Consider the following 72,089-nt stretch of genomic DNA (forward strand, 5'->3'; position numbering starts at 1 on the left):
CATAGTCTCGGCGACATCAGCCGGCATGGTCTCTGAAGCGCGAGGTGACGGAATGTGCCGAGGGGTCGAAACAGAGCGATGGCTCGCTCGGCGTGATCGAATCAGATTATCAATCTGAATTGCAAGGTTGATGAATTCATCAAGGTCTCTGCCCTCATCCCGACAAGCCAGTTCAGATTGGAGCTCATGTGTTAAGCCTCTACGAAAGATTGCTTTTAGTGTGTCGTTAATAGGGGTGGGCGATATAGCCTCAAAATTATATCACGATATTTCAAGAATATTTGCGATAATGATATTTATGACGATATAGAAAATCTTTTTTTTTTTTTTTTATTACGTTTATTTCGCCTAAATATTTGCTCACTCATTGTGTTTTTACAATGGGGTAATTTTGTTGTGTTTACACAACACAAGGAAGCTTGATTTCAATCTTTGAATTAAATTGAAAAAAGTAGCAAAAATCTATACAAAAAAAAAAGATACAAATAAAGAAAAAAGTTTTTGGGTAGGTCTAACTCTAGTATTCAGAAATACTATAGAAAGTGAATAAAGTATTCACATGTAAAATAAGACAGTCTTTTAGTTCTGATTCCTGAGTCCTGACTAAACGAAATACATAGCCTATTAATTCTCATTCCTTACAATTAAAGCTATCTTTTGTTGTTTTGACGACAACATTAATGACAGACACATGTGGCTGCTGTCACTTTTACTGCTGGTGCACTGATCCATTACTGTTTTCATTATACTGTCTGTCACACTGTCACGTGCGTTTTATACATAACCGACTGTGTTCACGAGTATACTTACCAAGTCCAGAATTTTGACACAATTTTGCGTCCCCCCCCCATTAAAGCGATATAATCCGGGAAAAATTCCTTTTGTTACTCGCGAGTTGTTTGTGAGGCGGCTTTACTGTATGTATGCACGCAGAGAAACACTCTCCAGAGAGTCTCCCAGAGAGCACGTCAGTAGCCTACTGGATAGTTTAAAATCGCTTGAATGTTTAAACTGATAAGACTTAAGAAGACGTGAAAATTATAAACTTTAGTTGTGATGCACTGATGGCCCGATTGTGCAAGTGACAATTCAGTTATGTCCCGACTCCTAAACGCGAGAGTGTGGTATCGCCACCTGCAGCGCTTGACTCTTGCCTTGTGCAACACATTTTGAGAGACGAGAAAGAAAAGACGCGGCAGCACCGCTGAAGTGAACACTCAAGCTGTTTTTGAAATTGCGTCTCGGAGAAAGTTTGGTGTTTTTTTTTTTCATTTCTATGAAATGTTTTGTTTTCCACAAATTCTGTGTTGGGAATTTTCTAGTAATCAAATGAAGACATTAAAACATAATTTATCTTTTATATAAAATTTTTTTTGTCAAACAACATGCGGCACAACTGAGCTTTACACTGTTAAAATTACAGCATAGAAGAAAACTTTTGATTATTCCTTAAAAAATAAATAATTAGTTAGATAATAATTTATTATTATTAGTGTTAGAATTATTATTAAATTGAGATACCTAAATTCTACTGTACAACAGTAACATATTATCATATTGTCCAGATCACAGAGACCATCATGTTCTAGTGAGAATGGACAACACGTCAGTGGTCTCTGACATCAACCATCAGGGGGTCTGAGGTCGCGCACCCTATGCAAACTGCCGCACCAGAACCTCTTGTGGTCACAGGGAAAATAGCCATCTCTCAGGGCACTGTACATCCCTCAGCACCTGAATTTGGAAGCAGACATACTGTCGAGGCAGGGGCAGAGACCCGGGGAATGGAGAGTCCACCCTGAGACGGTGGAGTTAATTTGGAGGAAGTTCGGACGAGCGGACATGGATCTGTTTGTGTCTCGAGAGATGACTCACTCTCTGTTATGTTTCTCTCTCACACATCCAGCTCATCTGGGACTGGATGCCATGGTACAGACGTGGCCGAGGCTGCGTCTGTATGCTTTTCCCCCGATAGCTCTGCTCCCGGGAGCTCTGAAAGAGTACGCCAGGACAGGTTTAATTTTCTTTTGGTAGCCCCTTTCTGTTCGGCCCGAGTATGGTTTTCAGACCTGTTAGCTCTTTTAAATGGTCTTCCTTGGGAGAGTATTTCGCAATACTTTCTGTAAAGCTGCTTTGAAATGATGTGTATTGTAAAAAAAGCGCTGTACAAATAAACGTGAATTAAATTGAATTTCATATTTCACCCCCTGCCGGAGATGTGGAAACTTTGGGTCTGGCCTCTGAGGGGATCAGTTCCTGAATGCAGATCTCTCCGCCAAGGTGGTAGAGACCATACGCAGTTCTAGAGCTCCCTCCACGAGGAAACTTTATATTTTAAAGTGGAGTATTCACTTTATGGTGCAGAGGGCATAGTTTGGATCCAATTAACTTCCCAGTGGCTTCAGTGCTGGATTTTCTGCAAGACCGCTTTTCTGACAGTCTTTCCCCGTCCACACTATGTGGCGGACATTGCGGCCTTCCATGCACCTGTGGGTGGTGGATCTTTGGGGAAGCACAGTTTGGTGTCTCGTTTCCTTCGTGGTACATCGAGGATGAGGCCTCCGGCTAAGTCCCGTCCACATTGGAAGGGTTGTCCTTGGCACCCTTCGAGCCCTTGGACTTGGCAATGATTAAGTTCATTGCTCTAAAGATGGCGTTTCCTTTAGCAATTACATCACTTAAGAGAGTCGGAGATCTGCAGGCCCTTTCGGTTGCCTCCTCCTGCACTGAGTTTGCCCCGGGTAGGGTGAAAGTCATTCTCCACCTGGGAGGCTGGGATATGTACCTAAAGTACCCACCAATGTAGCCCCTGTCAACAGTCCTTCAGGCCTTCTATTCTCCTCCCCATGTGTAGACGGAACAGATGAAGCTACTTTAACTTTGCCCTGTCAGAGCTCTTGAGGTCCAAATAAGCAAGACTTCTCAGTGGAGGAAAACTGACCAGCTGCTGGTTTGCATTATTTTCAGGGGCATCCTTGCAGGAAGTTTGTGATGCAGCGGGGTTGTCAGGACAGCTTCACACCAGGACAGGCATGTGTTCGCATAGCGAAGTGGGTATTTAGTTCCCTGAGGCGTCAGCTGGGACGCAGCACGAGTTATCAAGTTACGTTAAGTTAAGTTATAAGTTATCAGAGTAATGTCTCAGGTTACGGATGTAACCATGGTTCCCTGAGAGGGGAACGAGACTCTGCGTCCTCTTGCCATACTTCCTGCATGCCTGGGAGCAGTGATTCAGCCTATCAAAAGCTGATGCTGATGCTGATGTCTTTCCTTTATAGCTTCCGCCTTACACCGGCACACGTCACGAGGTGACACAGCATCAATCAAGACTGGACTAGTTGCAGGCTTCAGGTTTCAGACGCAGTCACGCTGAAGGTGCTCCCCAAAGCGTTCCCTTTCGTAGTCACTACGAGTTACGTCGTGACGACGAATGGGGCTTCGCTTAGAAAGGCTATCAACTTTGAGTATTACAAAACAAACCAATGGCAAGGAAATGCTATGGGTCTGCGGAATTTGCATAGCGTAACTCCGCCCCACCTCGTGGGTATATAAGGAAGTACGCTGGCAACACGCAGTTATGTTTCTGCTCCGGAGCCAAGAGGTCCTCTTCACTCCTGCAGCCTTTCTCTGATTATCTTCAGATCTTCGAGGTGAGCAGCTTCCAGTCTGTGTTGGTGTGACGGCGTTTTCCAGCGAGTTTCACATTCCTGCCTGCTGATCTGTGCAGTGGCCTGCTACAGCACGTGTGTTTCTCCCTGGGCGCTTTAGCACAGCTGCGAGCTTTCCTCTCACAAAAAAAGCTTGCACGTGGCACGTCTTTTTAAAGATGTCTCGCCCGTGTATTTCTGGGTGCGGTAGACAGATTAAATCAGCTGATGGGCACAAACGCTGCCTGCTGTGTTTGGGCTTAAATCACGCTCAGGTAGCATTCGTGGATGCGTCATGTTCTCTTTGCTGGAACATTACCATAGCAATGTTGCGATTGAGACTCAATGACCTCCTTAGAGGTAGAGTCCCCTCTGCCACACCCCGATCCATTCTCTCCACGAGAGGGGATACTTTGGCTTATCTGAGGCCGATGGTGTGGAACAACCCGACGATTATTCCTCGGTCCACACCCCCCTCTTCCACATTGCAACCCTTGAGGTTTCCGGATGAGATCACTGACCAGTCCCGGTCCGAGGTCAGGCCCAGAATTTCATTCGGTGCCCCGGCAGATGAAATCATGTCTATCGCCGCATCACAAGGTGGGCTTGAGTCATCCGGAGATGAAGACTCAGCTGTGCTGCCTCCTTCGGGGGTGCCAGCATTGCCCGAGTCTGATTCAGAACTGACTGCCATGCTTTCCCAGGCAGCCGCGACCATCGGGCTTGTGTGGAACCTTCCGCTATGTCCAGAGCACTCGAGGCTTGATGATTGTTTTTTGGGGGCGACGCGTGCTCAATTCCTTTCTTCCCGGATGTGCATGAAAAGGTCATGAGATCGTGGAAGTCTCCTTTGGCTTTTCGCGACTGATCAGCGGCCTCTTCCGCCTTCTCTGCCCTCGCTGAGGCCACGGCCAAAGGGTACACTGGGGTTCCCCCCGTGAAGTGTTCTGTGGCAACACAACTGTGTCCCCACAGTGCCTTCACCTGGCGTGGCGACCCTAAGCACCCCTCCAAAGCCTGTAGGTTTTTGTCTACTCTGGTGGCAGAGACCTATAGAGCTGCGGGGCAGGCTGCTGCCTCACTGCATGCCATGGCCATCCTTCAGGTCTACCAGGCCAGGGTGCTCACTGACATGCACTAGGGTGGGGCTGAGCCAGGGCTCGTGGAAGAGCTGCGTGCCACCACTGACCTCGCTCTACGAGCGACGAAGGTGACTATACGCGCCCTGGGTCAGGTGATGTTGGGTCAGGTGATGTCCACATGCATGGTCCAGAAAAGACAGCTCTGGCTTAACCTGGTTGATATGCGAGAGGCTGAGCGAACCCGCTTCCTCAACTCTCTTCCGTGGCGTGGTTGAAGTCTCTGCCCAACAGTTCTCGGCCATCCAGAAGCAGACTGAGGCAATCAAACATGCTCTGACCAGCCCCGGCTCAGACGCCTCAGTCCGCTCGCCACCGAGGCGCTCCCATTACGGGCAGCTCAGAGATGGGTTGCAGTTCTTTCCAGGAAGTGATTGCAGGGCCACTCCTTCCCCCGGTGGAGGGCCGGGGGAGAACCTCTTCTTCCAAAGAACTGACTGTGGAACATTGGTCCTTCCCTGGTCTCCTCTGTCAGGACGTGGCATATGACCGTGCCCCCACATCTGGACGCTCCGCTCTGGTCATCCCACCACGCTGCCCCATCGTGGGTACGTCTGTGGTTTACATGATCCCGCTGGTTCAGTTTTTGGAGCTTCCCAATCTGTCCCGCTGGCTCGCGAGAACCATCAGGCTCTGCTATGCGATTCAGTTCACACGGTCTCCTCCGCACTTTCGGGGAATCCGCTATACCGTGGTGGGTGGCTACGCTTTTATCCAAAGCGACTTACAACTGAGGACTAAAGCAAGCGAGTCATCGTGAAGAGGCAAAAACAACGCAAGAAGTGCTCAAAATACAAAGTTCAGGCACTGCTCAGAGTAGCATAAGTTAGACAAGGGAGGATTTAAAGGAAAAAGAAAGTTTTTTTTTATGAGGTTAAGTGCTCACGGAAGAGATGAGTTTTCAGCTGTCTTTTGAATGTTGTCGGGTATTCTGCATTCCGGATGAGGGTGGGGAGATCATTCCACCAGCATGGAATCGTGAATGTGAATGATCTGGAGAGTGATTTCGTGGCTCTTTGTGATGGTACCACAAGCCGTCGCTCAATGACCGATCGTAGGCTTCTGGTAGGGATTTAGACTCGTAGGAGCGAGTGAAAGTAGGACGGAGCTGAGTCTGTGGTACATCTGTAAGCAAGCGTCAATGCCTTGAACTTGATACGAGCAGCGAGTGGTAGCCAGTGCAGAGAGATGAACAGAGGAGTGACGTGAGCCGTTTTGGGCTTGTTGAAGACAAGACAAGCTGCAGCATTCTGGATCATTTGTAGAGGTTTAGTTGCACATGATGGAAGTCCAGCCAGAAGAGCATTGCAGTAATCAAGCCTAGAGATAACCAGGGCCTGGACGAGAAGTTGTGTTGCATGCTCTGTTAGGAAAGGCCTGATCTTCCTGATGTTGTGCAGTGCAAACCTGCATGATCAAACTATCTTTGTAATGTGGTCTGTGAAGGTCAGCTGGTCATCAAATGTTAAGATTTCTGACCGACCTTGATGGGGTGATTGAGGTTGAATCTAGCTGGATAGTGAAGTCGTGTTGTAGAGATGGATTGGCAGGGAGGATGAGAAGCTCAGTCTTTGCCAGGTTGAGATGCAGGTGATTCCTTCATCCATTCCGAGATGTGCGCCAGAGAGCTTGAGATACGTCCAGCTACTGAGGGATCATCTGGTTGAAATGAGAGGTAGAGCTGGGTGTCATCAGCATAGCAATGGTAAGAGAAACCATGTGCCTGTATGATGGGTCCCAGTGATGTGGTGTAAATGGAGAAGAGGAGTGGTCCAAGAACTGAACCCTGAGTAACCCCTGTGGTCAGTTGATGTGCTTTGGATACCTCGCCTCTACATGTGATCCTGAAGGATCTACCTGTAAGATAGGACTCAAACCAGTGGAGAGGAATACCTGTGATGCCCAGTGATGAGAGGGTGGACAGAAGGATCTAATGGTTCACAGTGTCAAACAGAAGACAGATCCAGGAAAATGAGAACTGATGATTTGGAAGCAGCTTCTTCGATCCGCAGGGCTTCTGTGACTAACAGTAATGCAGTCTCAGTTGAATGCCCTTTCTTGAAGCCAGATTGGTTTACATCTAGCTGGTTGGTCTGAGACAGGAAAGATTATTCTTGGTTGAAAGCAACTCGCTCAAGTGTTTCCGCAATGAATGGTAGGTCTGCAATTCTCTAAAAGTGATGTGATGGGGATTACAGAATACATGTAAAAAGAAGAATAAACTTTATAGAGATTTTATTAAATTTGGGTCAAAAGAAGCAGAAATGAAGTATAAGTTGTATAAAAATAAATTAACAACAATAATGAGACAAGCGAAAAAAGATTATTTTGGTAGTTTATTAGAAAAAAACAAAGCTGATATTAAAGGAACATGGAATGTTTTGAATAAATTGATTGGGAAAAGTACATCAGGTCAGGACAGTACATCACACCATTTTATAAACGAGGATAAGAAAATTGAAAACTTAAACGAAGTAGTAAACAAATTTAATTGTTTTTTTTTGTAAATGTGGGACCCAAGCTAGCAGAGAATATCGAAAAACATATGTCACGGTGTGGGTTTTGTGTTTTGTTCCTTGTTCTTGTCTGTCATGTGATTCCCTGCTTGTCATGTTATCCTGCTATGTGTCTTGTTTCATGTTCAGCTGTTCCCCGTTTTGTTGATTAGTCTCCCCATGTGTTTCTGATTAACCACGCCCCCTTGTTATCTTGTTTAGATTGTTTGTCTGTATTTAAACCCCTGTGTTTCAGTTGTTGGCTGTCGGTTGTTGTTTAATGTTGCGTGTAGTCTGAGTACCTTGTTCCTTGTTCCTAGTTCCGAGTTTACCCTGGATTACCTGTTTGTTGGATTATTAAAGTGCTTGCATTTGGATTCACTCTCCGCTTCATTCCTGCCAGTTCGGAACACATAACTTAGGGTCACAGAATGGAGGGACAAGGGGGAGTAGAGTACTCCAATCAATGTTTCTTGGAGATGTTAGTGAGCATAAAATTATATCTATAGTAAATGCATTAAAATACAAGACATGGTATTATAAATTACATATATGTAATTTAGTAAGTCAATGGAAAATATCCATGAATGAAAATAAATAAATATATATTTATGTTTAATATTGTTTTTTTTAAGCAGTGGAGTTACCCGAGCCTACTTGAATGCTGTAGGGAAAATGCCAGTGTGGAGGGATGAGTTGATGATGTGTGTGAGTGCTGGTAGAAGTGTGGGAGAGATGGCTTGTAGAAGGTGTGAGGGGATGGGGTCTAGAGGGCTGGTGGTAGGATGACTGGAGAGAAGAAGTTTAGATACTTCTTCCTCGGTTAGTAGAGAGAAGGAAGAGAGAAGGTTTTTGGCTGTGGGAGAGGTTGGTTTGGGTTCCTGTGTTTGTGGAGCTGAGAACTGACTGCTGATAGTAGTTGTTTTGTTGGTGAAGAAGTTAGCAAAATCATTAGCAGTTAAAGAGGAGGTGGGTGGTGGTGAAGGTGGACAGAGGAGAGAGTTGAATGTCTTGAAAAGTGTTAGTGTGTTAGAGGTGCTGTTGATCTTGTTGGTGAAATACGAAGATTTTGCAGCATGAACATCAACAGAAAAGGAAGAGAGCAGAGATTGATACATACTCAGGTCAGATGTGTCTTTTGATTTGCGCCATTTCCTCTCCTTTGCCGGTTTGGTCCGGTGTTCGCAAAGAACCTCAGATAACCAGGGGTTAGAGGGAGTAGCGCGTGCTGGCCTGGAGGAGAAAGGGCAGATATTGTCTAAAGAAGAAGTTAAAGTTCCAGAGATGAGAATTGTGAGGGTGAGGGAAGAGAAGATGACACAGCAGAGGAAAGGTGGGAGGGAAAAAGTGAGCACAGGTTTTGTCTGAAAGTAACTGGTAGGGGGGTTGGTGGTGCATGGGTAGTGAGTTTGTAGATTGAAAGTAATGAGCAAATGATCTGAAACGTGTAGAGGTTTCACCAAAATGTTGTCTGTGATGCAGTTGCGTGTGTAAATCAGGTCCAGTTGGTTGCCTAATTTATGAGTACCTGTGATGTAGTACCTGAGTTGTGAGTACCTGATTTGTGAGTACCTCCATACACCAATTTCAAAGTGTATGTTGCCGCTTTCGCCGCACATCACGATGCAGTTGAAGGTAAGTCCGTGGGGAAGCACAACCAGGTCATCAGGTTCCTGAGAGGAGCGAGGAAACTGAATCCTCCTCCCCCTTCTCTCGTACCCTCTTGGGACCTCGCAGTGCCCTGCAGAGGGCTCCCTTTGAGCCTTTACAATCAGTGCAGCTGAAGTTCCTGTCAATTAAGACAGCGCTCCTGGTTGCATTGGCCTCCATCAAGAGGCATTTTCGGTTGACGAATCGTGCCTGGAATTCGGGCCGGCCTGTTCTCACGTGATCCTGAGACCCCGGCCGGGATATGTGCCCAAGGTTCCCACCACTCCTTTTCGAGACCAGGTGGTGAACCTGCAATCGCTGCCTTTCGGAGGAGGCAGCGGGAAAATCAATAAATTATGAAAAAATACTACCATTATGTGAGTAACATGTAATCAATAAAAAGTAACTGTAATCGGATTATGAGGATTTTAAAACATAATGTAATATAATTACAAGTAATTTTTGTAATTGGATTACAATCCAGATATTACATATTATCAGTTACCCACTATAGAGTTAAGATCATTTAAACTTAAAGGGGTCATATAATGCCATTTTTGTACAAGCTAATATGATTCTTTAGGGTCTAAATTAAAAGTTTGTAATATACTTTAATTAAAAATTCTCATTAGTATTGTAAGAAAACAGTTATTTTACCTGGTCAAAAACAGCTCTGTTTTCAGCACGCCGTTTCAGTGCATATGACTTTAAATGATCATGAGCTGTGCTCACTCCGCCCCTCTGTTCTGTGCGTACACGTTTGTAACACAATAACACAATAACCATAACGCGTTGTTCATTATAAACGTGGGATTATGAATTATATTGAGAATGTCGTACATAGAAAAAATGCCGTAATGTACCCTGAGTGCAGGGCCGGACTGGGACCAAAATTCGGCCCTGGCATTTGTGGTTTTCACCGGCCCAACTAATTGATGACGTTAAAAAACGTCCCCTGAATCTGAACATTTTTCCCACTGAGACACACCATACAAGGCAGCAATTTAGGCGCGTTTCCATTACAGATTTGCGCAAAACTTTTGCGATTTTTTCTAAATGTTGATAAAAAACTATTGCGAAATGACGGCGTTTCCATTAACTGATGTTATGCGATACAACGTCCTTTTTTTCTCTCGCGATAAGTCATTTAAACATCATGGCAACGGGTCTATCAGCCACCACCACACTAGACATTATTATTATTATTAATGGAATGAGACGTGGTGTGTTATCCAAGCATTAATGGCAGGGAAAGACGCATACTGCTAAGGAGTTTCTGGGTGTTTCTCTCTCATTTCTGCCCCGAGGTCTTGATTGTGGCATTTCTTTGAGGTTTAGAATCCAGTATTCCTGAAGCCTAATTATTGTTTATTTTATGAATTTAATAAAGAACTCTGTCCAAACGGTCAGTGTACATTTGTGTCCATTCGTTTTTCCTTTTTTAACCCGTATTGCAAAACGAAAAATGAACGGTGATTTTTTTATTTAAAATGCAAAGTTAACCAGCAATTTTTTTTATTTATTTGAACTGTACACAAATGCTGTGCAAAAATAATAATATATCGACTAAATTTCAGATGTTTCTTTGACTTTTTGCCCCTTTATTAAACATTTAAAATATTCACAACTTAATACGAACAAAATGTAGATTTTAATGGTTTTCTAAGGGCAAATTAGAACCTGGAAATTATATTTTTCCCGCAGTGCTGAATGAGAAGAGCCATATTTATGTCTCTGGAACCACAAGGTGATTTAGGTGAGTTATAGGCTAATGATAATAAATCTGTCTGAAAAAATAACGAGTCATTTTAATTGTTTATTAATAAACTATTGTTTTCTAAATCAGTGTAGGCTAAAAACATATCTCCATCTCTGCTGAGGCGCGCCGCGCGAATGCACCTTTAGAGAGAAATACACCTTTCATAAGGATTACATCATCAGAATGTATTAGCTTTCGATTCGAATTTGTTCGTTTTAAAGTGGACACTTCAAGCTTTAGCCTAGGCTATAGCCTACTTTGTTTCAGTTCTCGCGCTCCAGTTCACGGAGATCATGAAAGCGCGCATGATTGTTTTATTTTATTTTACAAAAGCACAACGTTTTCTTGTTATTGTGAGTTTACACAAATAAAATCATAGTGGCGAATAATGTATTATTATTTTCTGTATGACCAGAAATTATAGAGTAGGCCTATTTTAAGTTGTTTCTACTGTTGATAGGAAAAAGCAAGTGTTCGCGGCCGCGCCTCCGTGCTATGCGCGCTCAGCAAACACTTGGATATGCGTCAAAATCTTGTGTTTATTTGTGATAATCTTAGCCCTGTATATTGTCTAACCATTATGAATGACATTTGACGAATTGCTTTGTTCCTTTTTTTGGATAAAAGCGTCTTCTAAATATGTAGCCTAATAACTGTTATAATAATGATGATATTTATTAGCCTATTATTTGCGTATATCACGGACCCCAAACACACCGCGTCTTCAGGTGACTGTAAATGCGCAAAAACTGTTTCCATTGCAGTTTTGCGAAATATTCCTTTTTCGAATTGCCTGAAAAACCTCCTCATGCGAGCGTAAAAACTTTTTTGCGATAAAGGTGCAGCAACGTGGTCAGCTCGGCCCAAAACAATAGAAAATCACACCGGCCCTTCTGGCATGTGCCAGAATTGCCAGATGGCCAATCCGGGCCTGCCTGAGTGTAAACCTTAGACTCATTCATCGTGAAGCGTGCAAGCGATTTGGTAAAGATATAAATATTAATATAAAGGTTAATAAAACGTTACACTCACTTCAGTTGTTCTAGAGGTTCAGCAGGAACACGAATAGCTGGTACCGATCCTTTATTCAGGAGTAGCTTCTTAGCAAAACCAGCTTTATACTGACCCTCGTTTATAAAGCAGTCTGCTGAGAAATGATTCGCGCAAACATGAGAGCATTGACGTTGCTCGTGGGGAATATTCCCTTCGAAAACAAACTCAGCCACTGCGTCTTCAGCGGTTCGAAAATAGGAACATTAAAATGACTGCTGTGTTCGTTATTGCACCCAAGAACAGAACACCACAATCGCTCAGACGCCATTCTGCTCATAGACAGTGCTCCAGCATATCAACAATGACCGCGCCGGTCCGCGCAGACTATGATTGACAGCTGGCTCACGAGCGAGGGCGGTTCTGTGTTGAAACCCGGCTGTCAATCAACAATCGCGGGAGGGGCGTCCGACCGTGTGACGTCACACGGTCGAACGGCTCGATTTGAAGCAGGGGAAAACATATTAAAACAAAAACACTGGATGGATTTTTATCATTATATGATGGTTGTGTACAGGCACTGCCAACACACATTTCAGTACAATCAACTTGAAAAAGTGCATGTACCATTATATGACCCCTTTAAATCAGTATTTGAGATTTGATGTATTTGGTGAGTAACTTTGTGTCAAAGTCCTGATCACCTTGCCTGGGTTTATTGACCAGCTACTGACCAGGGGACAATAACAAGCTGACTGTATCCTTTAATAAATGTGCAACAAACAATGAAAACAGGCAAACATGCATCTGTCAACATCTGTCTCAAACCTCTCTGTGATGTTTGACAGAATTGGAAGAATATGTGTCTAAGGATGTTATGGTGGGTTTGGAACAACTTGTGAGCTCAACAGCTGCATCAAATACCCAATAATTCAGCTCCATATTATGATTTGGCAACAAGAAATGAATAGGCATCAAGCCTCCAGAAATTGGGTCTACCAACTGCTCTGTGAGTGAGAAACTTTTCCATGCCAATCAATCAGGAAGCCACAGGCTGATTAGGCATTTATTTAAGCTAACATGCAGACATGTATGCTATGTCTTTAAACTAAATTCATCCTTAACGGAGAAGATATTTTTTTGTCTATCCCAGCCCCTGAAATCTAAAATCAGGAAAACTAAAAAAGAAAACTGGCATGATACATGTTTGTTTGCAGTATGTGTGGTACGGAAGTTAATTGCAGTGTCCAGTTATAGTGCACTATTGGACTGACTATCCTGACCACATGCCTTTCTGTACTGCTGAAGATCTGCCATTGGAAACACAATAAACATGATGGCAAGCATCTGTTTTATCACCAGGCTTACTAATCCTATTAACGTGTCATAATCTCATGTTGATCTAACAGTGATGCTCTTAATGTAATGCAATTTATGAATTAATATGTGCCTTTTTAACACAATATGTGCAAATCTTTACTTGTTTATACATTCTGCTTATTTATTTGATACATTTAAATAATTTTAGACACATTTAATATCCTGTTTAGTGCTATTGGCTGGAACCAGGATCTGCTGGTTTTTATGGTTAGTGGCAGGGCTTGACATTAACTTTTTTGCTCACTAGCCAATGTGGCTAGTGGTTTTCCAAAGTTACTAGCCACACAGCATTTTTACTAGCCACATTTTTGTTGTTGTGAAATTACCTGATTAAAGTTGACTATGGCGTGCTAAAATTTACTTGAACTAGATTTACAACCCTTTTAAATGTAAAACCACTGTACACACGCAAATCAAGACTAGGTATAACAATACAGGTCATTATCATTAGCTCTGATAAGGTTGTGTGTAAAGCTCCTTTAAAGCTCCTATAAAACCATGTATTAAGATGAAGACATAGCTTCTTGCATAATAAAAGTGGTGCATGGATGTAGAAGATTAATAAAAAAATATAAAAAAATAAACTGAAAAAACCTTTAGCATTAGAAACACTGTCTGTTTAAATATCAGAATCAGAATTACTTTATTGAGCCCCGATGGGAAATTCTTTGTTACAAGTTGCGTTTTCTGTGTCTTTGCACAGCAGAAACGTGTCTGACTGGTGTCTGCTGGTAACGTACATGGAGGGCTATCTCGGGATTCTGGCGTTGCAGCATAGACGGCAAAATAGGCTATAAGAATATTTCGTTCTGTATTGACAGGTGCAATATTTGATTTTTTTTTAAATTATATCTGCATTTGCCAAAACCTATGGACTTTCAAACATAAAAATGCCATTTATTAATATGTGTTCGTGTCAACATGACATATTTTCCTATTCTATTTAGCCTGGAAACGCTTCCAACAGGCTTGCGTGTCGCGTGGGAAATAGGCGTCGGTTTTTTTTCTAGCATGCACGCGTTTTCGGCGCGGCTCGAGACGCGCGTCACGCAGGCAGTGTGCAAGTTCTAACCTGTTAACATGGGAGCCGAAATAAAAACGGACACACCACGCAGCGGAGACGCGCACGCCACGCAGCCAGTGCGCTTCAGATGCCTTTTGAAAAGACTACAATTATTCAACCCGCCAAAGTGGCTAGTTGAAGTGACTGTGTTACCCGCCACGAGCAAAATCCACCCGCATTTGGCGGGTTGGCGGGTGTTAATGTCAAGCCCTGGTTAGTGGAGAATTCATCCTCCAGCAATCCCATCATTCCTGTTCTTCAGGCTATGTGTGGAAAAGTGCAGTCCTCCAAGCTAAACACATGGTTAGTGAAAAACCCAGGATCTTCACACAGGACTGCCTGAGAGAGGGCTTCCTGAATGAGGGGAAATTTACAGAACACAGTCCAAACTCACTCTCTGCGTGGCAACGGACATGTAGTGAGAGAGGAAAGAGAAAGAAATGACACATTAAAATGATTTCCCCATTGCCTCTGTGTGTTGTGTGTACACTATACTCAGTGATCTGACAGAACTGTCGATACTTACTGACTGCAATAATCTATCTATCTATCTATTTATCTATCTATCTATCTATCTATCTATCTATCTATCTATCTATCTATCTATCTATCTATCTATCTATCTATCTATCTATCTATCTATCTATCTATCTATCTATCTATCTATCTATCTATCTATCTATCTATCTATCTGTCTATCTATCTATCTATCTATCTATCTAGATAGATAGATAGATAGATAGATAGATAGATAGATATCTCTATAGCTTTATTTCTACAGAAACTATTCTAATAGTTTTATTTTTAGTTAATAATAACAATGTACAATTTGAGCTAAAGGATGAAATATAATATTTGAGTGTATACTCAGCAGATAAAAAAGCTCATATGACACAATCAATAAATATTTCTAAAATGCAGTGCATGTGTGTTTATAAGTGGAGTGCATTCACAGTAAACATGCAGTGAATCATTCTGCATCAGACCCAGTCCTGTCAGTGAACATAAAAAACTGCATCTCCTAGGAACATATTTTCCACAATATTTAAACTAATTGTTTCTTTCCTTCCTTCTTTTCTCTTTGTTTTGGAGACGTTGGATGTTATATTAACAGTAGAAATCTCTACACAGAGGACAAAGCTCCACTCTAGGTGTGATCCCATGGGAATTGCCACAATCCTTGTGCATATATGCAGTGGATTTGTTGCTCTGTGGATCTTGTGCCTGCAGGATATTACTGTAAAAAGTAACAGCCTCACAACAGGATTGTTGAAAGCCTGCAGCTGGGTCTATGTTGTTACCAATTCCAGTTTTATTAGGCAGATTAAGAGAGAAGACAATGTTCCTAACATAAAAACCCATTCCCACCATGTATAGTGTACACTTTTTTTTTTTTTTTAAACAAAATTACTTTGTTGCTTTTAACTCTACCAGACCACTACATGAACCACGCACGCACTCCTGTGCTGGTACTTCCTGACCTTGTCAGTGGTTTGGTTCAGCTTACTTCAATAAAGATGAATGTCTATTTTCGTTCCATTATCTCATGCTAATTTACTTCAAGGAAAATTAGGAGGAAAATGACATTCAGAAATGAGATTAGAAATTGTCCTGAAACTGTTCATATAGTCGTGGTCAAAAGTTTACATACCCCTAAAATGTTAATTATTTTAACAAACTAAGAGGGATCATACAAAATGCAAGTTATTTTTATTTAGTACTATCCTGAATAAGATATTTTACATAAAAGATGTTTACATATAAGACAACAAATTGCTGAATTGCATAAAAAAAGACCCCATTCAAAAGTTGAAATACCCTTGATTCTAAATCTCATGCATGATTAGAATTAGGCCTATGTCATTTCTGCAGACGTTTACACAGTGGCAGACTCTTAAGGGAGATCCATTGCCTGTTCTGAAATAGAAACCTCAACAACCACTCCCTCGTCCCACTGTCTGTTCAGCACTGAGTCAAGAGTCAAAGCATGGAGAGTGAATGCAGCGTTCGCAGTGCGCTGTGTGCTCACGCTGCCGTACGAAATCTGCGTTAGTGGATATTCACTCTTCCACTCCAGCATCCCTGCAACTTTCGCCATGAGTTTGCTTCACTTCTCAACCCTTCTGGGTAGGTCATCACTTTTCCTAATGGAAAATCTGTAATTGTTTGTTTGCATGCTTCTGCAAGTTTTATTTGTTGCTTCAACGTGGACTTGTTCGTTGCTGAATTGACTTGTTGTAGGCTACATCTATCTCAGACATAGCTATTATATCTGGGATATTATAACATAGCCTATTATAACAGAGCGAGTTAACTCTCATTAAGACGTTAGTCTAGTGTTTATCTGATGTTAGGCTATGTCATCCTCAGCAGTCGCTCTTCTGACGCGGGCTCAGACGCAGCTTTTGCGCGGCTCGTGCAGTTTTGACGCGGACAGCTGCGGCTACACGTCTGATCCCGCTTATGCTGCCTGGACCATCAACGAGGAAGGTATGAGAAGGGTCCAAGCACTTTTATATGTAGGCTACTGGTTTGCCAATTATTCTTTTTCTGCCCCAAGTGTATCAGAGACCGCAACTTGTAGAAATCTCAAACTTAAAGGGACAGTTCATCCAGAAATGAAAATTGTCATTAATCACTCACCCTCATGTCGTTCCAAACCCGTAAGACTTTCGTTCTTCTTCAGAACACAAATGAAGATCTTTTTGATGAAATCTGAAAGCTTTCTGTCTCTCCATTGATAGCTATGAAATACTACTTTGACACTTCAAAAAGTTCATAAAGAGATCGTAAAACTAATCCATATGAAGTCCAACATTTTCTGAAGAATCACAATTGCTTTATATGATGAACAGATTGAATTTATCCTTTTATTCACATAAACATTCATCAACTTATGCAGCACGTTTGAGCTTTTGCAAGAACCAATGAGGTTCATTCTCGTGTGTAACGCAGCATGTTTGAGCTTCTGCAAAAACCAATGAGCTTCAAGAGGTTTGTTTTCACATTTGATTCCTGCTTCCTGCTTAGCTACTGTTTGGACGCTCTTGCTTACTGCTCCGCACTCTGCTCTTGAGCTTCTGTTTATGTTCACAGATCAATGTTTATATGTGAATAAAAGCCTAAATTAAACCTGTTCATCATATAAGCGATTGAGTCTCTTCTGAAAATTTGACCTAAATCACTCAATTAATATGGATTAGTTTTACAATCTCTTCATGAACTTTTTGAAGCGTCAAAGTGGTAGTTGCGTAGCTGTCAATGGAGGGACAGAAAGCTCTCAGATTTCGTCAAAACGATCTTTGTGTTCCGAAGGTGAACGAAAGTCTTATGGTTTGGAACGACATTAGGGTGAGTAATTAATGACAGAATGTTAATTTTTGGGTGAACTATCCCTTTAAGATTTTTCCAAAATCATTAGGCTAAAAAAAAAACAGCCTTAAAGTCACTGTGAATTAAAAATGTACAGTTGTTGTTGTTTTTTGACAATTGTTGTTGATAAATGAAATTAATTATCTGTGCACATAATTAAAATGCATGTGCCCTTGTAATCTTTAATCAAAATAACTTCCCCTTCCTCTTGCAAGGACATCTCTTCTCTTTGATGATGTGTTTACATGCGTGAGGTCGGGACTAGTGCTTAATTTGTAAACTATGAGGTCCCGGAACAATGGTGGGATGGATCCGGCAAGTTAGTGGGGTAGGGAAAGGTAACGGAACATATGCACAATCAGTTGGGTTTCCATACAACTATTTTAATGCCAATTTTGAAAATGCGCATATCCTGAAAAGAAACACTTGACATGCGAATAAACTCTCAGAATTAAAGGGATAGTTCACTCAAAAATGAAAATTCTGTCAGAATTTATTCACCCACAACTTGAGGGTGTGTAAATGATGACAGAATTTTCATTTTTAGGTGAACTATCCCTTTAACATACATTTAATGTACTAGACGCCATTTTATCTTGACGCCAAGTTTTGTTTTAGTTTAAATGCACAATAGAAACTGTTTATTCGGATACAGATGAAGTGTTGTGACCATTTGTGCATGTAGAACACCATGGCATGTATTAGGCCCAGCAAAAAGTTGGCACACAATAAGAGGTACCGAGATAATGTAGAGGAAATGCGCAGATTCACATTTTCTAGTCGAATATTCAGAAAAGAGCATACCACATGCAAGCATATAAAACTTGTCACACATCGTTCCAAGACCCTCATGACAAAAATATTTTTGATATAACAAGGCGTTTTGAAGATGTAAATCAATTAAACAGTCTGGCGTTGCCCATTTTGACTAACTGACCTTTATCTGACCACCATAGACAACAAGACATTCTGAATCTGAGGATGCATGCCAATTTGTTTTAAAATCTTTAGCTACAACTAAAACCTTAAAAACAGTTTGATCAAGGAAAATTCTAATTGACATGTCTTCTTCGTGGCAAGTGCTTAACCAAGCCATGAAAAATAAATTGTGCAAATAAACAAAAATGACTATCAGCAGCCAATCAAATTTCAGATATCAAGTTTAAAAAATCACATTTTTGGCTATAAATACGGAGCATCTCTTCATGACCACTGGTAACATGGATTCCTGGTTTCATGTGCACCCTGTATACTTTAATTTATGTTATAACTGGTTAAGGAATGTGATTGAATTGAAATGCATCATTATACTGTATATACAGGACTTGTAAAAAATTGCTGCCCTACTTTCTTCAGAGTTTAAAGGGATAGTTCACCCAAAAATTCTGTCATTAATTACTGTAACGCAGTTCAGATGTTATGGGAAGAAGGAGGCGGGAACCGGCAAACATTCAACAATATTTAATAACATAAAATAAAACAAATACAAAACGAAAGTAAAAGACAGCAGCCCCTCACCGACGACTGCTGTTACATATAATATAACATAACACAACATAAGTTCAGGCCTGTTCCTCTCTCGATCTCCACTGTCGTCACTCCTCCTTTTATGCTTCCGCTCCTCCGTGAGAGATATGAGACCGGTGCGTCGCGCAGGTGTCGCTCATTAGTAATCACGGCACCGGCCTCGCGCCGTTCTCCCACGGCCCTCGACCTCGTCCTGCTCGCCACAATTACTCACCCTCATGTCATTCCAATCCCATAAGACCTTCGTTCATCTTCGGAACACAAATGAAGATATTTTTGATGAAATCCGAGACCTTTCTGACCTCTCCATAGACAGCAACGCAACGGCCACTTTCAAGGCCCAGAAAGGTAGTAAAGACATATTTAAAATAGTTAATGTAACTCAAATTCTTCATTAAAGTCCAAAAAAGTATTCTCGTCGCTTCATAACATTAAGGTTAAACCCCTGGAGTCACATGGACTATTTTAACGATGTCTACAACTTTTCTGGGTCTTGAAAGTAGCCGTTGCGTTGCTGTCTATGGAGAGGTCAGAAAGGTCTCGGATTTCATCAAAAATATCTTCATTTGTGTTCCGAACATGAACGAAGGTGTTATGGGTTTGGAACGACATGAGGGTGAGTAATTAATGACAGAATTTTCATTTTGGGGTGATCTAACCCTTTACGGCTTGATGGTTGTAATCTGCACTTCATTGAGTGAGCCTGCTCTACATGACAGGGCATTATCTGATCTCTGTTCATTGGAACTAAGGATTTTAAGGATTATTAATAGGCTTTTATGATGCACACTGGCCAGAGATGTTTCACAGATTATGCGTGCTATAACTCTTCTCAGTCCACCATCTCGCAAGAGACACGTTGCAGGACAGCTGTCATGCTATACATTTTTTCTTGCATGATACTTGTCTTTGTACCTTAATATTATTGTACTTTAAGCACAATTAGCACTTTCTATAACTGTTTGTGCTCTGTTCTAAAAAATAAGCTTTGTTATCATTGCTTAAATTTTGTTTCTGTCCTCTGCCAAAAACTATGATGGCTGGTGAACAACTGGATGGGCTCAGCTGTTGTGGGGAAAACAGAGGAGATGCTTTAGAATGACTGTTGACCGAAGTATGATGAAAGAAGTGTAGTCTAGTGAACATACCGTGGGCAGTTGTCTGGTGTCTCCTGCTTTTGGAGTGAGTTTTTCCCCACAGGTCAATAAAACAAGACTGGGCAACAAATGTGTGTCTCTGTTTGGTTTCCTAGACAACACTTTGTACTGGAAACACAGCAGAGACAGACGTCTTAGTTTTAGGAAAATGAAGGAACTTTACTAAATTTTTAATGAATGAATTCAGACGATGATCTATTTGCCATATAACTTTTGTGTTATTTAAAAAAAAAAGATGTAGACCTGTGTTACTGTGTATCAGTGTGCCCACTCTTTGCTATGATTATAGAAAACAATATCATTAAATAATACCATTTAGAGCATTAATCATATTCATTTATAAAATGTACAGGCAGCCAAAAACTATAAATGTAAGAAAACATTTCTAGAAGGAGTTGAGATGGAAATTATGAGAAAAAACTGAATCTGGGGATCTGCTAACCTTGTTTCTCCAGCCATTTTCAGCAGCTGTAGAAATCATTTAGGTATTTGAAGATGTCCAGGAGACATTCACAGAGTTCATCTAAACATGTAATCCTTTTTCTTAAGAATCAGAAGGAGGTGGGCTACTTCCAGCCATTGAATAACAGCTGCTGCAGTGAGTTTTGAGTGTGTAGCGAGAATTGCACTTTATCCTTTATTTGTTTCTTCACTAAATGCCTCTCTCATGTTGACCCCCCCATGCAGAATCATTTCCCCACTACTTATAATTACCACTAGAAATGCTATCGCTGCATATTTTGTTACTTTGATGGATAGTATTTTCTCACCATAGAATGGATAAATAATATGCCTAAAGTATACTTTGGTTTTTAAGCGAACACTAGGTTAATCCCAAAGTATTTTTCTTTTTTTTATGTAAAGGGTATGCATAGTGTGTGATTTCATCATCAGGATGCTTGAATTAAGATGGCGACCTGTTTTACAGTAGAAAAAGAAACAGGAGATGGAACAACACCAATATATTTCCACAAAATGGGAACTAATTTCAATTGACCTTACAAAAGACATGACTTCACTATTTTAAACACCTACCTCAGAAGCTGATGTCATGGCTAAAGAAGTGGGACATTAACAATTGGTATTTGCTCAAGGATTAAATATATGAAATCCCAAAAGAGGGACAAACCAAAGTGTAGACATTTTGTGTGTTTTTGCAAGAGGTCATAAAGAGAGAGCAAAAAAGGCATTGTTTTCATCTGGCACCTGGAATGAATCACCATGAGAACATCTGGAGCTATCAGAGATCACTGAAGCTAACGGCAGCAAACACTTTTACATCATGTCGAGGTTTGATGCAGATTAAACAAGAGGAAATTGGATACATAATACAACGTACAGTATATGATTACTTTATTTCTGACAGCTAATAATTCTTCTTTTAAAAGTGAACGTAACCTATTTCTGTGCTCTAAACAGTCGCTTTGTTAAATTCAGAAGACTAAATGGACTGTTAAATTACCACTTGAGTCTCCCATAAGTCTTCGTTTGCTGTGATTGCATGCACTTTATTTTGGAGAACCTGATACGGATCACACCTGTTTTTTGACACACAGTTTAAAATGGTGAAACAGTCGCCCATTCATTTTAATTACGTTTTTAAGAGGTTTCTGTTCATTACTGATGACCCTGTGAGACCCTGGATCATTAGATTGATTTGACTTCCAGGATCTGAAAATCCAGATTCATTGTTTTATCCTGCAATGAAAATAACATAACTCAATGTAAACTGAATGTTACATTTTGGAAGTGTTTCTATTCTGTTCTTAGACTTATGCATACATCTCTGTTCTCAACAATATTGAAATTATGACTCTTCTGTTTTTTTTTCAGGTCGCTTCATCACAGCAGATTCGTCATCTTTTGGTGAGAAAGAAAAGTATGTCCTGGTCAGCCCAGAGCTGGAGCTCAGAGACTGGAGCTGTATGCGGTTGGTCTATCAGATCTCAGGCTCAGGCTCTCTTCAACTGCATTTGCGACCCGAGGGCGAGAACTTTGACTACGTGTTATGGACGGCGGAGAAACCCTCAGACAGTTGGCTCATTGCCAGCGTGGACCTCCGTAATATGTCTGAGGCTTACCAGGTATCTGCCTGACGTGGCACAGTCACTACTGTGTTTGAATGCAAAGGAAGGAAACGAGGGGGTAGTGTATGTGACATAATGTAGTCGAGACTATTCATAGTTTGCTAGAGGACCTTAGCTTAAAAGAGAGTTTGAGAGGAGCTGAGTGAACAAAAGAGCCCTTTGTAAATACTACAGTGGATACGTCTCTCCCTTGATCAGACAAGCACTTGTACTATTTTACTACACTAATAGTAATTCTGTGTTTTTGGGAATTACATTTGGAAAGATAGACTGAGCGTAATACTTGCCGTTTATAAACAAAGGAATATAAATTGACTTTGTTTAATAACAAGTGTAATGAATTATGACTGGAAAGAAAGTGGATCTATTATGCTAGTTTTGACTTGAGATGTGTGATGTAAACCTTCTGATGTTATATTTACTCTAAAATTAGACTGTGTGTAAAACTGAAGCTGTGTTTGATTTATGATCACTGAAAGACTGTGAAGAGGTTATGTCCTGTCATAATGAGTTAGATAAAGATTGTTTTATAAGTTTTGGATAATAAAATAAAAAATTTTTGTCTGTTGAATTGATAGCAATCGGTGCATTTTAACTGTTGCTGCCCAAACTGTTTAATTTCTCTTTGTTTATTACTTTTTGACTTTTACTTTTAGCTATTATTTGAGGCTAAACCCAGCAGAGGAATGGGAAATAGCGTTGCTGTTTTTGAAATACACATCATCCCTGGATACTGTATAGGTAAGTCTTCAGATTTTATACTCTTAACCAGTACAAAGGACCACAGCATTCATGATGCTTTAAAAATCCAAACTTTTTGCAGGAACACCATGTTATGCTAATTAAGTAGTTTTATTTTTTTTGTCACGCCCTACTTTGAAAGTAGAAAAACTTCTGCACCCCCCTTAGTGTAATTTGATCTGATTTAATAATAAATGATGCTTACAACTGAAACAAAAGCATGAAGCATAAAATTATCACAATTATGTTAAATTTTTTTAATTGAAAAACTTCTGTAACATTAATTTTCTGCAATTAGTTCCAGCTTTATATTTTGAGTAATATATCAATGTCCAAACCCATTTGATTTTATTCCTGAAAGGTATGAGGGACGAGAGGATGATGATTGTAGCTGTTAACTCAAAAAACAAGTACCATAACGTCTCAGTTATGTATGGTAACCCTCGTTCCCTGAAGGAGGGAACGGAGGTGTACGTCGTGACCGACGAATAGGAATCTCACTAGAGAGGCCAATCTACTTCGAGTGAAACTAAATGAGCCAATTCACATTGCCAATTCACATTGCCGTTATTTGTATCAGATGTTCAGCCACGCAGCGCGGGTATATAATGAGCAGCAGGTGCGATTGCACTTCAGTTTTTTGCTGAGGAGCTGATGAGCTGGCTGCCCAGCACATATGGGATCCCCGCAGGGACACATATATGGGACGCAGCCCAGACCGGGTTCTCAAGGATTCAACGGATAAAGGCCTGGCGCCGGACGCTCCACCACGTCCGGGCCGAGGGTGTTGGAGGACTCAACAGGTTTTTCACTCTGGAGCAATAAGGGTGCACAATAGGGTGCAGGAAGCCGACAGAGCCGGGCCTCTCATTGCTTCTACCCGTTTAGGGGGAGAACACGGGCGGAGAGCCACGTGCCAGCGCCCTTGTACTTGGTAAGCCAAGGCGATGGCGTCCACTATCCAGTGGGCCATCCTCTGCTTGGAGACAGCCTTTTCCTTCTGCCGGCCCCCGTAACAGAGAAAGAGCTGGTCTGAGGTCCTTAGACTTTGAGTTCTGTCCACGTACAGACGCAGAGTGCGAACGGGACAGAGCAAAGCCAGGGCTGGGTCTGCCTCCTCCAGGGGCAGCGCTTGCAGGTTCACCACCTGGTCCCTGAAGGGAGTGGTAGGAACCTTGGGCACATAGCCAGGCCGGGGTTTCAGTACAACATGGTTGTCACCTGGCGCATACTCTAGGCACGATTCGTCGACCGAAAATGCCTGCAGGTCCCCTACCCTCTTGATAGAGGCCAGTGCAACCAGCAGCAAAGTCTTCATGGATAGAAGCTTTAAGTCTGCTGATTGCAAAGGCTCAAAGGGAGCCTCCTGGAGTGCTCGAAACACCAGGGAAAGGTCCCAAGAGGGTATGGAGGGGGGTTGAGGAGGATTTAACCATCTCGCCCCCCTAAGGAACCTTACGACCAGGTCGTGCTTTCCTACTGTTTTGCCATCTATGTGGTCGTGATATGCTGAAATAGCGGCAGCATGTACTTTGAGGGTGAAGGGGGACGGCCTTCGCTCCAACCCTTGCTGCAAGAAGGAAAGCACGGACCCTATCGAGCATCTTCGGGGGTCCTCTCGGCGAACAGGTTCCACTTCAAGGCATACGCATGTCTCGTAGATGGCGCCCGCGCAGAAGTGATGGTTTTAATTACCTCTGGGGGTAAGTCACTTAGAACCTCCACCTCCCGTTCAGGGACCACACATGGAGTTTCCAGAGGTCCGGACGCGGGTGCCATAGGGTGCCCCGTCTCTGAGTCAGAAGGTCCTTCCTCAGAGGAATGGGCCAGAGAGGGACTGTTACAAGGAGCATGAGTTCTGGGAACCAGGTCTGGGTGGGCAAAATAGGGAGCAACCAGAAGGACCTGCTCCTCGTCCTCCCTGACTTTGCACAGTGTCTGTGCAAGTAGGCTCACTGGGGGAAATGCATATTTGCGAGGGCCACGTACCAGCTGTGTGCCAGTACGTCCTTGCAGAGTGTTCCATCAGTCAGGGAGTAAAACAGCTGGCAGTGGGAGGTCTCTCTCCAGATCAGCTGAACCACCTGGGGGTGGAATCGCCATTCTCCCGGGAGCACAGCTCGTGATAGCTCGTCGGCCACACGCTTGAGCACTCCGGGGACATAGATGGCCCGAAGCGACCTGTGATGCTTCTGACTCCAGAGGAGGAGATGGCGGGCGAGTTGCGACATGCGACGGGAGCATAGACCACCTTGTCGGTCGATGTACTCAACGGTCGCAGTGTAGTCCGAACGGACCAGCACGTCCCTGCCCTGTAGCAGCCTCTTTAAGCGGCTCAGAGCGAGACATACTGCTAGCAACTCGAGGCAGTTGATGTGCCAAAGCAGTTGGGGGCCCGTCCACACCCCTGACACTGCATGCCCGTTGTACGTGGCACCCCAGCCAGGTGGCAGAGGCATCTGTGAACAACACTGCATGCCTGGACACCTGTTCCAAGGGCACTCCTGCCCTCAGGAACGAAGGGTCTGACCATGGGCTGAAGGTCTGGCGGCATGCCGGTGTGATTGTCACCCGGTGAGTGCCGTGATGCCACGCCCACCTCGGGACTCGGCCGTGAAGCCAGTGCTGAAGCTGTCTCATATGGAGCAGCCCGAGCGGTGTTACCGCTGCTGCCGCTGCCATATGCCCCAGGAGTCTCTGAAAAAATTTCAGTGGGACCGCTGTCCTGCCTTTGAACGTATTCAAGCAGTTCCGCACCGACTGAGTGCGTTCCTCTGTGAGGCGCGCTGTCTGTGCGTCCGAATCCAACTCCATACCGAGAAAAGAGATCCTCTGCACGGGGGAGAGTTTGCTCTTTTCCCAGTTGACCTGAAGTCCCAACTGGCTGAGGTGCCTGAGCACGAGGTCCCTGTGTTCGCATAACTGATCTCGAGAGTGTGCTAGTATGAGCCAGTCGTCGAGATAGTTGAGGATGCGAACGCCCGGTTCTCTCTTGGGAACAAGGCCCCCTCCGTGACTTTCGTGAAGACACAGGGAGACAGGGACAGCCCGAAGGGCAGGACCTTGTACTGATATGCTCCACCCTCGAACGTAAAGCGCAGAAAAGGCCTGTGTCGAGGAAGAATCAAGACATGAAAGTACGCATCCTTCAGGTCGATCGCTGCAAACCAATCTCAGGGACGGATGCATTCGAAAATGCGTTTCTGCGCGAGCATTTTGAACGGTAGCTTGTGGAGACTCTGATTCACAACTCGCAGGTCCAAGATTGGTCGTAACCCACCGCTTTTCTTGGGTACAATGAAATAGGGACTGTAGTACCCTGACCTCATATCCCCTGGAGGGACCGGCTCTATCGCGTCCTTCACCAGTAGGACTGCGATCTCCGCTCGCAAGACATGGGCATCGGCTGCTCTCACTGTAGTGGAGTGGATGGCCCGAAACTTGGGGTGACGCCAGGTGAACTGAATCGCATAGCCGAGCCTGATGGTCCGAATGAGCCAGCGAGATGGACTGGGGAGCGCTAACCAGGCTTCTAGAGACCGTACAAGCGGGACCAAAGGGACCGTAGGCGTACCCGCAGTGGGGCAGCGAGGTGGAACGCAGGGACACGGCTCGGGAGGCTCTCTCTGGGAGGCGGCCCGTAGCGGGGTCTGAGTGTGCGGTGCAACACTTACCTGGTTCCACAGGGCAGGAGGCTGCTTGGATGCGTTCTCGAACTGCACGCTGCTGCCCGCTGATGGGGTGAAGGCAGCAGCTGACCATCGTGGCAGGATATGTTTAATCGCCTCAGTCTGCTTTTGTACAGCCGAGAACTGCGGGACAAAGTTCTTGACTGTGTCACCGAAGAGGACGGTCTGGGAGTTAAGGAACCTGACTTTGTCGGTCTCCCTCATGTCAGCCAGACACAACCAGAGATGGCGTTCCTGGACCACCATAGTGAACATCGCACAACCCACTGACCGCGCGGTGACCTTCGTCGCAAGAAGCACGAGGTCCGTTGCGACACTAAGTTCTTGGAGAACTCTTGGATCATGACCACCCTCGTGCAGGTCCTTCAACAACACCATGGCGTGCATGGCAGAGGCGGCTTCCCCACATGCCTTGTAAGCCTTACCGGTTAAGTCCGACGAGTGCTTACAGGCCCGGGAAGGGAGACACAGCTCTCCACGCCAAGTAGAGTTAGGGCACAGTTGCATAGCAACGGCCCGCTCCACTGGTGGGATGCGCATGTAACCCTTAGCCGCCCCGCCATCAAGGGTGGTGAGGGAGGAGGAGCCACCGGGACAGTTTCTGGCAGTAAAAGGTGCCATCCACGTCCCAGTGAACTCCTCATGCACCTCCGGGAAGAAAGGCACCTGGGTGGATTGCTGAGAACCAGCGCGCGCCACCCTGAGATACCAATCGTCCAGCCTCGGGGTGTCGGGACACGGTGGAGGGGGGGCCTGGGAAAGCATGGCCCTCATCTCAGGGTCCGACTCGGGTACAGCTGCCACACCCGAAGGGGGCAGCGACGCCGAATTGTCATCTGCAAAGAAGTCTGACCCATCCTCCGATGCAGCGATCGACATCTGTTCATCGTGGAGAGCGCCGTAGGAAACTACTGGTACACACCTCGTGGATGGTCCAGCACGTTCCGTTGGCGGCTCTACTGGCTGCGGAGCGCGGGAGGGATGGTTCCTAGGGGTTGGTTCCCCGAAGGAAGCGCGCTCACCGCAATCCTTAGGTCACCTGCACCACTGCCTAAAGTAACCCTCTGTGGAGTATTAGATCGTGGCAGAGGCGCAGGGACTCCGCCCCTTTGCAGGAACGAGAGTCTCGACCATAGCTCAGAGATGGTCATCTTCCCACAATAGGTATATGACTCATCCACGAACACTGCATCAGCATGTTCAATGGTCGCAGCGAACACAGACAGGGAAGTTTGCAGCCTGTCGTGCGCTGTCTCTCTCTCGCGGCGATCTTACCAGCCATAAGAACGGCCTTTCAGCGCTCTTGGCGCACCAGCTGTAAAAACAGCCTTTTTGTTTTGCTCAGTTTACAAACAACACAAACACAAAAAGACAGAAAGAGAGAGACAGAAAGAAGTCGACCACACTGCCGCGCTGTATCGCCCACACCAGACGTGAGAGATCCTCCTGGAGAGCTTGCTAGTTTAATTTAAACAGCTTCACTGAAGAGAACAGCATTGAAACGCTCGGCTCCGAAGCAAAAAGCTGAAGTGCAATCGCACCTGCTGCTCATTATATACCCCTGCTGTGTGGCTGAACAGTAGATGCAAATGATTGCACGCCAATGTGCATTCGCTCGTTTAGTTTCACTCAAAAGTAGATTGGCCTCTCTAGCGAGATTCCTATTCGTCGGTCATGATGTACGCCGAGAGTGACCGACTGATAGGGAACAGCAGTCGATAACATTTATGTGCTACATTCCAAGTCTTCTGATTTCATTTCATTGCATTTTGTTAAAAAAAGAATGAAATAGTTATTTGTTAAAACCCCTTGCAAGAACATCTGAAAATAAGACACTGCACACAAACCTCATTGGTTAGCAGGGTTGATTTGAATGTACCTTGCTATACCACCACTCTTGACTCTTTGTGCTAATGCAGTTATACAGTGTACTTACCTAGAAAGTACTGGCTAATATAAGGTAAGTACATGGGTTAGGGGTAGGTTTAGGGGTAGGTTCAGGGTTAGTACCTAGTTATTACCCAGTAATTATAGTTACTATAATAAGTACATAGTAAGTACATGGGAAACAGGACTGTAAAAGGAAGCGTTACCTACATTCCTTCCCATGTTAATAATAATCTTTAATTTCTGTTTAGAGTGCAACTTTGAGGAACATCACTTGTGTGGCTACAGCAATCAGTGGAATCCCAATGTGAACTGGTATGTGGGTGGGAGTTTGGCCCGGGACCCTCAGTCAAACCTTCCAGATGACCACACCATGAACAATGAAAGAGGTAATAATACAGACTGACAGAATAGCTCCACTGCACACTTGGTCAAGAGCTGGAATGAATCAAACCAGGCTCTCCAACAAGACAATAGCTTTTTTCAACCCACAATTCTCTTGGTTTGGAGCTTGCTTTACTCTTTTACCCTGAGGAATGTCCTTTGTGAATCAATTCTTTGTTTATTCTTTCCACTCTGAACTAGGTCACTACATGTATGTGGACTCAATTTATGCTAAAAGGTTCCAAGAGGTGGCCAAGTTGGTGTCACCAATGACTACCAGTTCAATGGCAGGATGCTTGTCCTTTTACTACCAACGGGACCAAGCCATTGGGAATTTCTTCTCAGTCTTCACTAAGGACCAGCTGGGCCACTATGAAGAGATATGGAGACCTGATGTGTATGCAACCTCAAATTGGAAGTTAGTGCAAGTGGATATAAAGGCACCACATCCTCTAGAGGTCAGTGAAGTTTTTATGTATCACTGCTTTGCGAGACACAGTATGGTGACATTAGACAAAAACACCACTTTAAATATAAACTATATGGCAACAGAATAGAAAAAATAAATTTTCAAATATGCATGCGTTTTAAGGTGCATTTAGTGCATTTAGTTTCCATCAAAAAATAAAAATCCATTTTTTTTTTTTTACTGTTGTTAATTTAAAATAATCTCTTATAAAGTAAAATTAAACACAACAGGTATTTCAGCCTGCGATAAATCCTTTTTTCTTCACATCTTTTTGCTCATGTTCTGCACTACAGGTCAAAGCAAATGCATGAATGCACTACAGAACATTCACATGTTGACACTATCCATATGTAAGCTTTCTACTTAATATATATTACAAGTTTTAACTACCCAAAACATACTAAAGCCATTTGCAAATACACTATCATGGCTTAAGAGCTGTAGTTCCCACATGTATACGCAAGAACACTATCCTAACAAGACGTGCACCTATTTATAAAAGGGGCCTATTGCACGGTTGACATATATAAGATGTTGTGCAGACTTTGTCATGTTATAGATGGCAAGTTTAAGTCAAACAATTATGAATTAATCTTCTAGGAAGGGTTCTTTACACCCTCTATATAAATATATTTTGAACTCCAGTAGATGAATGGCTAACACTTTTGCAATAATTTTCAATAATAGATTAGCACATTTTTGTTAATGTACATTCAGTTAGTAATGAATGTCACTAACTTAGACTAATATTCATATTATGACATTCGTAACTAATTGGAATATATACTGTCGTTCAAAAGTTTGGGGTAGGTATGATTTTTAAATATTTTGCTGAATTTTCAGCAGCCAGTACTTTAGTCTTCAGTCTCACATGGCCTTTCAGTATTATTGTTTTGAATGTTATTGTTTTTCTATTATTGTTGAAAGCAGTTGCTTTTTTTCAATATTCTTTGAATAGAAATATATATATATGTATGTGTATAGTCTTTACCGACCAATTTAATGCATTCATGGAGTATACATTTTTGCCGAAAACCCCTGAAAAACCTCACTGACTCTTTACTGTTCAAACGTTTGGGGTCAGTAAGTGTTTTAAAGATATATATTTTCTGTAACCACCAAATCAAATATAAATAGTTTAACTGAAAACTGACCATTGCTTTGATTATGAACTGTAATAATGGTAATAGATACCTTTTGTAATTTTTTAAATATAGTTCAAAGGTTGATCTATTTCAAACCATACATAACATCATCTCTGTACTGGGGAAAATGGGAGTGTTTATTTTGCATCTGTAGGAATAGTATAAACATGAAGTGAAGAGCTAGCGCTGTGGCTGCCATGTTTGAGTGTGAGCAGCCAACTCTGGGAGACAATGTAAATAATGAGAGTGAGAGTGTGTGTGGAGTCTGGAGATTCTCTCCAGCAGATGAGTTCACCGTCTGAAGTGTTACTAATACGAATGCATCACTCTTTGAACCTTGTAGTGTTTTTAAAAATTTGCTTTTACACTGAGTTACAAACTAAATCCATTTAAAACTTTTTTCAGTTTTCAAAATGAATTAATCATTTTGGGGACTAATTGTTCCCTTCATGTTGGGTACTTCATTTGTCTGATTTAGATTGATTGGTGTATTTGGATTACTAGGTGGTGTTTGAGGTGGCGTTCAACAGTGCCCGTGGTGGATATGTTGCTCTGGATGACATTTCTTTCTCATCAGAGTTTTGCCACACAGAGACAGGTCAGTGCAGTTCTGTTGGATAATAAGCCCTAAACGGTAACACTTTACTTGAAAGGGTGTGCATAAGACTGACATTGCACTTTCATAATGAATATGAAGGAGGGTTTAGCATGTTTATGACAACTGTCATTAAGTGTCATTTGCTCAATTATGACATTTTTAATGCAAATATGACATTGTTTGAGATGTCTTTGTTATGACAACTTGACATTACCCAATACATCATAACCTGTCAGTGTCTTGGTAATGGCAATTTGACATTATAACGAACATGCTATGCAACACAGCAATTGCCCAAGTATGGATGAATCAGCCTTGATTCAACAACAACAGCAAATTGTACATCAGCATATTTCGGTTCTGTGAAACATAGCAAAACCAGTGTTACTCACGTATCGAGCAGAAACAAAGCAACCGATTTTCAGGCCTTCCTACTCTCTAACGTCTCTCCAGCTCTAGAAAGCTTTTCCAATATTAACGCGGGTCTCAGCCCTTGCCTGATCGTAACCCTTCTTCTTCCAATTGTATTCCTCTGACCTTTTACCTCTTTGGTAATATCTCAGCCATCTCTCTTTCTATAGTCTTTCTACAAAATTTCCCACTTGCTCACTCCCCCCCCCATCATGAGCATATGCACCCCCATTTCTGATTGGCTGCAAAAGTTTTTTGGTGCTCAGTCTGATCGCTCAATCCATTTAGTTTTTTGTTCTCCTATTTACACAGCCAGAAAATATTCATGGTGTTGATTTCAGTTTTCAAACAACATTTCTCAGAAATCACTTACTTTAACCCTTAAATGCATGAATGTTTTGCCAATCATTATTACATATTCTGTTTTTTTTTTACACTAATATTTGATTGCGTTCAGTACTTGCTCTGTAGTAAATCGCTGAGCCATTCCAAGTTTAGCTGATGATACTTCCTATTCTTTTGTTTTCTGCCTGCGGTAACTATGAGTGAAACGTCACTTCATCATTGTGTATCAGACATTGTCACCTTGTGGAGTAAAGGTGAATTGCACTTATTCAGTAATCAGAGATTTAATTATTGTTGTGCAGAAAAAATATACTGTACTTACATTGTTACACACCTCGGGTCATTAGCAACCCTATAATATTTACAAAAAATGGATGGAAAAACGCATTCCTTTAGAATTTTTTTTTCTTGTTATATTGTTTATAATTAATTGATTGATGAATACTAAGAAGGTTGGTGTCTAACTTTAAAACATTTATGAGGAAGAGGGTAGTGAATGACCGTCCCGGGTCACTAAAGATCCAAAGTATGTGTTTAAGGGTTAATACTTGGGTTCAACTGGACTAAAGGTTCCTCATGGTAAAAGACCTTTTTGATTTGATTTTCTCTCATATCATCGAATGACAACAAAAAACACCATTGCACTTACTTGAAGACATGCTTATTGCTATGCACTGGAAAATCCTGATATATGAGGTCTACATGTATTAGAAAAGTTGAGATAATTTTCAACAATCTAATGCCAATTCGTAGCTATTTTACGTTTTGGCGAATTGGTGGCTTATTCGTACAATCTAATTTTTACGGTTTGTATGATCTGCGTACGCCCTACTGACGGTTATGTTTAGGGGTGAACATTCATGTTTTTTTTTTTAAATTGAAGTGTACGTTTTCGTACGATTCACATTGTACGAATTCATACGAAATCGCCACCTCGTAAAATAGTTCCGCTTTCCTGTGAGATCAGGTTGTAATTTGATCTAACATGTAGGCCAACTTCTTTTAAAATATTTCTGATTTATGTAGCTAATGAGAATTGATTAAATGAACACATATTATGAGATTTAAAAAAACGTATTTATGTGTTTCAGTGAATCAATAATTTGTCAGTAATTGTTGAATAAGTGAAAGGATGGCATTTAGGATAAAAAAAAACCCTTGAATAAAGCTGCCTTTATGTTCAAAATAAACGTCTTACCTTTACAAAAATGTTGCTCCACCAATATGCAATAACTAGAAATATATTTTTTTCACCATCATATAGTTTGGGATAGAAAGTAGTCATATTTTTTTCAGAGGGGCCTTCAGTACCCTACAACCTAAAACAGCCCACAAGTGGCTGTAAGGGAATTTTCTTGTTGTTGTCCTGTTATAGCAACCACGTCGACTTTCCCTTTAGTCAGCAGTTTACATGCATTTTACAGAAAGTCTGTGCATGTGGGAGATGCTCATGAAGTGAGTCTGTTTCATGTGACTCGTGTTTCAGAGCCAGCGTTTGACCCTGCTGTTGCAAACTGTGACTTTGAGGAGGGGCTGTGTCAGTATTATCAGGAACAGACCGGAGGTTCAGTGTGGAACATGGTCTCTGTGAAACCAAATGTTTACCGCATGGGTGATCACACCACAGGCACTGGTGCGGAAGTGAGACTGTTTTTTTCATAAAATCACCAAATTTGTGACATATCATATATTTACATTTACTAGCAATATTATATTTTTATGCACATTTAAATTTAATTGTTTGCTTCTGCTTCATGCATATTTAATTTTAATTGACCAGTACTCATAATAAATGACTATTAATATGAACAAAGAACCATATGACTATTTATTTAAAATGTTTATGTCTCTTATGTCTGTCCATTATATCCACAGGGTCTTTTCTGCTGACCAACACTCGTTATCCCTCTCGTCCAGGGTATGTGGGTCGTCTTTTTGGACCGTCCCTGCCAGGGAACCACAAATACTGCCTCAGGTTCTACTATGCCTTGCATGGGTTCATGAAATTAGATAATGCCCTGGCTCTCTATATCTATGATGAAAACAACGTAGCTCAGGAGAAACTCTGGACCGTGTCTGAGAGGTCTAGAGATGTTTGGACAGAGGTGGAAGTCACCTACTTAAAGCCCATGTCTACTAAGGTAAGTGTAAAAGGAATGGGTTGTAAATATGTGTTTCTTCAAGACTGGGTTATGTTGATGATCATGGCTGCTTTTCATTTTTTTATATACACCTCCGTTCCAAATTTTAGGGTCAGTAAAATAAAAAGAAATAAAAAAAATTAATACTTTTATTCCACAAGGATGCATTAAATTTGTCAGTAAAAGTAAAAGTGACAGTAAATACATGTATAATGTTACAAAATATTTCTATTTTAATAAGCACATCTGTTTTCAACATTGATAATAATAAGAAATGTTTCTTGAACACCAAATCAGCATATAGTATTAGAATGATTTCTGATGGATCATGTGAAAATTCAGTTTTGCCATATGATTCGATTACTTGATTTTTTACTTGAGTAATTGATTACTTGACAATTACTATATATATATATATATATATATATATATATATATATACACTACCGTTCAAAAGTTTGGGGTCAGTGAGAATTTTATTTTTATTTTTTGGAGGAAATAAATCAATACTTTTATTTATCAAGGACAGTAAAGACATTTATAATGTTACAAAAGATTCTATTTCAAACAAATGCTGTTCAAATGCTGTTCAAATGCTGTTCTATTCATCAAAGAATCATAAAAAAAACTAAAAAAAAACTGTACAACTGACAGACGAACAACTGTTTCAACATTGATAATAATAATAAATGTTTCTTGAGCATCAAATCCTCATAATATACTGATTTGTGAGGGATCATTTGACACTGAAGACACTGACACTGGTGATGCTAAAAATTCAGCTTTGATCACAGGAATAAATTACACTTTACTATATATTCACACAGAAAACAGCTGATTTACACTGGAATAATATTTAATACTATAACTGATTTTTGTTGTATTTTTAATCAAATAAGCGCAGCCATGGTTAGCAGAAGAGAATTATTTTTAAAGTATTTAAAACCGTACCGACCCCAAACTTTTGAACGGTAGTGTATATATATATAAATATATAAAAAGAGTTATTATGATTTGTAATATTTCACAATATCGCTGTTTTACTGTATTTTTTATCAAATAAATGCAGCCTTGGTGCGCATGAGAGACTTACTTAAAAAACAGTTGAACGGTTGTGTAAATTCTGTGATGATGAAACGCATGAAGGTTTAAGTGTTCTTCAGATTAGAGATGATAGAAGGATGTTGTCCTGAATGAAAAGTACAAATTCAGTTTTAATACTTTTTTATTTTAGTGAAGTATTTCCTTGTCACTTCCAAATGATAAGCCCTAACAAATCTTGTCCTGCACTTTGGGTCACCCCGTGTGTGAATTCCTGTTGTAATCTCAGGGATCTCAGTTCTGATAACATTGGTTTGGTTGTGCTTTGGCTCTGTGAGGATGCATATGGGGATCCTATAGGGATCCTATAGTGATCCTATTACTGCTCATAAAACATTCACTAGGCTACTAGGCTTAAGAGATATAATTAGTTTTGATGGAAATTGGAAAGTATCTCAAGCTGCCTAGCTAAAGACATTACTGTGCATACCCATTATAAATTCCAGCCCAGCGCTACAACAACCATAATAAAACACTTCACAATGCTTCACAATGAACTTATCTGTTAAATAAAATACCTTACTAATTCCACATTGCTTTTACATTTTAAAATCCCTGAGTCCTCGCCATCTCCAAAAAGCAAAGTTAATGTTGATTCTCGCTTTATTACGAGCTTTCGCGTTCTCTTTTTGCCAACAGACTTTCATGTAAAAAAACAAACAAAACGGTTAATTCCCCGGAGGTTTGAGATTTATCGTGCTCCATGTCAAGCTTTCTCTCTTGTTGTGACAACTAACCTATGCCACTTCCATGCATCAAAGTAGTCAGAGCAACTTTTCTCTATTTACAGATATGATGAGACGCACATATGCGAATTTCCAGCTAAAAAAACAACATCCCGATAGGTCTAAAATATAAACACTTATAATAGGCTTACCATAGTGAATCAGGGTAATACAAAACTTTGGGAGAAGGATTGATGATGTATTGATTCATTATTTAAATTTTGTTCATTTTTAACAAAATAAAAGTTAAATAGTGTACCTTTAATTAGTATTTAATTGACCATTTTTGCTTTGTTCTTGAGTAAAATGATGTGCTAAACAGGAGTTTAGGACTACTCAACTATGATAGCTTTATTTGTCATTATGTAACTTTTTATTAACTTTCCTTTAAGGTAGCATTTGTCAGCATCTGCAGAAACTTCTGGGACTGTGGACTTGTGTCTCTCGATGACATCTCAGTGACCCTTGGAGACTGTCGGGTTGCTACAGGTATTTCTACCCTTTTAACAGCGAAAAGCCCTATTCAGGTGGCAATTATGTTACATGGTTAAAGGTAATTCCAGCTTTTTATCCTTTTTCCTCCCACCATACACAAGGAATTTTAAAAACCATCCAAAAGAAAGTTTTTACTAGAATTTCTTTTAACCAATGCTTTATTGTGCTTTTCTTACAAACAAAGTAACCAGCATTAACACTGACAAATGTTCACTGACTTAATTGGAGGATATAACTGATGACGAATATAAAACGGATATACACAAGAGAAACAGATATAAAGACTATAATAAAAACTATAAAAAAAACTATAAATATAATGATAGAGATAGATGATTTACAGGCAGAAAGTGTCTGTTGAAATTAAGATAATTAAGGTGTCTATTAAAATAAAAGCAGGGGAAAAAAATGACCAGAAACAGATAAAACAAAACCAAAAAAAGAGAACCTGCATTTGCCTTGATCTACATCTTGGTATACTATCCTATCCTATAACTTTAGATCACTTAAAGGTGAACTAAGTAACTTTTTTACCTTAACCGAACAGCTTTGGAGTCATTGTAATGTTTATATTACTGATTTCGTGTTGAATGTTGGTCGTCTCGCACCCCCCTGGTGCCTGTGAGCCGCAAAACCACCCTTGCAACTTTGGGCCGGCGTGCCGCCGGCCTCAGTGTTAGGAAGTATCGTGTGATATCAGGTCTCGCGAGGTAACGAATTGCTTTACGGCAAAAAACAGATCTGATAAAACTCTGATAAAATGAGCATCAAACAGAAATAACCCGGCGCCGTATACATGTGGTGTTCGAGGCGCACATACAATACAGACTGCCGACAGTTAAACAGGGCGCGCGCAGCTCTTAAAGGGGCCATACCTTATTTCCACTCGTTACAGCGTCCATCCTACTGAACAGGTACCGGTGTACAGGGGGAGGGGATCCGGCCGTGAGTGCGAGCCATCTCTGCGTGAGTGCTATTCACGACAGTACAAGTGCTCCACAGCGACTCTAGGGGTTGCTGTTTGACAAAAACGGAATTCCTACTTAGTGCTGCTTTAAGTTTTAAGAATAGAAATCAAGAAATCAAGCTGTCATGAGTTCGGTTCCAGTACATAATAGTTGTAATCTTTGCTCTATTGATTAAGGCAGTGGATCGCTCCAAACTAACAATATCTATAAAATAGGACAACCATTGCTATTTTGACAAAGAATTAGGAGGAAACCAAGAACTAATGATAGTTTTCTTGGCAGATGCTAACCCAGAGAAGAAAGTCCTTTTTTGATTTAAAGTTAAAGTGACAGAGGAGGACATCATTAAGAAGGAAAATACATGGCTCAGGATCAATTGTCAGTTTCAAAAGTTGTGATAGAACAGCAGAGACTTTAACCCAGAAGTTGAAGATCGGTGGACATTCCCAGAATATATTATGGAGAAAGCTGCCAATTGCACCAGTGTTACATTTGTCACATACAGGGAAGGGAATAAGTTTCATTCTAAAACGTTTCAGTATAATATATTCTGTGGATTACATTGTAGTTGATCAGCTGGTGGGCAGGGATTTTGGATGAGACTGAAACATTTGACCAAATTGTTTTCCAATCAAAACTGTGATCCAGATATATCATACCATACATATCATGTAGATATTGAATTCGCTATAATTGGGCCAAATTCTTTAGAGGCTTTTAAAAGTTTGATTCCTGAAAATAGGACATCCTGCAATCTATGAGGAGCACAATATTTTTAATTTTTTACAAACGTCACTTAATAATTGTGGTGAAACATCCTCTAATGTTGGAAATTTTCAATTAATAAATCTATTTATCATGTATGTATTTCCACATGCTCATTTTAACGGAGAACAACTAAAGATACATTTAGGAATGCATTTTCATTCATAGAAGCATAAAGAAAAAGTTATGCTTGGTATTGGCTATTTCTTTTAATAATAAAACTGACGCATAAGGGTTAGTCTAGCACTGGTGTTTGACCCAGTTGTGTTGCTTTTATGGAAGTGAAACCCATGACTTGTAAAAGATTTAAGTAAGTGATTGTTCTATTAAAGGGTAAACTATATTACTTACAGGTTGCTTGGCAGAAGTTACTTGTCAGTTGTGAGCACGTTTTAAACAATGTGGCTTAAGAAATGGGCAAGGCGGTTCTTAAATATTCTGTTTATAGGCATATATTCCATGGTAATGGAGAACATCTGCCCTCACAAACATAGACATTAAATGGGCAGTGCCGGCTGCGGTGAATAGAAATAGACAAGCTTTTAACCATTTCACTTACGCATGTAATATGGCTGAACTTTACTATCCTAAAACAGGTCAACCTTTTTGTGCTCTGTTTAGGACCCTTAAATCCTCCTCCTGGACACTGTAACTTTGAAACTGGGGACTGTGGCTACACTCAGAAAAAGAAAGTTAAGAAAGGACATTGGTTGCGAATCAGGGGACAGACACCCACATCTTACACAGGACCCAAAGGGGACCACACCTTAGGGGTAGGTGAGTCAGATTTATACTTCAGCTTGAAATGCTTTATTAACTGCTGATGTCACGAGACAGCGCACACTAAGTCTTTCCTGCTCTGACTTCAAGGCTACTTCATGTACATTGAGGCATCTCACATGTTACCCAAGCAGTCAGCCCGACTGATGTCCACTGAGCTGAGGGGTTCGACCGGCCCTCAGTGTCTGATCTTCTTCTACCACATGCATGGCTCAGGCACTGGCACCCTGAGCGTCCTGCTGCATAAGGGGGACAAGGAGAGATTGCTTTGGACAAGACAAGGAGAACAAAGTGTGTCCTGGATGAAAGCCACAGTGGATTACGAGTGTTACACAAGGCATTGGGTTAGAAACACGCCCCTACTCCCTTTCTTGTTGAAAAATGTCTTTGAAAAACTTCTTTTATAATGTCCATATCAAAGCAACCATTTGATCACTGAGAAGATGGTGCTTGAAGTGCCAGGAAACTGACTGAAGGTCACTGTGTTACTTTTTTTGTACGAGAAATAAAGTAATGTGTCCCTAATTTTTTGCAGATTATATTTGAAGCCATTAGAGGATCTTCAGTAAGGAGTGACATTGCAATCGATGATATTGTGTTTAAAAAGGGACCATGCAAAGGTGAGTGAACAAAACTGTTTACCATAACGACAACACAACGTTTTTTAAATATATTTTTAAATGACTACCACGTCATAAAAAGGTCAAATTATCTGATAATTTAGGAGAGTTATTGACCTTGACACAGTCATGAGGGGCTGCATGGGTCCTCTCTATGATGTCATTTCCTGTTTGACATTTTTTTCCTGCATATTTCTGCATGTTGGTTGGACCACATGTAATAATAATAATTTTAATGATAATATGGTAAAATATTATGGCGAAAAATTATTTTAATAAAATTTTTTCTATATTAAGATATCAAGACTTGTTGTAGGTTGTATTACCCCCAAAAAAGATCAAGATGAAATTCAATGAAATATTAAAGAATAAAAAAAAAAAAAAAGTTTTATTAAGGTTTATTAAAAAAAAGGGTTTAACTGCATTTTTAGCTATTTTATATTTATAATTTGTATTTTATTTAATGATATTGTATATTATTAAACTTTTTATATTTTTGAATAAATTAATATATAGGATTAAAAAACATGTCACATCATGGCCCCACAAATTCTTGCTCTAAGATTTAATTCATACGAATGGTTACATAAATGTCTTCTTGTGTGCTGTAGTATGTGAATTCAAATACAAACCTGAAGGTTGAACAGGAAGTGTCAGTGATTCATGCATCGCCTCATCCTCAGATTTTTTTATTTGATGTATTACAGTAGGTTGTGTGAGGTCAGTTGACTGCACTGCAGGTGGGGGGATCAGATGGTTTCTTCAGTGAGGTTCTCATTGGAGTTTGTCTATGGAGGGATAACATACTGTTACTGTAGTTATCTGATTCTGTTTACTGAGGAAGCAGTAAAATGGGACCCTGTAAGAGACATGTTGTACTTATGTTTATACTGTGCATAACTCTTTCTTTCTCTCTTTCTCCAGATCCTGGAGACAGCGTCCCATACTCAGGCTTCTCTGAAAATTTTAATGAAATTGAGTACTAAGCGAGGCCCAGGCTGATATATTTTAATTTGTGTGTCACTGGGGACAGGGAGACTGGGAGAGAGAAAAGAACATTTGTTACCTAGACTCAACAGTGTTCTGCAGATTCTGGCCATGCATGACTACATGGAAAGACACACGTTTCATTGTTCCTTATTATAGGTGGTATGATGTGTCTATAGATCTTGATATAGTCTGATTTTTTTTAGCATTGAGACAGTTTGGAGACTGTCTTATTTTTGTGTTTTTTGTGTAGGGAATATCAGAACATACTTTTTATTTTTTTGTAATGGGTCGACATTGCTTAGCAGCATGCTGCTAGGTAGCAATTTTCAGTTTCTGTTTGCTGAGGTGAATGTTTTCTTATTTGTTTTTACACTGATCAGTGTCCAGAGTTAAAGCTTGTTTGGACTAATGACAAAGTGCAGGTCATGTGTTGTATACAGTACATTCTCACTCACAATGTTACATTAAACAACTTTTTAAAAATGAAAATGCCTTTGTCAGGTCTTCTATATTCCCATCAGAATCACAATACTGTTAACTCTTGCAATCTCCCATCAAAGCTTCAAGAAACACAAGAGAAGCTGTCCTCTGTAATTTTGATTTACAATGATCAGTTTTGTGACGATTTTTTTCCTCTTATTATTCACCGCCATCTAGTGGAATAAGTGTGTTATGGAAAATATAAAACCTGGTTGAACCATAGACTGTAAAAAAAGAATTGGTTGATACTAACCAAATTTTGGGAAAATACAATTATAAACAATGCTACTAAATATTTTTTTCTGGCCTATATAGAGATATTTCGTGTTTCTTTCCGTGCAGTTTTATGTTATCAATTATCATCAAATAAAATACTTCCACCACACATCTCACAATACTACATTACCCATGATTCACAAAAACAGGTCGAACTTGCTTTCAAGCTACGTTCAAGCAAGAGCATTTTAACCGACGTGTAGTCCTAATGTCGTTATCAGATTAAGTTTTTTTCTTAAAACACTTATGATTTTGTTTGAAAAGTTTCATTTCGTAGTCGTGTGTAACCCGTTTCAGAGGATGTTCGTGAATCTTCAGACGTCAAGGCGAGTAGGCTACATATGAACTAATTGTTGAGTGAAAGTAAAATATTCACTTATTCATAGTTTTGTATTGTAGCAGGCCTATTTCCTTCCGAATTATCTCATCTGGACACAAAATGTAAGTAACTGGTGAAAATATATTGCTTATTGTAACCTATATTTATTTAAGGTGTCATAATACAGATAAACATTTGTGCTCTCAAGTAAATACCTCAAAAACTGTAGAATTAACGTGAAATATTATCATCTGCAAGACACTTAATCACTGGTTATCTAGGAGCAGTGTTACTGTACTTTAATTTGTCAAGTGAAGTGAATTGTCCTCAATCTGCTAAGCTAGAACTGCTGAAACTAGTTAATTCCCACAATATACACAACATTGAAATTGTAATTACAATTGTTTAAATTATAGCAGAGACTTTTATTCTGCTGCAAATGTCCATCGAATCCATATAGATGGATATATTTGCCTGTTACTGGACATCACAACCCTGTATTGGAAACTGTATGTTCAATACATGCCTAGAGGACTATTCAGCTGCTGTAGAGTAAAAACAACAGCTTAAATCTGCTTTTGTGTCTCACAGATGTTGAGAATTGTGGATTTTCCCGTGCAGTTTATCATGTCTACAAGAGATAGTTCACCCAAAAAGGAAAATTCCTTCATCATTTACTCACCCTCATGTCGTTCCAAGCCTGAAGTACTTTTTTTTTCTCTGCTGCAGAATAAAATTGAAGCTGTTTTGAAGAATATTGGTGGTAACTACATTTTGTTACCATTGACTTCCATTGGACAAATAGACAATAAGACATTTCTCAGAATCTTTTACGTTCCACAGAAGAAAGAAAGACATACATATTTGGAACGACTTGAGGAATGTGTAAATGATGAAATCTTAATTTTTGGTTAAACCACAAAGAGGCATGATAAATTGCATTAAATTCCCTACTATAGCATCACTTTCAAACATTGAATTTTTTGCATGAAAAGAAGAACTGCATTTTTTTTACTTCATATTATTCCTTTAAAATTGTCTCAATATGTCTAGGCATGGCAAATTTTCAAGTTGTCCTGGCCAGCTGCTGCTTCAACCATGTGCAGCCCATGTGCAGTACACCTAAAACAGTTCTGTTCATGAGTTAGAAACATTTTACAGAAGGCTGTGTGCATAAAAGTGTTGTAAAGATGTACCAGATTGTATCAGGAACTGTTGGAGATATTGGCATCGGCGCCATGAGCCATTACTCGACACCTAGGCGGAATAGAGTTAGCAGACCAAGCCGCTCGGTGATAACAGCAAGTGCGCTCGGAGTCATACTGGTTATTGCTGCCATGGTAGCATGGTGCTACTACTACTCTTCTCTTCAAAAGGCCAACCGTCTGACGACTGAACGATTAGACCTTAACAAAGACGGTTTTGTCATCCGAAACCAAGCTGGTGTTGTCATTTTCAAAATGGCATTCAGGTATATTTTTTTTATGTTGTTGTTTATGCTTGTATTTATGATTACGTATATATTTGATTAATTATGATTATGAGTCACAGTGTTTTTCTTTGTCCATTTTAGGTCTGGAACCCTTGATCTGGACTCGTGTTCGAAAGAGGGACAGATTCTCACCTGTGACAAATCAAATGCGGGGAATATAAATTTCTTCATAGAAACAGTAAAGCCTAAAGACACAGTTGAGTGCTATCGTGTGCGCTGGGACGAGCTAGAGGAGCATCGGTTGGTGGAGCACGTCATGTCCTGCAGTGGATCACATTGGTATGGTGGCGCGGAGACTTGGTCGCAACATTGGCCAATAGTTTTAAAAGGACAGCAAACACCCAAACCTTTCATTACAGGTGATATCCGTTACAATCACCAGGCGTTTGGTGGTATCTTAGAGCGCTACTGGCTTTCTTCCAATGCTACAGCCATAAAAATTAACAATTCTGTTCCTTTTCATCTTGGCTGGGATGAAACAAACAGAACTCTGTGGTTCCAAGCTCGATACGATGACAGCCCTTATAGGCCAGACCCTGGTAAACCCCATCATGTGACACTCAGCTATCGAGTATGTGTCGGCCTTGACGTCACCTCTATACACAAGTACATGGTACGGCGATATTTCAACAAGCCCAATAAGGTTCCCTCAGAAGTTGTCTTCAGACAACCGATGTGGTCTACAAGAGCTCTAGAAGAAGTCAACCAAGAAATTGTTTTAAAATATGCATCTGACATACAAAAAAATGGCTTCAACTGCAGTCACCTGGAGCTGTACGATAGATTCACTAGTGGCTACGGGGGGTTTGAGTTAGATCCAATCAAGTTCCCCAATGCTTCAGCCATGTTTCAAAAACTAAGGGAAGATGGCTTCCAGGTTACTCTGTGGACTCATCCATTTGTCAACTATAATTCTGTCAATTTTGGTGTTGGAGTAGAGCGAGGTCTGTTTGTACGAGTGCCTGAAAGCCAGCTTCCCGCTTTGGTGCGTTGGTGGAATGGTATTGCTGGAATTTTGGATTTCACAAATCCAGAAGCTCGAGACTGGTATGCCTTGAATCTCCGCACCCTTAAGAACAAGTATGGAGTGGCATCTTTCATGTTTGATGCAGGAGAAACAAGTTACTTACCTCAGCATTTCAGTACCTTTGTTCCTTTGCAGGATCCCAGTACTTTTACCCGCCGCTACACTGAGATGGCAATACCGTTCAATGACCGCGCAGAGCTGCGGTCGGGCTATCAATCTCAAAACATCTCCTGCTTCTTCAGAATTATTGACCGTGACTCTCTATGGGGATACACCTTAGGCCTCAAATCTATAATCCCTACTGTACTTACTATCAGCATTCTAGGCTACCAGTTTGTTCTACCAGACATAATAGGTGGAAATGCATATTCAAACCTCACTGGACTTCCAGATCGTGAGCTGTACATCCGTTGGCTAGAGCTCTCAGCTTTCATGCCAGCCATGCAGTTCTCACTTCCACCATGGCACTATGATGATGAGGTGGTAAAAATCGCCAATAAGTTCATTGCTCTCCACACGTCTCTTGTAGCCCCTCGGGTTCTGGAGCTTGCTGGGGAAGTGCTGTACACTGGGGATCCCATTATTCGCCCTCTTTGGTGGATTGCAACAGATGATGAAGCAGCTTATAAAATTGACTCTCAGTTCCTTATAGGAGATGACCTTCTGGTGGCTCCTGTACTTGAACCAGGCAAGCAAGAAAGAGATATATATCTTCCTGCAGGCAGATGGAGAAGTTACAAGGGAGAGTATTTTGACAAAGGTCCCATATACCTTACTGATTACCCAGTGGATTTGGATGAGGTTGCTTACTTTGTGTGGTCAGGATAATTGTAAGTAGGTAGGGGATGGACCCCAAATAATCCCCCAAAAGTGCTGAATACTGATATCTGCCCATACTATAAATTATTTGCACAATCACTTGACATTTAAATATTGTTTTTTATGATAATAGGATCAACAATGTTTATGTGGTACATTATCTGTATGCTGATATTACATAATGCTCAAGAAAAAATACCACAAATTGCGGGTTAGTGGGTGTTTATTTCATACTCTTTGAACAATGGTAGCTTATTTAATGTATAAATTAAGGTATACAGTATGTCCATAAAACTGGTAATGTCATACTTTTTTTAGTAGTGGAGTAGTATCATGTACTTGGCGTAATAATCTGTTTTGTTGTAAAATGTATTACCTGTATGAATGAAATAACATCGGATGTAGCTATACATGTGGAGTCGTTCACAGACCGCATATGCAGTTGTTCAACTAATAAAGATCTTCATCGCTGACAAACAATAGGATTAATTTGCCGATTTGCTTTCAATTGACTGTAGGTCCACAGGCACTTCATCCACCGCTTGATGTTCTTAAATTTCCTATTACGACTCCGAGTGAGAAACCGCTTCAAACGGTTCAATGCGTGCAGGAAACTGAACAAATAATTCAAACTGATTCACGAACCAATTAAGACAGTTTTGACAACTTGTTTTATCAAGTCTTTGAACAGCATCGACTCAAAAGAGTGATTCATTTGTGAATGAGGCATCGCTCATGCCCTCCCAAAAAGAGACTTCTACTCTTAAAAGTTTAGATTTTTGCATGTAAATCTATTGGAATTTTTTTGTAAGCAACCACATTACTCGAATATACAATGAAAGATGTAACTAATTTGTTTATTCACTGAACACTTATTATGTGTTAGGATTTCTAGCTGCAAACAGTCATAATTTAACCTTTATATTGACCATTTTGTTACCCTCAACAAAACCCATAGAATATATATATATATATATACATACAAAATATAAGTACATTTTTTTATTTAATACGTGTAAATGTTTAAGCATATATATGTTAATTAATATACACTCAAATGTGTAAACTTGTGAACATAACAGGTAAATTGATAATTTATTGGAAATAAATGATAAACCAGGAAAAGCTAAAAAAGTTGCGGTAACACTTTACAATAAGTTTCATTAGTTAACATAAGTTAAAGTATTAACTAACATGAACTAACAATGAGCAATACATTTGTTACAGTATGTATTAATCTTTGTTAATGTTAGTTAATACAAAATACAGCTGTTCATTGTTTGTTCATGTTAGTTCACAGTGCATTAACTAATGTTAACAAATACAACCTTTGATTGTAATAACGTCTTAGTAAATGATGAAATTAACATGAACTAAGATTAATAAATGCTGAAGAAGTATTGTTCATTCTTAGTTCATGTTAACTAAGGTAGTTAAATAATGTTAACTAATGAACCTTATTGTAAAGTGTTACCAAAGTTGTAATATATTGTAATTGCTTTTTTATTATATGGTAATTATTGTTTGTTTGTTTGTTTGTTTGTTTGTTTGTTTGTTTGTTTGTTTGTTTGTTTGTTGAATTAGCTATGGGGATAGAAGGGGAATTAGCTCAGATGGTAGAGCGCTCGCTTAGCATAAGAAGGGGCCCAATCTTTGCGCCCCCGCACGCAAGCCAAAAAGACGCAAAAAACGAGAATTTGCCCAAGAATTTCCCCTGCAACATTATTAGGGCTATATTCCTGTGCGTTATGAAGGAGTTTTAGTCACATGTGAAACAAGTCACCCCCCGCGGACTGGATTCGAACCCGTGTTCTGCGTGCGATCAACTGCGCCTGCGTCTTCATTTATCTATGACATCATTATATTGATTTATATTTTTTTGTGTGTATTATTATTATTTTTAAATATTGCATATTACATGTTGTTGATTATTTAATAAAATGAATAAAAATGGAGGGATATGATTTGATTCACATGATTTATCAGATTTGTTTTAAGACACTTCAAATGTTTTATTAAATGTTTTTTTTTGTGTATATTATTTAAAAAAAATATTGCATATTACATGTTGTTTATGATTTAATAAAATGAATAAAAATGTTTCTTCAAATATGTGTTTTTTGTGAGGGATATGATTTGATTGATATGATTTATCAGATTATTTTAAGACACTTTAAATGTTTTATTAAAATGAATACACACAAATATTTAAATGACACTTCAAATGTTTTATTAAAATGAATACACAAATATTTAAATGACACTTTAAATGTAAAAAAACAAATATTAAAATGAATACACACAAATACTGAAATGAGTACACAGACACAAACACACATATATACACATATATATATATATATAGGACAATATGAAAGACTGGGTGGAACCATGTACAGTAATATATACAAAATATATACAGGAAAAAAGCAAATTGTTTATTGAGGAGGTGGAGTTTGGCTTGTATTTTGCTGGCGCTGTTCTGCCAACCAGTCATCTAAAGATTTTCCATTTGAGGCACGCAAGCAAAATGTGGCATTTCCATATCGGCTATGGCCAAACTCTTTGGTTTTGGGCTGCCCACATTTGCTGCACATGTTAAAGGTTACCCCTCGCACATACTTCCTCTTATGGACTCCGCTTTCCGTCTCCTGGGCCCGCCGGCGCCTGTTCCTCTGGGTGTAACGGGACACAGGAGCAGCAGACACAGGAGCAGGTGGAGCTGGGCCTGCACCGGATGTTGAAGCACCAGAAGGTGGAATCACCATTGACACGGTCATGTCTGGGTTAAGGACTAGTGACAATGACCCAGGTGCTGAAATGGGCTGCACAACTCCTGATGCTGTGGGGGCAGGTGCAATGGGGCACACCATGGTGGTGGCAGCAGCAGGCCATCGACCTGGTCGCAGAAGAGGAGCCTGTCCTTCTCGATTTGGCGGAAGGATAAATGTATGTTTTGGGCGTGAGGTTGATGCCGCTTCATCCAATTTTTCCCTCGGTGGAGGAAGCTGCGTATCAGCCACAGCAATTGGGTCAGGTGGAGTCAGTCCCTGAGCAAGGACACTCATTTCCTGTTTTTTCTGCTGCCGTTGAAACCTGAAAATAAATTACATGTATTATATATACGTTTATAAAGGTATTCAGTTAATTTGAAGAAAATAATGTGCCTTGCTTACCACTGAATGAGTGTCTTCTGGTTTAGCTCAAACAGCTGGATCATTGTTTCATCCATCAGCCTGCGATTATTAAGCACCAGCTCTCGGATGTGGTGGTAATCCGAGAGGATTTTAGACCACCTGGGGGTGCAAACTCCAGCCTTCTTGGTCGGCGACTTGTGTAAAGCACACAGCTTTGTACAAATGGCCTCAACCAAGCGGCTGGTGCTGGGCCACTGTGCTGGTCCCCCGGGATGTCCAATCAGACACCGTTTTACACTCTCCACACCTGGTGTGACTCCGGACCGCTTCGGTGCCTTAAAGCGTCCATGTGTCAGCTGAGGCTGATGTCGAGGCTGATAGTTGACCCGCTGTTTGTCTATGTCATGGAGAGCTGTCCACAGCAGGATGGCCTCTGTCACCTGCAGGTCAGTGAGGTAAGGAGCCTCACGAAGACCAACCAGGTAACCAGCCATATCCTGGACCTTGTCCCACCCAGCAATGCCATCGGGCCCAATGACTGATCCCTAGTAAATTCAGATTAATGTTAATATATGTGGAATAAAACGAGATTGAAATTAAATAAAGCCCTTAAAGTGTTTTACCTGAGCCTCGTCGGAGAGACTGCTTCCAGTGTCAGATGGCTGTGACAACACTGAAGGGGCAGGGGCAAGTTGCTGTCCTTCTCTAGTTGATGTGGATGGCTCAGCCAGTGACACGTCAGCCATTGATACATCAGCCAGTGATGCTGGGGACTGAGGCTGAGGCAAAGATGAGGGGCTGTTTGCGAGATCATGGCAGGGGTCATTCTCGTACAGCACTGGAACTGTGATGTCCTCCGTGATCTCTTCCTCAAACCCCTCATCTTGCAGGTCTTGGTCATCAATTTCCTCCACCAGCCTGTCTTCATCCTCTGGGTTCTGGAGCACTGGAGTCAATGTTTTGCCAGTCTGGCTGTAAAGGTACTCTATTCCTAGCAATTCACCTACAAGAATAAAAGGGAAAAAATATGTTCTTAATATTTTGTCTAGTACATTTAAGGCTAAATAGATACTTAGTAGAGTATTACAAAATAACAAATTAATGAATGTCTTGCCTGTATATGCTCCAGGAGGGCGATAGCGCTCATCCCAGGGCTTCCCAAAGACTGTCTGGCTAAGCTGGTCCACAGCCTCTCTCATGGCACTGCCATATGACCGGATGGAGGACGCTCCTTTTATGGCATCTTCCATCCGGTCATCATTCCAACGCATCAAGCCCTCAAGGAGATAGGCCTGAAAATGCGCATCACTGGCACTGGTTCCTAAAAGTTAAATAAATAAAAAAGGGTTTTATATGTCACATATGTACAATATATTTACTACACATGAGGTGCTATGTCTGGTTACATGTAATAGAGTTATGTAATTACATTAAAAAATTATTGTCGTTATAACCAGAGTTATTAGTGACTTGTGAGGCAAGACAGCTTTGTCAATGCTTTTATGACATCAGAAAAGAACTGTAAAAGTGTGACATTTATTAATGTGACATTACTTTAACGTAATGGAAGGAGTTACAGTGCTTATATTTTTTTACAGAAAAATTAGTAATCCATATGAATGTAATACCTGGAATAAAACGGTTCAGGTGGAGGTGGAATGACTCCAAGGAGGTAGAGCCTCGAGCACACCTGTAGCAGCACAGCTCCACACCGCCTTTCTTCAGTGTCCCCTTCTTTATGTAGAGCGGAAAGTGCTCTGGGTCTTGGATACACTGTACATGCTTCCGCTGTTCTTTCCATATCTGCTGGATCCGTTCATGGTTCAGAAGTGGAACTCCCAGAGTATCCTTCCCGTCCGCACTGTCAAACTGATCAATCAGTGACCCAATCAATATGGTGGTCTCCTCCTCCCCCCTGGTCCTCCTCCGGCAGTGCAGTGCCAACTCCCTCCGGTTAATGCGAGCACTGACCGCCTTTTCTGAGATGTAGCCAGTCTTCTTTGCTGCCAGCTCACCCTCCTTTGCACGGCGAAGAGCAGCCACATCCTCTGAATCCCACTGGAATATGGACATGGATAGACGTGCCATGAAGATCCCATAGAGCGGATGAGCCTCTGTCGTGACACCTGCAGCAAATCGCCGCATGAAATGCCAGATGTCCAGGCGCACTTCAAGCTCATCCCACTCCGAAAACATGGCCTTCACCTGAGACGGGCCGTGCTGACTGCAGCAATCTCTGTCCACGTACATCACCTTTGGGGATGCCTCTCCTGCCTCTCGGTAGCGTTTCATTAGGCCAGCTGCCATGGGGTCCAGTGCATGTCCCTCGGCGGCTGTTAGGACAGAGACAAGGACTTGGCCGTGTTCGTTACCAACATTTGTGCACCAGGCAGCTGTTCCTGAAAGCAGCACCGGCAAGTTTTTTTGTGACCTATTGAAGAAAAAAAAGAATTTTTTTTTTTAAACAAAATAAAAACTCATAACTGTTCATTATGTACACACACATATATCCATATCTGGACAATTTCTGGATATAAACAGGGCTGTGATACCTTTTTTGTGGAGTCCATCTTGAGAACACAGCCAAATACAGATGTTATCTTGGCCTTGACCTCGTCCAGTCGCCCCAGAACATCCCTGGCGTACACAGCTAACAGCCACTTAGGTTTAGGAAGGGCAGGTAAAAGGGGAGGCTCAGCAAACACAGGAGGCTGCACAAGGGAGGACCTTGTGAATGGTTCACAGGCAGTCAGGTACTGCAGGACACGCTGTGTCCATGCCTCACTGTGTTGTTCCATCAGCTTCTTGTAGAGCTGAGTCACACTGTTGCCCAGTGTCCTCTCCCTCATCATCCTCACCACCCGGTTGTCACATGAGTATCTAAGGAAACAACAGTATAATCATGCAAATGCTTTGGTTGGAAAAAATAACACAAATAAAAGCGCCTAATAATGAATGATTGTCATTATGAATTACCTGTATGTCAGCAAAGCTGGAAACTGACTGCGGTGGCCCATATCCAGCTGTCCTAAGATGTCCTCGTTCCAAGCTGGATACTTCTTTTTGCAGCGTTTGCACTCCAGATACTCAGTGGCAAGGTCATACCACCCATCAATGTCTAAGACCTTGCGCACGGTACGGTAAAGTCCTGCTGCTGTAAGTCTGTGCTTACCACAGTCTGGGCGAACGCAGACAAGAGGAAACAACCACATCTTTAGCGGCATCCATAAGAAAATGGGCCGACAGAAGAAGAGGTCAGGTGAGGCGGGTGGCTGGGTGTTTATTAAAGGGGGCTGAGGAGGATACCACCAAAGCTTCAGCTGGGACACTATTTCTGGCTTTCCGTTTCGCATGTTGGCCTTAAACAGTGTGTTCCGGATCCACTCATGCTGGAAAGGTGGAAGATGATCTTTCCAGTGACTAGGAAGCTCAGCTGGTGGCTGATGATGAGGAAGAGCTGGTGTCTGTGCTGTTTCCGCTGATGGAGACGGACCGGCACAGGCCTCTGAGTGAACAGTAACATAAACAATATAAGGATGACTGTTATTTGATAGTAATATGCCATAAATGCAGCCCACAAACAGCCGGCGAAGCAGTAATTTTGGACAAGTATTAATAATAATTATGATTATATTTATGAATAACAGTGAAGAAAATGGTATTAGTGTCAAGAAGCAAAGAACACAGTGTACACTTTATTGATGTAAGGAATATTGGATCAATATAGCTCTTTGAGAATGAGGATTAGATGGAATGAAAGAAGGAAAATGAGTCGTGATGAATTCAGTAAAAAAAGTATGATGCCCACAGACATGAAGCATGCACACAGACACAATAAAGAAAAACTTTTCCTCTAATAATTAGAACAATGAATCTCCACCCTCCTGTCTGCTCAGGTTGAGTGAGTGAGAAGAGCAAGCGGTGTGAAAAAGTTATCCAGTGATTGTTTAGCAACAGGTAAGTTCGGAAACGCAAATAAATACACTGACACCTTTGGACATCCTTAAGGTTTGGAAGAAGTGCACTCAAAGAATGCCTCCCGCTTGAGGCATGATGTCACATAATTCTGTATTGTAAACAAAAAATATTTAAAAATGTTTATTTATTTTCAAAAATAATGATTCTCAGTGGGTTTCCACAAAACATTTTTATAATATTTGCATTTGTGTCATATGCCACACCTGTATTTAGCTGTGCTTCACATTGTGATGCAGCAAATACCAGCTCCTCATCATCATCTTCAGCAGTGGGAATGGAAGTGCCTGGAGCACAAATGTTAAAACTATTACTGTGATCAATACATGGAGACAAACATATGTAAGATGTTGCTTACTTACCAGTGGCGAAAAGCTGCTTTCGGGCCAAATGTTTGGCTGGGGGTTCTGCTGCCGGAGGAGGTAAAGTGGACTGCAGTAATGGATCTGGAAACAACAAGTGGACAAGTTTGCCATGACGATAAATGAATACATGTAGAACTGCTGTAGGGAAAATTCTATATTTACACTCCTACTCACAGGGTTTTACTGGTGACATTATTTTTTTTGCCAGCTGTGAAGGAGACATATGTTTGCCACGCGCCAACAGTGCTTTCACAGTGGCGGTCTGCTGTAAACCAGTTTGGATGGCTGCAGGTGGACGTGCAGAGGTACTGGAGGCTGCAGGTGGACGTGCAGGCTGATGTACACTGGTGCCCATATCAGAAGCCCGTCTTTTCAGGACATACGCCTTGAAAATGGCCATGTTGGTGTTGGGCCTGGCATCTGCCTTAACCAGGTACCTGATGAGGGCTTCGGCCTCTTTGCTCTGGTCTTCATAAACATCCTTCATGGACCGGCCCTGAAAGTCACCAAACTCCACCATCAAGCAGCCCTGGTCTCCAGTTGCCCGGGCTTCTGCTTGCATTTCCTGCTTCCTCTTATACTTCTCTACTTCTTCTGCCATCTCTCTAATATGAGAAGTGTACTGTAGGAACAGTTGTTTATTTTCTGACAGGGGGGTTGTCTGCGCTTTCTCACTGGAAATGCTGAGCACCAAATACACTGCGTACCCCAGAGAGTTTTCCAGAAGCCATCTAAATCTCTGACCCTGGTACTTCCCAAACTGAAGTTTGCAGTGAGCCAGTACTAAAAACTGGTCACTGGGATCTCCACCGTTTGTGCAGACAAAAGTACTTGCCTCTGCCAGCACCTCCTCCTTCGATTTGGCCCTTCCAGACACCACATTTTCAAGTTGTTTCGCCTCCGCCGATGGCGCCATGAGGAGACGGTTTGATGTTGCTGACTGGCGACGAAAAACGGGGTATGCGTACATTTTCTGAAATGAAAATCAGAAAGAGACTATTACCTTTGTCAATCTAAAAGATACCTGTATGTTAAGTGTGTTACAATAATTTAGCAAGCTACACACCAGGAATTAAATCATGTTTATCAGGCATTTTGGGTGACAATATGGAAAGAAATTCTATGAAATATTAGATATTATTATGAAAATCTTGGCAATTACTACTAACTCCCATTATTACACTTCTTTTTTCATTACATGTTGCCCCAAGGATACATTAATATGCAAATTAGATACATAGATACATTGTATAAAATGGGAAAACCCGCTTATGGCCATTTTACACACATATTGCATAAAGCAAAATGGAAGTCTATATCAAATCATTCTGTTATCTTTTATAACATAGTTGGGAATCATCTTCATACAAAGTTTGGTATATAAAATCCTGAAACCTAAACAATTATTGGTGATTTAAAAAAAAAACACATTGTTTTTGCCTATTCATGTCTTTTTAAATAATAATAATAAAAAATGAGTCCTAGTGTCCTCTACAGAAGACATAGTATAACCTATATGAACATTATAAAAAAAAAAAAAAAAAAACCTTTTTGTAAAAAACTTTCTTATGCTCTAAACAATGTAATGACACACACACACACACACAAAAAACGAAATTAACTAAACTTTTTTTGGTCTCAGGAGGATATAGCTTAATTAGCGGCCGGCTAATTAACTTAACAGTAGCTACATGTTTTCTTTTCTGTATTTTATCATGGGAAAAGTTACAGGTTCACAGGTACTGAAGTAAACCTGTAATATACACGCTAGCTAGCTATATTGGCATGTCTAATTTTCCAAAAATACACACTGTATATGAATAAATAATAAACGATTATACAGTAATGAAGAATAGCCTTACCTGTTGCGAAGATGACAATAATAGCAGCCGCTGATTGGTCAAAAGTACGTCACAGAAGAGAAACACGATTGGTCAAAAGTAAGCCATGGGATAGAAACGCAATTGGTCAAAAGTAAGCCACAGGAGAGACCCGCGATTGGTCAAAAGTAAGCCACAGCAGAGAAACGCGATTGGCTCATGTGGGCTTACTTTGGGCTTACTTTGGCTCAATCGGTAGGAAGCAGCAGGCGCAAGCGAGAGGTAGCGGGATCGATGCCCGCATTCTCCAATTGAGCCTTTTTCATTTATACACCATATCCTAATTATACAGTCTGGGCTTGTTACAGTACAAATATAATCCATAAACAAGCTTTTGAGGGTTATTGTTTCTAAAAAGTTCTTAAGATTGGTTCCTGCTCACACATGGTGCAAAAGCACCAGAGAAGGTCACCGAAATTTGAACTTGGATCGCTGGATTCCAGGTCCAGAGTGCTAACCATTACACCATGGATCCTTATAAGAGATAAGTGATATCCATCAGGCTCAGAAATATAAGTCACTCTTTCTTGAACATAAAGGTGGACAGCCAGTGGAGGGTTTGTTCTTAAAGCCACTTTTACTCAAAACTGTTTGGAACTGTCAGTGGGAACACAATGCTAGAGCTTCTTTAGATTTCATCAGCACAAAAAAAAAAAAGGATTCCATAAATGTTCTTACCAAAGCAAGCAAGCATCACTGGTTTCAAAGTATAGAGTGCTAACCTTTACCATGTTCTTTTGGAGGAAAGCGTGGCTCTGTATAATGTACAAGAATAACTAGTGTTCAAAAGCTGCCGAAACCCGGGATCGAACCAGGGACCTTTAGATCTTCAGTCTAACGCTCTCCCAACTGAGCTATTTCGGCAAGCACGCTTTTTTTCTCTCTCTGATGAGATTTTCCTATATTGACCTAGCCGATATTGATCAGTGGAGAATAATGCAGAAAAAAAATCTACAACTCACACGAGCATCGAACCTACGACCTCTGCATTACTAGCACAACCGTCTAATGATGATTAAAGGGATAGCAGGTCACCCAAAAATGAAAATCATTATCATTAATGTCATCATTACTTACCCTCAAGTTGTTTCAAACCAGTATGGAAAAAAATACCCAAACACAACAGAATAAGACAAATATATAGGGCTCGTCCGGGATTTGAACCCGGGACCTCTCGCACCCAAAGCGAGAATCATACCCCTAGACCAACGAGCCACGAACACACATTCTGTCTGGTCAAATATATTTGTCGGCAGGCTCTGATGACCAAGAACAGTCTACAACCGACAGTAATAACTGCTAGTATCGCTGAAGTGTTATCATGTACTGGCAGTATTGCGGCGCATGAGCTTGCATTTTGTATTCTCCAAAACTGATATGTGAGCATTATGATAATTATATAGGCTATATATTCCACATGTAAACTGTTTAGCTTAGCCAAGATAAACCATATCACCTGGCTGCTTGGTCACGATGCATGCGTTTATGTTTTCACCCATAAATGTCTTCTACAGGGCAGAACTGAAAATTCTTCGAATATCCTTATTCTCACAGATGTTTTCATATGAAAGTTGTGCTATGTTTACTAACTGGTCGGCAACTGTGTCAGTGCACATTTCGACTACTGGCCCAAAAGGGTGTAATTAAACTTAGCTACCAGCAGGTGGCACTTCTGCCACATATATCATCAACACACCAAAATCTAATAATCATACGTTGAGCCTCCATCCATTTTAATTTGTCCACTTCAGTTTATAGCTGCATAATAACTTTTTTTGTGATCATAGTAGCTAAGTTTTGTTTTGTCATGGGAGACAAACCCAGCGGTTTTGTGAGGTAAAGGTGTCATGGCTGAGGTTATGCTGTGTAAACAAATGTTTAGGTTTGAAGGTTTGAATGTGAGTAACGTTAGGTCCTTACGGAGGTGAAGGTGGGATACACATGGCAGATGAAGGAAATTTATCATGGTTTTATTAACATTTTCCCCATGTGTGTTTCTATTATCCTATTTTATTTGTGGTTTTGTCTTGTGTGTAAAAAATAAATAAATCAGTTTTCATGAAATGATTTAGTAGGCTAAGCCTCCCTGCGCTTGTTTAATTAACAACATAATTTTACAACAAATACAAATATTCCACTCTGTGGAGACAATCAAGGACTGGATTTTCTTTTAAAACAGCATAGATATACATTACATTACATATTACATAGATAATGTAGCCTATGTAAGATACGCTTCTCTTAGCCCATGCTGATAAAACATCTCGAATTGTATGGCCCCTGCTCTGTGCTTTTCAAAAGCTCCCCTCTTACCGGAGAACAAAGAGAAAGCTGACCAATCTAATCTAGCTTCACAAAGCGGAAACAAAAGGACACAAAACAAGAGATTTGACCAACCCCAACACAGCAGCAAATATTTCAGCTTCCCTGTGCCAAGTGTACGGTTCACTGTCCGGTCACATGAATCTGTCAGTTTAGCACGTCTAAAGCAGCAATCAGCACCTCGCTCCTGTGTGGATGCCACAGCTCGAGGCCCCAAACATTGCCTGGCTCATTATTCCCCTAGGAAGGTCATGGCCCTGCCCGTCAGACCGGAACTTGCCCACTAATTAAGCACGCTGTTTTGGCACTGGACGTGTCATGTCTGTGGGACGTTTTATTGGGATTAAGGCTTCTCATGTTCACTTTTCATAAGTGGGCAGCCGAGCAGATTTACACCAGGGCCTCCTTCTCTTAAAAATAATGAAACCTCAAGGCCTTGCTATATACAATGGAGAAACGAAATAGAGAAACCAAATAGAGACTGGATTTGCCAGTTGTTTTAAAGTTTAAACGCTGCCATACTGAAAATACACAGTCAGTGTTGTAGGGCTGATCTGTTGACAATGCTCTGCCACACAGGGAGAAACATGAGGGAAGAGATGTTTCTCTTGTTTGAGGCGCACAGTGTCTGGTATGATGTGGCCCTTGAATCCCCTAGCATCTGGAAATGTATCCTGTTATTGATTCCATCTCCTCACTCTCTCTCTCTCTCTCTCTCTCTCTCTCTCTCTCTCTCTCTCTCTCTCTCTCTCTCTCTCTCTCTCTCTCTCTCTCTCTCTCTCTCTCTCTCTCTCTCTCTCTCTCTCTCTCTCTCTCTCTCTCTCTCTCTCTGTCTCTCTCTGCATCTGCGCAAAAGAGAGACAATTATGTAGGCCCACAAGCTTGGCCTAGTTAGTACAGAGCAGTCTCTTTTGGATCTAAATAATCTATTTTAGGAGTTTTGTAAAGACTATTGTCAGAATGCTTGCCACAATGTGTCAAATTTATAGATTATTCTGCTATACTGCAAACCACATTTTAGATAATTAAAGGCATTCTGTAATTTGTATTTAATATTAATACTTAATATAAATATATTGACATTTTTATTTGTTTTTTTTATTATTAATTTATTTTGATTTCCGTTTAAATTTGAGTTCTGTCGGTTTTTATTTATTTCCAGTTAGTAATTTTAGTGCTTCAACTTAAACTTATTTCAGTGATTTGCCAAGGCAACATTTCTAATTTTAGTTTAGTTTAAGCTTTATATTATTTCAGTTATCAATCAACCAAAATGTTTTAAAGTGGACATATTATGCAAAATTCACTTTTACATGGTGTTTGAACATAAATGTGTGTTGGCAGTGTGTGTACACAACCACCCTATAATGATAAAAAATAAATAAAAAATTAATCCCCATAAATCATAAACAGTGTCTCAGAACAAGCCGTTTGAAGATTGTGGGCAAAGTGACTTCACTTTGCACAGGCCCCTCCCACGACTGTTAACGGACACTGCCATTTTAGCATAGACCCGCCCCGAGTGAGCTGTACACAGTCCGCCATTGTTTCCAATGCCGGAGCAGCTGTTTTGTTGTTGGATGTAAGAATGAACATATGCATAGCAGTCATCATTTACTCCTGACATCTGAGCCGCTGAAAACGGTGTGCAAAAAAATCGATTCACATTTGAATCGCGATTCAATCTTTACCGATTCAGAATCGATTCATAGAATTCCAAAAATCGATTCATATTTTTTTTATTTTTTGTATGGCGTGCACGGGCGGAGTGGCAATCGGGTGAGTCGGGACTTTTACCGGTGGTTCGGTAGTGTTTCGAGGCTGCGAGGGCCGGTCTGATAAATAGTTACATTGCAAGTTCTTGCCGCCCGCTGGTCAAACTGTGCAGCCTCTCTGCTCAACCCGTAAATAAATGCATCGATCCGCAGATTATGTTTGAGTTCTTAATGGTCTGTAGATCTTTTGCCAAGCGTGTCAGAGGTTACGGGTTCTAAACCGCACTCGTATAGTTTTTTCTCTCTCTCATCAAAACCGAATATGTTCATCACGTTTGTGTGCATTTTATTTTGAGATTTCACCGGAACCATAACGGCGATATGAAGCGCGCGTCCGAGTGAAGACTGCGCGAGCCACAGAGAACACTGTATCCATGACACTGATAGCAGCGACAACGAGCGCTGTCAGCGCTCAGCTTGATTTCAAAAACAACAGATCTCTTATTTAATAGCGAACTAAATGAATGCTCTGCTAGTTAACTGGAGATACCCGCAAATTACGCCTATGAACGACTTCACTGGATCTAAACAAATCAATCTAACCATAGATGTTACCAGTAGCAGTGGCTTTTTAAAATCTATTTAAAATTATTTCGCAAGGGTTCTATGACATTAGTATATTTTTAGGAAGTTCAATGTGCCCAGTCGAGTTCACATTTCAACAGTCAGCCTGGTAGCTGAAGTAGTCCTTAAACCACATTTAGCATAATTGTTTGTTTGATCTGACTACAGCACTTTAAAGCTAAATGTAAAAGCTTTTTATTTAAGTTTTATTTTAAACTTGAATTAAATGTATTTGAAAGCTGGCCAAAGCTTGGCACTTTGCACTTTTTAGTTGCAAAAGTTTTTATTTTTGTATGAAGACAAAGTAATATCAAACTACATTTAATTTGTTGTGTTTTTTTTTCTTTTAAATTGTGTCTACTGCAATCAATCACATAGGAAAAAGTAAACTACATTTATATACTGCGAATCGTTTTTTGAATCGAGAATCGTTTTTGAATCGAAAATCGATTTTGAATCGAATCTTGAGACAAAAAATCGGTATCGAATCGAATCGTGACATTTTCTGAATCGTGCACCCCTAGTGAAAACGCAGTGAATTGGTTTTGTTTTTGAAACCCCCAACATTAAGCACCCCCTGAAAAGGTCTGTATAGTTTACTGTTAGTTGTAATGAGTTAGTTAGGTGTAACAACTGTGTAATCCGCTGTGTATGTTGGTGATAATGCAAGAGAGAGAGAGAGAGAGAGAGTTTATGGATAAGACTTTAAAGGCCTGTTCACACCGGGACGAATTTCGCGCGCGATATTCGCCGAAGTTTAACGCCTCGTGACTAAACAAAGGGCGCCAATGTGAGTGTGCACACCGACACGAAAAACGCCACGCGTAAAAGCGTAATTTTTTAAAAAACGCCTTTAAAAAACGACCAATGAGATTGGCGCTTTTGCTCACGTGTCTGGAGCTTCTGAAGTTACAGTAAAACACAACTTGGGGGCGCTCAAACACAAAACGGTCTTGCCGAGCACACATACGTAACGGCGAAGAAGATATACGCCAAGTAGCGTCTACACTATAGGTCTACACTGCCGGGAAGAAATAAGACGAGGAAGATGCAAGGCAAGATGAATGTAGAGCTGCTGGTCTCGTTGGTGTCGGAACATAAAGAACTATATGACAAACGCGACTACAAAAATCTTGATAAAAGAGAATGTTATGGAGTGGTATTGCAGAGCAAATGGGCACCATCTAATGTCAATGAATGAATTTGCATGTTCACTCGGCTCATCGTCAGCGAAAATCGCTTGGGTGTGAACACAAAAAACGCGTTGAAAAACGCTGCCGAATAACGCGCGCCGATATTCGTCCCGGTGTGTACGAGCCTTAATGCGCACTTCTTGCACTGTTTTATTCAGCTCTTACAGTGATTTTCTGAAGTAAAACGAATGCTTTATGAAGTACACATTTTTTTTAGCCATCATTCAGATGGGGTCCGCTGCAGGCTTGTACTAATTGTGGATTATTTAAGCAAGATGACAACATAAGTTATAACCGTAATTAAACAAAACTATACCTGTACCTATACCTATCTCCAAGCAGCATATATTCTCTGGCTCTGTAGGCATTATTGTCTTACTCTGGGTCAAACTGAACACCGCTACAGGTTCTGACATTTCATTGTGTGAGATTGTCCTGACACCTGAGCAAGAGCTCTTGAAGCTCCGCCCTCTTTTTGAAAGCTAATTTGCAATTAAAGGGATACACACAAAACCAAAGCATTCATAAAAATTGTTGAAAAAATGCTGTAAAAAATTATCTGTGGGGTATTTTGAGCTAAAACTTAACATACACACCCTGGGGACATCAGAGACTTATTTTACATCTTGTAAAAAGGGGCATAATAGGTGCCCTTTAATAGTTTTCAGTTTTAGTTAACTACCCTGGTGTAGACTGGACATACTAAACAGAACTTAAAGGGATAGTTCACCCAAAAGTGAAATTTACCCCATGATTTACTCACCCTCAAGTCATCCTAGGTGTGTATGACATTCTTCTTTCAGACGAACACAATCGCAGTTATATTAAAAAATGTCCCGTCTCTTCCAAGCTTTATAATGGCAGTGAATTGCCGTTTATGTTTTGAAGTCCATAAAAAAGCATCCATCCATGATAAAAGTAATCCACACGGGTCTGCGGGGGTTATTAAAGGCCTTCTGAAGTGAAGCGATAGTTATAAAAACTTTAAAATCGACTAAAATAACTAGCTTCTGGCAGATGGCCGTATGCATACTACGCAAGTCGACTTACGCCACAAGAGTAACCAGTGACGCATGTATGACGTAGGATGAGTATCATAAGTTCAGAAGCCTCTCGCGGTTCAAACAAACAGGGCTGTGCAACAATCTCAAGCTCCTCTGACATTTCTCTTTAAAAATTGTCGTTTTAGACTTCTATTCCGTGACTGGTGTTTTGTTTTGCTCTATCCTTTGCGCTTCCACGTTCGTCATTACGTTGTGCGTCGGGTCAGGGTTAGTCTTCCGGAAGCTAGTTATTTTAGTCGATAAAGTTTTAAATATGGATATTTTTCTTACACGAGCTTCACTTCAGAAGGTCTTTATTAACCCTGCAGAGTTGTGTGGATTATTTTTATGATGGATAGATGCACTTTGATGGACTTCAAAACATAAACAGCCATTCACTGCCATTATAAAGCTTGGAACATTTTTTAATATAACTACACTCTAAAAAATGCTGGGTTGTTTCAACCCAAATTTGGGTCAAATATGGACAAACCCAAATGTTGGGTTAAAAATGCAATGAAAAAAATTACAGTTGAAAGTGAAAGTTAAAATTACATTTTTAACCCAACATTTGGGTTTGTCCATATTTGACCCAAATTTGGATGACTTGAAGTTGAGGGTGAATAAATCATGGGGTAATTTTCATTTTTGGGTGAACTAACCCTTTTCTGAGCATTAAAAAACACTAAAGCCAACAATCCATAAAGCCCACCCGCAGTGGCATCTGCCTACAGTGGTCTGTTGATCTCTGCATTCCTCCTCAATGATGTGCATGGCCTCCAATGAACACAGACTTTGGAATTCTGAACACCATTTCAATGACAGATTTGAAGAGTTGGCTGTTGTGAAGATGTTTAATTTACAGATTCCTAATTTTCTGCCAAGGGCGAACTACAAAATGTGCTAAACAAAGAAAAAAAATATTCTTCTAAAGCCTATAAGAAAAGGAATGTGAGGAGACAAATGCTGACCCAAAAGCTTCTGGAACAGCAGGCCTCATGAGTTTTGTTCACTGTAATGTTTTGACTATGTGTAATCGACGGAGGCCAGTAAGAGCTGTGCGTGTAAACCTCACTCCCCTGGCCTCAAGAGGCGCGTTAGCATCTTTAACGTCTTCAGCATCTTTAACGCCTCCCACGCTGGAGACGCTGGTTTGAATCCCGCTCGGAGCGGGTCGAGTAGGACAGGTTACATTTGGTGCTGTGACACGGATGGGAGTGAGGTTTAAGGGGGTGAGTTTAACAGATGTAGGCCAGTAAGAGCTATGTGTTTAAACCTCACTCCCCTGGCCTCAAGAGGGCTTTAGTGTCCTTGTTAGTGTGCCTGCCTCCCACACCAGAGACCCAGGTTTGAATCCCACTTGGAGCGGGTCAAGTAGGACTGGTTACATACAGTATGCAAGCATATAATTAGCTGATGTGGTCTAATTGTTACTAAAAGAAAATGTAAAATGAGTGTAAACATAATGTTTAGACTACTTCATTTAGTGTGTCTTATTGTGCCGAGATTGCACTTTTACCCTATATTGTCTCTTAATTGGCCTGTTGTTTCCAGACCATCTTCAGAATTGGGTCAAGTCAAAATGATACAAAGGTCAATATCATTTGTAGAAAACCAGACGCAGACTCTTTTCATGAAACCTAGACAGGTAAGCCTAGCTCATATTGTCTCTTGTGAATCTCTGGTCTAATCTTGTTTCCCAACACTGAATCTCAGCCAACTTTTGACTTTTGTCAGGGATTCCGTAATGTAATTTGTTTTCAATTTTTAGAAAATTGTAGAGTCCGTCCCTAGAGATGTTACCCAATGATATCTATTTCTAGCAAGGTTAAGGCTAGAGGCTGTCTTACTCTTGCCCTTGTGTTCTCATGGTTTTATATTCCCATTCCTCTCATTATGTAAACAGTGATCATGTTGCATCAACTTCCCTATGTATCTACACTGATAAAATACAATGAATTTTGTCCAACTATGGGGAAAATAGCTGTGGTTCTAGATCTAACTGTAGTTCTAAAGCTTTTTTTTTATTTTAAAAATATGCATTTGGTTCCACATATCATGTACATCTGGCACTGAGTAGCTCTGTCTGAATGCTCTCTCAGTATTTTATTTCTGCCCCCCTCATACAGAACAGACAGTTAACAGAAGTTGGCAGAGATCTTTATGCCAGTCTTTATGGGTCCTTCACCACTCTTAGCATGGAGTCAGGTGTGGCTCAAGAAAAACCAGGAAACCAGTTGTTGACTAAGGCAGCTGTGTCTGCCGTCCTGGCCTCTACCAGACGCCCACCGTGACTTTGCATGGATTAGCTGGAACGGTCTTTCCCACAGCTCACACGCCGTGCACAGCCCAAGCCAGATGTGCCTGTGAAAATCATTCATCACACTTTGTGCTCTCGTTTTTTCAGTCATTTCATCTTTTTGTTTTGAGGCCGTTCAATGTGAAGAACAAAAGGGCTGGTCACTTTCCGCTCCATTCTCATCTCGTCTCTTGGCAGCCATGTTGAAAAAAGTTGAGATGATTAGGTCTGATAGGCTGTCAGTCCATTGGAAAATGGGAATGAGGTTGGGTTTGGTATTGTGGTTGGGGATGGATGACTGAAAGGAAGAGTGAGAAAGGCAGGGGGCTGAGGTCATCACAGGATGTTCTGCACATAAATGATCATTAATCTCTATCTCTGACTCCACCCCTAATGTCTCTCTTTTTCTCTCTTCTCTTGGTGTTTGTATTTTTCCATGGGAATGCAGCATGGTTTATGAAACAAATTTAATAGAGGGCTGGAGCTCTGGGCTTTTTATTCGACATTTATCAGATGCATTTAGCAAACAAAATTAAATAATGAACAGCTAGAGGTTGCTAATATTGAAACAAATATGATATTTTCTATTATGCTGGAGCAGAGGCGCTTGCCCCTCCTAGTTAAGTTTAAATTAATTTAATTAAATTAATTAATTTGAGGCAAAAGCTTCCAGTTTTCTACTTGCTTAACAGAAATCTGATATCAACAGGAAATGAAAGTCATTTGAAGATCAAGTTTAAATAGAGAACTCATAAAACCAAAATTAATGTTTGCCTTTTATGCACAGTTTTCATTTTCAGCTCATATAGTGTAATTCTAGACACTGACAATATTTGCTTTTTGAACATATATATAAACATATTTAACACATTTAACTCACAATGCCCTGGAAAAATTGTATCCAATCAAAGGCTCCTTGAAGGAGCCCGTCGTCCCTCCCCTTAAATTAAATACCACCAGCTCAGTGTGAAATTGGTCATACTGTATGTTCACTCTTTAGTTTTTTTCTTTGCCACCTTGCTACGTGGAAGTAAGCTATTTTCTGTGAATATGCGAACAGTGCTTCCCATTCGGGCAAATGAAGTGAAGTTGCACGTCAGTGTCAAATCACGTGATCCACTGGAGCTCACACAACAAGCGTCCTAAAAAAGACAGCACGAATCATTTGCACTATAGTCAACCTGACAATGCAAACATTGTAACTGGCTTTATGACAGAAATTAAAAAGTTTCATATTAAATCCAATGGGGGAATTTATTGCATTTCAAATGCGCCTTTGCAGGGCTACGACCGTGTTAGTAATAACACTAATCCACTAATAAAGCCTTCACTGAAATAAAACATTTGAGTTGCAAATTGCTAATAATCTCACAGCATATGAGAGCCATAGATATTAATATATTCATCCGACACTGTATATTGTGAGTTGCCTACTGGAGTATTTTTGTTTACTTTCAGTTAGTCACCCTCAGTCAGATCACCTGTATTCATTAAAGATGGTTATTGTTTCCTTTCCAGGTTGTTTTGCTGCTTGAGAGCTTGTATCTGTAGCTTTACTGCAGTCAAGATGTGGAGAATGCCCTTGATCTCTTATAGAGAAACTGAGGTATGCTACACCAGTAGCTACTGTTTGTGCAGTGCGGTATCTTGAATACAAATGCATTTTTTTTTTCCTTCTTCTCAGAAAAAATAAGCCACTACCTTTAGAGAAACTAAACCAAAAAGAATGTTAAGTTTTATTAATTGGATATCTCATCTAAAATTAAAATTGTGTGGTTTTGAGTGACAGAAGGCATGACATTATCCCGTTCTGCCTTCCACCTTTGGCTGTTATACGTTTGGTTTTTACTTACTCTATTTTGTATTGTTGGTAATAGCCAACAATACAAAATAGAGTAAGTAAAAAAATAATTAAAAAAAGACCACCTACCATCATCAGAATTTATAAGGTGCAGGTAATCCCCTTAATCACATCAGTCCTTGTTGCACCCCAGTGTGTTCCTTCTTCTTTGGGAACTTTTGGCCCTGACAACACACTTTTCATACTCTTAACTTGTGTATTTAACTTGTCTAGACTAGTTCAAATATTCAACAGTTAATATTTTTCAAACAAATATTGAAATGGTTTATGTTTATTATTTCACTCTTTTTTTCACTCAAAAAATTGCATTGTAATAAAACATTCAGTGCCCAAAGTTGAAGAAATATAAAATATATGAAAGTGTGCATAATCTTCAGATCTGGAGAAATGACCCGATGTACAGTACACTACTGTTCAAATGTTTTGTGTCAGTAAAGGGTTTTCTCTCGAAAGAATACATTTATTCAGCAAGAATGCATGAAATTGATCAAAAGGGACAGTAAAGGCATTTATAATGTTAAACAAAAGAATTCTATATTAAATAAATGCTGTTCATTTTAGCTTTCTATTCATCAAAGAATTCTGTTGTTTCCACAAAAATTTGAATCAGTACAACTATTTTCATCATTCAAAATCAGCATATTAGAATGATTTCTGAAGGATCATGTGACACTGAAGACTGGAGTAATGATACTGAAAAACAGCTTTGCCATAACAGTAATAAATTACATTTTAAAATGTAATAATAGTACTGTTTTTACTGTATTATTTTGTGAAATAAATGCATTCTTGGTGAGCAAAAGAGTACGTTTTTTGTTGTTTTTTCTCTTTTTCCTCCACTGCTTTAGTGTCCATTAATCAGAAAGCACCATGCTTAGCTAGGTGATGTTTTGAAGCAGTAACTACACAGGAATATGGCCATTATGGTAACTCTTGATGTTTTGAGGTTTGCAGCTGATGGTGCGACAATCATGGCTAATAGCAACTCCTCATTATGTTTCAAACAATTATAACAAATTACAGGTTGAACACAATCAGCTTCTCTGTGCTCATACCCACTTTTGTGATTGTAGGTGCTTTAACGTATTGTATCGTCACACTAATCATCATCATTGTTAGTCAGTGGGTGCTGTGCGGTTTCTGAGTGGACGTATTACTGATCTGCAGTCAGAGAACAAAAGATCATCACCTCCTTCAATCCTGTAGATGGATCTCTTACAAGTCCTAACAGTGTGTAGCACAGAGTAGATGATTTTTCCTCCTTTGACTGATCTAGGATCTGTTTGTCATTCTTTATCTATCATATCGCTCTGTTTTTCAGCATTACCATCATTGCTTTGCTGAAGCAGGAATGATGTAAAGCCCACCTCTGCCCCAGATAATAACACTTCACAATGATAGAACGTCCTGTTAAATAATAGGCAAGGTGTTATTACACGCTCTATCATCTGCCTGCTCAGAGGGGATTTTGTATACCTGTCAGGATGAAATAATGGGATTGTTTTGAGAGACAATGTTTTCCTACACAGGTGTCATCCTGTGCCAGTGTAGAGGACTTGTCTTGTACATGGAGACGGAGGCTCATTTCAGCTCCCTGTCTGGTCTTTCATTTTCTTTCTTCCATTTTCCACTCCAGCAAGACTCGGGAGAAGCAGACCATCTGAAATCAAAGGCATAGAAGAGTGCGAGAGCTTTTTGAGCAATCATTCTGCCGCTTTAACGTGACTGCCTCGTTCTCGGGCTATTTTAGTTCTGTGCAGCGGCTGTTAGCTTCATCTAAAGAACATCTGCCTTTGTCCTCCTCCCTCTCAACAGTGGGGAGAATCTTGACTACACTACGCTTTGACAAGCACATATGGCTTGCTGTGTTTCTGTGTAGAGATAGGTGCCATATTGTGTTTCTGCGCCATCTGGTTTGAAAGTCTTGTTTTATTATCATAACGCTTCCTTTTACAGTACAGTTACTCATGTACATACTCAGTACTTATTTTAGTAATTACAATTACTGGGTAATAACTAGGTACTAACCCTGAACCTACCCCCTAACGCATGTACTTACCTTATATTAGCCAGTACTTTCTAGGTAAGTACACTGCAAGTACTGTACTGTAAAAGGAAGCGTTACCGAGATATTATTATAGTTTATTCATATTTTGAAATTTCATTTTGATTTTCTGCTTTCATTTTTGTTATTTTTAGTAATTTTGTTGTGTCTATATATTTTTTATTATTTTTTATTTCAGTTTTAGTATATTAACTTAAACTAAATTAAAATTAGAAATGTTGCGTTGGCAACTAGCTGAAATAATAGAAAAAAGTGTATTATATTTTATTTTAGATAACAATTATTTTAATTTTAAGTAACAAAATAAACAATATTTTTTTATGGTTTTATTTTTATTTTTAGTTAAATATAACAATGGTGATCCATGAGTGGATTTGTAGTATTACTATTATATTTATAATGATATAATATATAATATAATATTTTTTTCAATAATAAAGGAAGTGAGTTAAAATATTTATTATAATAGAGAATATCAGATGGGTTGTTGCATCACTGTGGTGAAATAGTGTTCCTTGGGGTTCTGTTTTACTTACTTAAACCCAGTATTAAATGCAAATGATCTATCATCTCTCATCTCTGTTGTAGGGCATCTTTTTCATTTCATTGCGCTTGTCATTTGTCTGTGCTTTTTTTGTCTCTTGCTTTCCATCAGCTTAATGTCCATGACAAGCTCAACAGTGTTCCTCCCCTCCCCACTTCCAGGCTTGATTTCAGAATCATTTGCTCACAGATTGATGCAGGATAGGTTGAATTGCTGTTGAGAGAGGCTTTCACAAGCTCTGTAATTGAAGTAATTATAGGTTCCATCTGCTCCATGTTGAACAATGCTCTGTAAACATTGTCACAAGTGAAATTATGTGAGACAAGCATGAGATCAAGTGCTTGGGGATGCGACTACTTCTTTTTAAATCTGTTTGAAGTGTCCAAAAATGGTTTGCAATTCTGATTTATGGCATTCCCATTTACCTGCAATCTATTGTTGGTGACGATTGGATAGGCAATTTTGATACTTGTGCTCTGATAAAAGCACGACCACTTACCTCCATGAAAAATGCTTCTTTCATCATCTGAATATAGACTCAAATGGTCAGCAATTTGCCTTATTAAATTTTCCTTTCGGTCAAAATGCTGTAGAATTTTGGACTTTGCAAGTGAAATAGATTGTTCAAATACATAAATACTGCGCATATGATGCATGTTTTAAAGTTGTTCCGGAACCGCTTTGCTAAAAATCTTAAGACAAATTCTGCATAATTGTTTGGCTAGAGTCATTTTTTCTCCCCTCGGATAAACTATTAAAAACTGTGTTCTTATTTACAGGGTCCTTGGTCACATGCAGAATAAACTTTCAGACAGACAGACAGATGGATGGATAGGTGGATGGATGGATAGAGAGATAGATACCATTTTTTAACCAGTGTCGTTTTTTCTATTACAGCTATACATGTAAATAAGAACCAAAATAGTTATTGTCCAAATGCTTTGCCCTAATCTGATGGTAGAAATGCCATCATAACAGTTCTTTTTTGCTTAATGAGAGCAGTTTGTTGGATGCGCCATGAGGATTTAAAGGAAATGGGCTTAGTATTGCTATACAAGGCCATATTTGGTGTGTGGCTTTCTCAGATGGCTGTAGCTGGGTCTCTCATCTCCTTTACATCTGGATTTCATCAGATTAATGTTACGGCTTGTTAAAGTCACACATTTCCTCTACCAGATCGCTGATTCGTATTAGGAGGAGAAACTGGGACAAAGAAGTTTCTTATGTTTCTGAAACACCAATTTTATAATCCTGTATTTATATCAGAGAGGGTGAAATGGTTCAATCGTTCTATGTAGCGTGATCCTCATACTGGTGGTTTTATAGACCGTGAACGTTATCTGACGCAGAGACACTTTATTTGTGCCTTTGGGAAAAATTAAACACACAATGGGCTCCATTGACGGTCAAGGAAACAAATAGATAAGCGTAGACTATCATCTTTGTGATCCTCTGTTTGATCATAGCAAATTTATGACTGTTTTACTTGGAACTTTTTTTTTTTCAAAGCCCATGCTGCATTTCAAATTAAGAGATCTTTCATGGTATTCCATTCTGATCATTAAATTGTCTTGACACACTAAGAGCCTCATTAGCCCTCGTTCTGCAACTTGGTTTAATTTTCTAGGTCAATGACATGTAAGAGTGTCCATGATAAAGAAAGGAAAAATCTAGTATAAAACACATGTGCCAAGTTCTTTGAAATGTGCTCTTTGTATTAATCTTGGTTCACAATGGTTTTAAAAAATCATTTTCAAGAAAAGTTTAAATTTAAAGGTGCAGTGTGTATTTTTTAGCGACATCTAGCGGTTCGGTTGCGAGTTGCACTAAGGGCTCAGCCCATTGCTCACCCCTCCCTTTCGAAGAAGCTACGGTGGCTAAAACGGGACAAACATATCGTCGTCTGAGACAGCAGAGAATAGCCAGAGTAAGCCAAGAGTGTGTAACATTGTCACTGTTTCTGTACCACAGTCCATTATAAACCACATCATGGATAAAGTTTACAAAGCCATAGTCAGGTGAGGATCGAGGGTCTTAATATATAATATAATAATAGTAATCAGCTGATTGTCTGACAAACGTAACCAGCACATTTCTCCCCACATAGCAAACCCATAATACAGCGAGGGAGAAGAACCACATGAAACTATGCAACTATATAATGCAACTATATATTTTTTTCTAACAGGGTAGTAAAAGTTTAGCTGGCTAAATATGAGCTGTTACTGTGGCTGAGCTGGTTAAAGCGTAAAGCCTTGTTTAAACTCGATGCGTCCGCATGAGCCCAAAGGTGCGCGCGGCAAAAATGACATGATTGTAACAGCGCGCGCGCCTCCACATCCCCTAGACACCATTTACTACACACAATAGGCTATTTTTCTCTGATTTTGAAAACTCTTCGTGATCGACTTAAAATGCTTCCAAGATCGACTTGTCGACCGCGATCGACGGGTTGGTGATTCCTGTAACATAATATTTTACGGTCAATGACAAGAGTACTAATCAGCTATCTCACGAACGTAACCAGCACATTTATCCCAACATAGCAAAGCCATAACACAGCAAGGGAGAATAACTAAGTTACATGAAACAATCCAACTACATATTTTACACCACTGACAAGGGAAAAGTCACTACTCACGGTGTTTATGGCTTCTAGCTTTCTGCTGCTTCTCTTTCAAGGTAGTGAGGAAACGCCCTCTGTAGCGCTGTTTGTTCGCTTTCGGCTACGGTAGAAACATGACGTCACAATATGTCGACCTTCATAGGAGGGGGTGCCGCGGTTATGTAGATATAAATGTCTCATTCTAAGGTAATAAAAACATTACGGTTTATTAAGTAAGTTCTTTATACACCACTGAAAACATAGTTACAGTATGTAATATTGCACTTCTGTTAATAGATACTCAAAATTTGTACACATTGCATCTTTAATGACTCTCTGTGTAATGTGGTAAAAGTAATAAGATATTTTTCATATACCTTAATATCATGCAAATTTATTTTGGAAAACTGCTTTATCAGAAAAAAAAAAAACATTTGAACAATTTAATTATTTTTCAATGAGGCTTTACTCTTCATTATTATATCAGGACAGTTGTATAACCCTGACATTTCTGACTTTGCGCAAAAAAATGAAAGAAGTGATAATTTGTTCATTAATAAAAACATGCTCATCATAGATGATGTGTGTTCAAAAAATATATAGTATTATGTCATTTTTACAAAAACATGTCACTTTGTTAATGAATGACCAAACTTAGGAACTTGGGAGATGTTTAGAAGATATTTGAAGACATATCCATGTATTTTAACAAACACCATTTCTACGCATTATGATGGGGATGTAATGTCCTGTGATAAGATGCAGAGTATGTTGGGAGTTTTCCATGTCGATGAATTGCTGGCAGTAAGCATGGCCTGGCAGAGGCCCTTGTGTCAGGAAGTGATCAGAGCGAGTGAGGCTTGCTATTGACTCGAAAAGATTCCTGTTTGCTGCAGTTGCTGGGCCAAAGCTCATCCGTGGCTCATGGATCACTGTAATTACTGGGCCGGGCATGGCTGGTTATTAGTTTAGGGAATGTCATGGGCGTATATCAAACCCAATTTGCTCTCTGGCTTGAGAGGTCACTTGTCTTCTTCTCCTTCATTGCCTCTTTTGGAGCTGCAGAGCTGTTGTTCTTTGTATTTCTCTCTCTCGCCAGCATGTTGCCACTTTGTTTTTACCATAATGGATTGTGGTATTGTGTAAGCTCACTTGATTGACTGTATGTTGCTGGATTTTCTAGATCCAAGGCTGCATAACCTAACCTTAAAAAAAACGTTTTCAATATCATAAAATTTTTTATTGATAAGACTTCACTCGTGTCGTTGTTATCAGAAGGGAAAATTATAATCACTACTTTGAGTTGATCAATTTAAGAAACCAATATTTTGTTTAAGACCATATAAAATGGCTCAGTAAGCACTGTTTTGTGTGTGTGTGTTTCCATATTTCCTTAGTAAAGCCAGTATAGGTTTTAGTCTGTCACAGCTTGGACAATGATCTTGTAGGATGTATAAGAGAGAGGGATGTTCTCAATCTAGAGAGCCCTGAGTGCAAGATGACTCAGCAATGTTTGTGGTCCATTTCC

The 72,089-nt window shown here is 40.4% G+C and overlaps 2 protein-coding genes and 2 non-coding genes across 6 annotated transcripts; 2 read left to right on the plus strand and 2 right to left on the minus strand.

Moving 5' to 3' along the window:
• Positions 1-16,038: 16,038 nt before the first annotated feature.
• mamdc2a (MAM domain containing 2a) lies at positions 16,039-40,587 on the plus strand. 3 transcript variants are annotated; one of them, XM_056237417.1, is made up of 14 exons: positions 16,039-16,250; positions 16,494-16,613; positions 22,013-22,263; positions 22,923-23,007; positions 28,835-28,972; positions 29,169-29,425; positions 31,086-31,179; positions 33,422-33,568; positions 33,811-34,076; positions 36,295-36,391; positions 38,752-38,907; positions 39,001-39,254; positions 39,446-39,530; positions 40,455-40,587. In XM_056237417.1, the coding sequence occupies exons 1-14, from the start codon at positions 16,220-16,222 to the stop codon at positions 40,514-40,516; spliced, it is 2,043 nt and encodes a 680-aa protein (XP_056093392.1). In that variant the 5' UTR covers positions 16,039-16,219; the 3' UTR covers positions 40,517-40,587. The 3 variants fall into 3 exon arrangements, with proteins under 3 accessions (XP_056093392.1, XP_056093399.1, XP_056093405.1); XM_056237424.1 differs by having other exon boundaries at positions 16,497-16,613; XM_056237430.1 differs by lacking the exons at positions 39,446-39,530; positions 40,455-40,587 and having other exon boundaries at positions 38,752-38,903; positions 39,001-39,202.
• An 842-nt stretch (positions 40,588-41,429) lies between these two features.
• On the plus strand, positions 41,430-45,116 carry si:ch211-117c19.1 (myogenesis-regulating glycosidase). The gene is made up of 3 exons (XM_056237404.1): positions 41,430-41,717; positions 42,649-43,066; positions 43,169-45,116. Exons 2-3 carry the CDS (start codon positions 42,786-42,788, stop codon positions 44,940-44,942), a joined length of 2,055 nt encoding a protein of 684 aa, XP_056093379.1. The 5' UTR covers positions 41,430-41,717; positions 42,649-42,785; the 3' UTR covers positions 44,943-45,116.
• A 9,965-nt stretch (positions 45,117-55,081) lies between these two features.
• trnaf-gaa (transfer RNA phenylalanine (anticodon GAA)) lies at positions 55,082-55,154 on the minus strand. Its single transcript has one exon. It is a non-coding gene; the product is annotated as a tRNA-Phe (tRNA).
• Positions 55,155-55,433: 279 nt separating this feature from the next.
• On the minus strand, positions 55,434-55,505 carry trnap-ugg (transfer RNA proline (anticodon UGG)). Its single transcript has one exon. It is a non-coding gene; the product is annotated as a tRNA-Pro (tRNA).
• Between the last annotated feature and the right edge of the window lie 16,584 nt (positions 55,506-72,089).

Source organism: Rhinichthys klamathensis, unplaced genomic scaffold (genome assembly GCF_029890125.1).
Source record: "Rhinichthys klamathensis goyatoka isolate OS25496 unplaced genomic scaffold, OSU_Roscu_1.1 h1tg000019l_1, whole genome shotgun sequence".
Taxonomy (NCBI): Eukaryota; Metazoa; Chordata; class Actinopteri; order Cypriniformes; family Leuciscidae; genus Rhinichthys; species Rhinichthys klamathensis.

Excerpts from the sequence above, each read along its gene's own strand:
- mamdc2a (XM_056237417.1), top strand. The coding sequence starts at position 16,220 with ATGAGTTTGCTTCACTTCTCAACCCTTCTGG. Across the intron at positions 29,426-31,085 it reads AGGCACCACATCCTCTAGAG|GTGGTGTTTGAGGTGGCGTT; the intron begins GTCAGTGAAGTT and ends TTGGATTACTAG. Across the intron at positions 39,255-39,445 it reads AGTGTTACACAAGGCATTGG|ATTATATTTGAAGCCATTAG; the intron begins GTTAGAAACACG and ends AATTTTTTGCAG.
- si:ch211-117c19.1 (XM_056237404.1), top strand. The coding sequence starts at position 42,786 with ATGTACCAGATTGTATCAGGAACTGTTGGAGATATTGGCATCGGCGCC. Across the intron at positions 43,067-43,168 it reads ATTTTCAAAATGGCATTCAG|GTCTGGAACCCTTGATCTGG; the intron begins GTATATTTTTTT and ends TGTCCATTTTAG.